This window comes from Physella acuta, unplaced genomic scaffold, assembly GCF_028476545.2.
Source record: "Physella acuta isolate Inbredline_101_S28 unplaced genomic scaffold, ASM2847654v3 ptg000891l, whole genome shotgun sequence".
Lineage (NCBI taxonomy): Eukaryota > Metazoa > Mollusca > Gastropoda > Physidae > Physella > Physella acuta.
The window spans coordinates 70,154-121,602 of NW_026732408.1; the positions used below are offsets into that span (position 1 = coordinate 70,154).

General features: G+C 34.3%; 2 protein-coding genes across 3 annotated transcripts; both read right to left on the reverse strand.

The window, feature by feature from the left end:
• Positions 1 to 3,112: 3,112 nt before the first annotated feature.
• LOC131952837 (phosphatidylinositol transfer protein alpha isoform) lies at positions 3,113 to 25,198 on the reverse strand. The gene is made up of 10 exons (XM_059315724.1): positions 25,078 to 25,198; positions 15,371 to 15,401; positions 14,615 to 14,802; positions 11,751 to 11,850; positions 10,388 to 10,465; positions 8,671 to 8,751; positions 8,474 to 8,563; positions 6,906 to 7,001; positions 5,902 to 6,024; positions 3,113 to 5,776 (listed from the first exon to the last, which is right to left on the reverse strand). The coding sequence occupies exons 1-10, from the start codon at positions 25,107 to 25,109 to the stop codon at positions 5,723 to 5,725; spliced, it is 873 nt and encodes a 290-aa protein (XP_059171707.1). The 5' UTR covers positions 25,110 to 25,198; the 3' UTR covers positions 3,113 to 5,722.
• Positions 25,199 to 32,747: 7,549 nt separating this feature from the next.
• Positions 32,748 to 47,176, reverse strand: LOC131952861 (phosphatidylinositol transfer protein beta isoform). Of its 2 annotated transcripts, XM_059315755.1 has the most exons (13): positions 46,939 to 47,176; positions 43,339 to 43,390; positions 43,040 to 43,155; positions 42,108 to 42,138; positions 39,367 to 39,554; positions 38,389 to 38,488; positions 37,761 to 37,838; positions 35,899 to 35,979; positions 35,243 to 35,332; positions 34,769 to 34,864; positions 34,157 to 34,279; positions 33,902 to 33,958; positions 32,748 to 33,547 (listed from the first exon to the last, which is right to left on the reverse strand). In XM_059315755.1, the coding sequence occupies exons 3-12, from the start codon at positions 43,069 to 43,071 to the stop codon at positions 33,905 to 33,907; spliced, it is 873 nt and encodes a 290-aa protein (XP_059171738.1). In that variant the 5' UTR covers positions 43,072 to 43,155; positions 43,339 to 43,390; positions 46,939 to 47,176; the 3' UTR covers positions 32,748 to 33,547; positions 33,902 to 33,904. The 2 variants fall into 2 exon arrangements, with proteins under 2 accessions (XP_059171738.1, XP_059171739.1); XM_059315756.1 differs by lacking the exon at positions 43,040 to 43,155.
• Between the last annotated feature and the right edge of the window lie 4,273 nt (positions 47,177 to 51,449).

Consider the following 51,449-nt stretch of genomic DNA (forward strand, 5'->3'; position numbering starts at 1 on the left):
GCCACCGGCTACCACCACAGGGGGGTGCAGAGTGCCACCCCACTTCGGTTTAATGTGTTCAATTGTAGTAACTACTTTTTACCTAGTGTAGGTGTAATAGTGCTCATAGAAAGGCCTTGTGCACCCCTAGTTGGTCAAGCAGTAACCCTGCTTCCAAAATCACTGCTGAGGAACTAAATATATAATAAAGCAATTATTAAAGGGGGATATCTTAACCCTTTCAGGACCAAGGGACACCGGTGTCCCAAATTTTCAGATTATCGCCAAACGAAACTGGAATAACAGAGTTGTTAATTTTTGCTTTAAAACAATTATTACATGATAGACTTAATCTAAATAAGGCTGTTTTCAGTATATATGAGATAGTTTTGTTGTCATAATTATGGAAACTTTCCACTCTTAGACCATTCGCAAGGCTACAGTTAACATTTTTATATAATAAATACTAAATGTAACAGAGATAAATAACTGGTGGTTTTTTAAAGGTTTACTATTGAGGTATTATATTTTCATTTGTTTTTCCTAATAGTTTCACTTGTTTTTTTTTTTTAAAGAGTAATTTGTTTTGCTTGGGACATGTATGTCCCTACGGTCCGGAAGGGAGCTAACTTTTTTTCAATGTCGATAAGCATGTGTTTTGGCAGTTGAATACATATAGAGGCAGAGCATTTATTTACTATCACTGAACAAAATACTGAGCAAATACTGATTATAAACAATAATGACGATGAAAACAACTTGCTTTTTGATGAAAAAGATGTGAATTTTCTGTAGAAAAATGTCGATAAAAGAGGGGAGAAGATATAATTGAATGACCTGTCAAGTCCCAGAACAGATTGTCACCAGTGATAAAGTCTACACCTCATTCTTGTCATTCTATTTTGCATACATTGCATGCATCGCCAATCTCACATCCTATATAGACTAATATTCCCTCTAATCTGCATGGTCGCGCAGTCGATCAGTATTTTTGAACATGACACTCTGTCATTTCGTAAAGTACATGTAATCTTGTATATGCCTTTTAGAACACCCCGCCCGAAAAATATACCATGCACACTAGATTTTTCCCCTTAGAGGGAGCGTTAATAATGACAATTACCACTCGGACATATCCCCCCACCCGATATTTCCACCTCGGAGCTATTACCCAATGTCTAATTATGAATAAGTTATGATCAGGGTTTGGTTAGTGCTAATGTTAGTGTTAAATCTTGGTTTAGGGTTGAGTTTAGGATTTTATGTTAGGGTTAGATATATGATTGGGATTAAGGGCAGGGTTCTTCAGCATCAAGGGGGGGGGGGGGGGTATTTGACGGTGGAGGGGTAATGCCCTAGACCCGAAGCTGATACTTTACATTATCATAAATAGAGCATGACTTGCCCAACGAACAATCAAACGTCCCCGTGAGATTTGAAAAAGGAGACTGGAGCAAAACATTGTTTTCAACTAGAAGCTTCTGGAAACACTTTCAAATACACGTTATTGACTATGGTTATGGGAAATTTACAATAGATGTTGATTGTAATTAAGATCCCAATGTTACTTGGCATATTTTGAGTGTTTGGTAGCTCTTATCTATATATATAATTCTCTCCTGGGAGCCGCTAGAAAACAAGCTGCAAACGCGCCTAGAAAACAAGCTGTAAACGCGCTCCCTACCTCCCCACCCCTACATGGTTTTATTGAGCTGTGTTCACTCTAAATGTTTACAAGCAGAGCCAACGATTTTAAACGTAGGGGGGGGGGGGAGGGAGTAGGGGTTATGGTCCTTAACGAGCTACTTATAGTGTTTTAAAGAAATATTTTCAGTGGCAGCGTTGGTACTGTCTAATTCACACATTATGAATTACTGAAAATTAGAAACAACTAAATAGCGGCGTATGTTATGCCGCGGGCCGGCTCGTTATTGATAATAGTAAACAGTAAGTGATTCATTTTCAAACTCATTCGCAAGACATCTGTAGATTTTTTGGAATGAAACTTGTGATGGGATACCATGTACTTCTAAATTTGAAGACTACTAGTTCACGGAACCTGATCTCCATGTTTCATATGTTAATAATGTGATGCCAAGATATAGATTTTAAGTTTAAAAAAGGCATTTATACGCACACTTAACAAAAATTCAAGCCTGACTACAATGCCAAACCAAGCTTGAATATATGCAAATGATAGCGAGAGCTCCCATGTGGGGATTACATGAAAGAAATCTCACTTCAAGATCTGGTTGTAGAGGCAAGAAGTTCACTCCAACATCACAACCTGAACACAAGTTGATGAATCAAATGAAGAAAAACGCAGGAGTTATGCACAATGGGCAAGGGAAAAGATTGACAACATAACTGATATCTGGAATATTCGCGTATATTACATAACATCACGTAACTGCTTCCAAAAGCTTCATTCATAGATGACTATACACTCATAAAAGACATACATGTGTTTTCATTACCTGATATTCTTAGTTTCCAATGAACCAGAACAACCAACACACGTTTGATCATCTTTGCAATAAACATTTTGATATAACACAACCTATTTTCGATAACTTTCCATTGAGGACCATAGGGACATATATGTCCCATGCTGTATCTCAAAAACTAAGATATCAGAAAACCGTTAACATTTTTGGAATCTGCGTGTCATTTTACTACAAAATATGTGCACAAATATTTAACATTATGCCTGCATTCCTTGTGGCCCTGAAAAGGTTAAACTCAAGGCTGGCCACAAAGATGGGCTACACCTGGAGTCAAATTGAGAAAATGGCAAGGAAGAGAGGACTCAGGAGATCTTAGTTGGCAGCCCATTCCCCAGCCAGGGCAAAATTATTTGTTTAGTGCAGGGGTCTCCAAACTCAGGCCCGCGAAGTTCTCTTATCCGGCCCGAGGAGATCTTTTTGTCTTTTTTTGTTTGTGATGGCTGAGGAACTTTACCCAGAAAAAATCAAAGACATGCCTGGAAGAAACTGGCCCCCGAACTGAAATTTGATAGTTAATGCGGCCCTCGGAATGAAAAGTTTGGAGACCCCTGGTTTAGTGCAACTGATATAGTAGTGGGAAAACTGTTTTGTGCTTAGTGAATCAACAAAATCAACAAATGCTCCTATGGTAGGTGGTTAACAAAAAACAGAAACATTTTATTTTTAACTCAGGAAATTAATGCAAGTAATTTATACTGTAAAATTAATTTGTATCTACTCTAATAAATTTTTGAATTAAAAAGCTTTTTCTTGTTTAAATCTTTAAAATCAAATTGACAAGTACATAATTACAAAAATTGTTCTGCTTTATAATAGAGCACTATAACATGTAAACGTAAAATTCTTTAAAAAAAAAACCAGCAGTTTATTACCTTTTTTTTTTTAGCTTAAGATGAAGATTTGGTTTATTAATTGAATGAGCACAAAGAAAAAAAATACTAGAAATTATTGGAATAAGATTGAGGCTGGGTATGAGGTGGGAAATGGATAGAAAATAATTAGCAAATAGTGAACTACAAAATGTCACATCACACCATTGAGCAAAAAAAAAAAAGGCCTACTCCAATTATATTAAATTTGATCTAAAGTTTTTCTCAGTCATATTGAAGAAATTTAAGTCTACCAATCACAAAAGTTAAGATACTTCAATGCCCATTCTAACTATTGAGTTTTGTAATGGAATGTATCACTTATTGCATGTAAAATCCTAATACACCTAGTTTTAATAGCTTAATAAATAATATAAATGGCTTAATGTGACAGATTTGAGTAAAAAGCAAATAGACATAGCCACAATAGCATAAGTATTTTTTTTTTAAAAAGAATATTTTTTCACTACAACATTCACCTCATTAAATTGTTTCTATGTTCTATGAGTAGGTCAAACAATGTGCAAGCAAACAAAAACACTTAATTACAAAAAAAAGAAGGAAAATAAAATTGGCATGTAATAAAACTTTTGTGTATGCAGTCATTAAATTACTGTAACTGTAATATACTTTAGGATGTTAGTAATCAATATTAAACAGTATTGCATAGGATATTAGTTTATTTAAAAAAAAAAAATTTTGCCTAGCAATTAGAATGCAATAATGTATCTATGCACAATGACTTAACTGATTCATATAAATATCCACTTAGTATACTTCATAAAATGTATGACTATCAATATAATGATTGGTGACTACACAAGAAAAGCAGAATTATACTTAGAAACGTTCAGAGTTAAAAATAAAATTCTAGCATGAAATATTACATTAAAAACATGGTATAAGTTACACAATATGGACAAAGTATCTAACATTTCTTGATGTTTACAAAATACATCAATTACATTTTATCAAAGCTAAATTTTCATAAACCAAGATGTAGCCAAAAAAAAAACACTGTTAATTTAGCACATTTTCAATGCAGTTAAAAATCATCTTGTCATGCTTATTGCTGTTTTAGAAACAATTTGCACACAAAAATATTCATTAAAATTATTTCAGAATCAGAACTTAAGAATATGGCTCCCTATATACCACCCTCTTTTATACTTTATTTCTTCACAGCCTTAACCCCAGTAAAGTTTACCTCTAAAGAATATCACCATACAAGTCAAATAATATAAGCATACTATACAAATCCACCAATCTACAAAAAGCTTATTTAAAATGCAACAGTTTATAAAAGCAATGACATAACCGCAACTGTATGGCTTCATTATGACTTGAGGTATCAAATATACATGTACTGGTATCAAACAGTTTTTTTTTTACTGTAAACATAAGCACTAATGAATGAACAGGATGCAACAAATTTCTGAACCATGATCTACAGCTGTTCATATAAAAATGTAGCGCAAATAGCATTTCACTATGCCTTGTGCCAAGGTTCTCAGTGATAAATTTTATAATAATTCTTTATATTGCATTAAACAACAATAAACTGTGATGATTATATGAATGTTTCATTGACTTACTTTTAATTATCTCTTTTATTTGGAAAATAATAATTTTTATTGTTTCAATAGAAATAATATTGTTCTGTTAACTTTTCTGTACAAGGGCAATGAACTGAAGAGATTACTTAGAAAATCCAAGTATTAAATATATAAATAAATTGAATTGTTATTTTTTTTATATTGGACACCATTTATTCAGAATGATTCTGGTTGTAGAGCAAAGGTTAAGACACTATAATGTAAAGTAGAAGTAATTCCACAAAATCCTGGATTAGAAACATGGAGCTGAGTTCAAAATAATAAAAATGTACATCGCTGCTCAAATATGAATTGTTAACTCAAATTATAATATAAATATACAAACATAAATTTTTATGCTATTGTGAACCAAACACATACACAATTCAAATACACTAGTGGCAGAAAGATTTCACGCTACAAATATTCAGTAGTTTACACATACAAAATTAAGTTTTAAAAAATTACTTCTATGTTCACGTTTTTCATTTACAGTAAAAAAAAACAAAGAAATACAAATTTATGATGACAAAAAACAACTCTCCTGGAACATACCACATTAAATAATCAATATAAAACACTTTTTAATTGATAAAATCCTTTATCCTAGACAAAAAAAAATTAAAACCAATCAAAGTTATTACATTGTTTAGTCTAGTACAAATTTTATAGTGGGAGCAAAGTGCCTACAATTTGTAGATTAACATTACAAGAACATAAAGAGCCAAGACTATAAGTTTATAGCAATATAGTTTTCTAGCAATCAATATCATCATTTATCCTCCTCTGAAGCTGTCATACCACGTACTGGACCTTCTTTACGTTGCTGTAAATAAACAAAATCACAAACGTCAAAACTAAAAATAGATTAATTGCACAACTTAAAACACTAAAATTGGGTGGTTTATTAAGTAATTGAAACATCCAAACTGCAAATTTGTAAAAGCTTACTCTTTCAAGTTCTTCTTTAACCTCTTCTTCTAATTTCCTAATGTCTGCCATTGTCATGCCATAATACTGATCTGTCCAGCAAACCACTTGGCGATGAAAATTAAGAAACAACCGTTGCTCTTGCTATAAAAAAAAGACAAATTCAGTTTTTTACGAAAATATTATTGCAAAATATAGCTAGTAAACTCTTTTCTTTACAGCCGTGGATGGATCTTTCAACTTCCCTCCTACCCAATCACATACATTTCAACTTTGTAGGAAATTTCCTTAAGCACAGTGTTTACAAGCAGAAGTAATATTTACAAACATAAAACAAAGAATTTCACCTTTAATCCCAGTATAAGGTTGAATGTTTATTCAAAACATGAATAGTCATACTTTAATTTTAATTTACCCAATTTTAACATTTTTGGCAGTATCTTATAATCATCTGTTAAGTAAGATTAAAAAATGTCTGCAATTTAGTTGACACTAATAAACTGAAAGGGACGGAGTGGTCTAGCGGTAGAGAGCTGGACTGCTAACCCGCAAGTCTCAAGTTTGAATCTGGGTTCAAGTCAGTAGACCGTCCCTGAGTCCACCCAACTCTGATGGGTACCTAACTCACGTTAGGGAATGTAAAGGCGGCTGGGCATAGTGCTGACCACACTATCCCTTCATATGCCGAGGTCACAGAAACATGTGGACTCTACTTCACTTGCCCCATAGACCATCAGGTTTGAAAGGGAAACTTTACTTACTTTTTTTTTAATAAACTGAGAATGAATGTTTTAAATCTAGGTGTAAATATTTGAAATCTGAATCACACCAAGTAGTTACACAGCTTAAAGCTAATGTCAAGACTAGAAGCTGACCACAATCAAACAGGTATTGTCAAATTAATGGTATTTGATTTCATTGAAATAAATCTGTAGTCATTTAAAGTTCAAACAAAAAATTACAAACTTTTTATGAAATAATGAAATATTTATAATTCAATTATATATCTTTTTAAAAAAACCTACAGTTAAAATAAAAGATTCCATTCTCTTCTGCAGACCAAACCATTTGAACCAAACTTTAACCAGCTTATAGCAGCACATAACTGGGCTGACATTATTCTGAAAAAGGTAAGAGTATGATCATTCACTAAAAAAAATTATTTAAAGTTGCTGCTAAATTTTCTAAGAAAAGGTGTTTGTATTGATATGGCAGGAAACAGATTTAGTGTTCTAAAGGCGCCACTCATTTTTTAAGCGACTCCTAAAAATTTAAGCCTATGCATTTAAAAAAATTTTAAACCAAAATATTCTTTTTTACCCTAAAAATTATGCTGCAATTAAATTTTTTTGGAATTACAATTTTTTTTTTATTTTTCAAATAATGTTTAATATACTGTTATATTAGTACATTTTTTTGCAAAACTTACTTATAACTTACCATTTTCCAAAAGCATGTTTTATTTGTTTTTTTAAAACTTATTATTTGTATGAGAAAATAAAGAATTTAATTCATCAGGTTGTAGGGAAAATGAATTGGGTTTTGAATGTTTTAAATATATTTTTATTAGAGAGGGAGGTAAAAATTGCAAAAAATCCTGAAATTTATTTACAAATTGAGCCAAGTTAATTTTTTAAAAACATGATCACTGATATCTTAATTTTTATTTTAATACAAATATTTATTTTATTTTAATAATATCTTTAATATAAAGAGTGAGATAGATACCAATTGTGTTCATGCTGCTTCTTCCCCTGGCTCAGTTTAATCATAGAATGTCGTGTGCCACGTAAGCACCAAAGTGCTCAACAGTTAGCCCAGGGCGCCATATCGCACCCTGCTGGGGTGGCGGCGGACATGCCTGATTCAATTTACTTAACAACTATATACCCAAATCTTTTCCATAGTCTATCGCTCTGTTAAAAATGAACGCTCACAGGATAACCTGGGGTGCCAGCGAACGTGCCTGATTCAATTTAGTAAACAACCATAACACCCATTTTATCCTTAATCTATCGCTTTGTTTAAAACGAACTTAGGGGATAGTGCTCACAGAAAAGCCTTAAGCACCAAATCGCACTCTGCCGGGATGCCGCCCGTGCAAAGTGTTTTAAAATTTTTAATACAGAGAATTCTCAGGAGTATTCTCATCAATTCCCCAAAGTTTCATGCCACTCAGATGAGCGGTGTTGAGCAGCATCAGACTTTTACTTTTTATATAGCATATAGAGAGAAAAAAATTGCAACCTCTCTCAATGCCACCCTTGTGAAATTATGGCGATCAGATGAACAGTGTCAAACTGCAAGACTTTTACTTTTATATACAGTATCTAGAGAATTTGAAGTTTTTTTTTCCCTGCAGAAACCTCCGTAGGAGTATTCTCAACAACTTCCTCAAGTTTCATGGTGATCAGATGAAAGGTGAAGTAATGCATAAAAGACAGACAGACATTGTTTTATATATATAGAAATATAGATAATTTTAAAAAGAAATGTTTTAAAAAATGTATAGCTTTATTATTTTAAGCTGTTTTACTGTTAACATAATAATATATAGATACACAAAGTATTTTTAAAACTCGGCTATGATTACCATCCAGTTTCCATTCTTGTCATGGGGCAATGGTGATCTTCCAGCTTTAGGTGAACCAACTAGACAGGGATCCCATTCTGGTTTATAATCCTGCAACATTTTTTTTTTAATTTAAGGGAGGCAGATTTAATATTTTTTACTTGACTTCATAAACAAAAATTCACCTTCAAAGTATTTGTAGTAATCAAAATCCTTACCTTTGAAGGTACTTTATCATTGGCAATATCAAGTTTTACAATTTGTCTTGCCTGCAAGTCCCTCCCTGTCAATCCATGGATCTAGTAAAAAAGTAAAAAATAGTAAGAAAATTCATTTTTCCCCCTCTACCACAAGGAAGAATAAACCAAACTAATCCATTAAAACAAACTCACATAAAGACTCCTTTACATATGGTCTTATAACTCTTTTCTCAACTAAATTCCAATAAAGATTACTTTACCAAAAATTTAGGGGGTAACAAAACTGTTATGTATGGACATAAAACAAGAAAACTTTTGGTTATCAAAACCCTAAGAATCCTTTTTTAAAAAATAAGTACAGAATACTCATCAATTGTAATTGAAAACTTTCATAAACAACTTTTTGAGAGCACAAAGTTTGAATTATGTACATAGCCCTTCAAAACCACAAAATAATTCAGGGTGTGGGTAGTATTTTTAAATTGATTTTGCCGATTTAAGTAATCCAAAATTAATGGTGAAATTTCATTACAAAATGTAAGCTGTGTTGAAATACATACTCATTTTGCAAAGAAAACAGTTGTAAGCATTTTACTTAAAGCATTTTTTTAAATAAATGAGAAAATGCAAAATTTTGGCTGAACATTTTAGAATAAATAATTAACCTTATCCACCATTACTATTAAAAATGTAATTAGTAAATACTGAAAAGTTTTATTATTAACCGCATTGAATATTATGAGTAAAATGTGAAAAATCCATATGAAAGGTTGCCCTTGTTTCCAAAGGACTTTGCCAAAGCAGCTCGTTTACAGTAACCTATAAATATGCTGAGGTTATTCATAGTTAACAAGATGTATGTAGGAAAACCTCTTAGTTTATAGCTATAGCTAAATATTAAATGTTATATAACATTTTATTTTGAAACATCTAGCTAAGTAAACCAAGTAGGCTTGCTTAAGGCAATTTAAAATGTTATCAATTATACAATAATAAACAAGCGATAGTTAAGGTCAGGAAAAGGTGTAAACACTCTTGAAGCATAAATTTAATTTTTTCAGAGATACATTTTTCAAAATAAAAAATATTTGAATCCAATAAAGATTTAAAAGTAATCATACACCTCCTGTAAATATAAAAATAAAAGATAAATGCCACCTTACATTTCATTTCCAATCATATCCCAAGTGCAGAAACCAATTGATTGAAATTAAATTAAAAACAGAATTGGTGTGTTTGTGTAAAGTTTACAGTTCAAATTATATACTGTTTACATTTATTTATTTTTTGTGTTAACAGAAATAATAACAGTAGTTTATTAAAAATAGATCTATACATGATTAGGTCAAAAATATAAATTGACACATACAAAATGATGTATGCATATTTCTCTTAAGTAATTAAAGAGCAATTAATTGGTCTATAATTGATAGCAGGTAACTTAAGAATGAAGAACAAGTTCATCCACTCTCCACAAAAAAAATCAACGAAGTTAAATGAAGGTGTAAAATGAAATATAATTAATGTTAAGTAGAGCAAACTTAACAAACTTTAAATAATAACATTTATCGTATTCTACTCTTTCAATTAAACGATAAAATCAGAATACATTTTTTCCATCAGATAAATCAGTATTAACTAGATCTATAAGGAGGCTGACAGTTAAATATTAACAAACAACATTTCCATACCATTTTTAAATATGACTTAAAACTGTGGTAAAATAAAATCTTACATTAGGTGTGTTGCCATTATCTGGAGCATGAAATGATTCAATAATGATGTAAAAGTTTTCCTTCATGTAGTCTGGATTCTGAAAATATTGTTTTAGACATGTTTTTAAAATAACTGAAAAAAATATAGTCAAACTGGTCCAGAAAAATTTAACGGGAAGATTTAATATATATTATTTTAAATTGATTTTCTAACACAGATTATTATTATTTATTATAATTTGATGTTAAACAAATTTTAAGAAAAAAAGACAAATAATGTTGGCTAAACACTGCGTTTACACTTACATGTATGAAGGACGGTACCTACTTATGTGTACTATAAATGTTATGGGTATATGGATCTAAGTCACTGGGCACAAAACCATGCCTCTTTTTGTGCGCTGGACTAAGTTTTTAATTATTAGACATGTTCTGAATTTTCAGAGTGCACATGTATGGAAGCATAGTAATCAAATTCAAATTCTTTTTAATATCGCTCAGTTGATTGCAAAATGTAACTTAAATATAGAATTCTTGAATTTCTGAGCATTAACTTTCAAATTTATAATTTCTCTCTACTAAAAAAATATTTTATTTTAATTATTTCTGTAATTAAAACCCAAACTTGTTTTAATGCCTGCTGTTTTATTAAACATTTTATTAAAATCAAATTTTAACTGAAGAAATAATAATTAATTATAAAAATGTTATTTAACAAAATTTATTGTTGCATGTTATTCTTCAATTTTCCTCATCATATATTTTGTTTAGAGTGTATCAACTTATTTATTTCCCATTAACAGAGTTACCAAAATGGAAATATAAGTATTGAGCGATTTCAAGTGATACATACTCTACTTCCAGAACTCTTAAAAATTGATAACCGTAGTACCATTTCAGCTAGGTTGACAAAATTTCAAATAAAAGTATTAGATTGTATATAAAGGTTCCTTTCAAATTTTTGAACAATTTCTGTCAATCTAAAGTGGTATGTAGTGGTATATATGTAATTCATATTAATTTTTTGGGATATCAGAAATAGCGTAAATTACTACTTCCTGTCGACGGAAACTAGTGAAAATTTGACAGGAGGCGGAGAATTTGTTTACTTATCTGTGAAATTTTGTCTCACTATCTGAAACAGTACTCAAGTTATACAGAATTACAAATTTGATATAATACTTATATATGAAATTTAATTAACTTAGCTGTAACAGTACACAAGTTATCGTGATCAGACATACATATACACATGCATACGGACAAAATTGCAAAACTATGTTTTCCGACACAGGGAAGTGTAAAATGTCAAGATTTGATTTTTGCATTATTACAATACTTCCTCTATACTTCGTATTCGCGAGAGCAAAAAACAATCCTTACTGTTAAAACAGTGCGACAATATGGATAAGCATTCCAAGCTTGTTCATGAATCTCCAAAGAACCCTTTGGTGCTAATAAACGAACATAAGCAGGTACTTTTCTGAAATTGAATTAAACAATTAATAACTCATATTATTTTTTAAAATTATCTAAAAAAGGTTATAAAAGCTATAGTATTGTAATTGATAAAATTGATTGGTTCAACAGAGCAAATTTAATTTTAGTAAAAGATATACATTTAATGTTCAATATTTCATTTCAAACAATTTAAGAATTTTTTGGTTGTTGTGTTATAATACTTTTTTTATATTGTTTGATACATTTTAATTATTTTAATTAATTTAAATCTTATGTTGTTCAACAAGTTGTATGTTTTAATTAGAGAAGCAACAAAAAAAATGTCACAAGTACAGACATGCCTATCCCTGGTGACCAAAAGTAATAACAGTCATACCCAACAAAAGAGTCCATTTAATTGGACACTTTCTTTATCTTTTGATCAACTAGAACAAACTTCTACAAAAAATCAGAATGAGACGCGATTTTTCATTAAAAAAAAAAGCTGAATAATTCAGTTTTTGCAGGGGGCGGTAAGTATGTCTGCAAGTAAATATATTTCATAAGGTTAAAAATATTTTCGACCAAACAATTAATAATGTAAGGAAACAGAAGATAGATGTTTAAATTTATTAAATAAATCGACAAACAGAGTTAATTGGCAGAAATATATTTTTACAATAAACATCAAGATGATGTCAGACTGTAGCAGGGATGCCACTCTTTTTTAAGCTGACTCATTTTTTAAGCGAATCCTGAAAATTAATTCCCAATTGTTACCAACCCTGAAAACAAAACTTGAAATTTATTATTAAATCAAACACTGAAACACAATATCTCTGTAACAATCGTCAAACAAAAATTAATATTTAAAGTGTTGTGTATACATTTGTTTAAAATATTTTTAGACCCATCTCTACCCCATAATGTGCTATTCTACAGACCATCCCCCTCCCCAATGCACATAAACCACAATACCTTGTTTATAAATTTGTTTAGTAGGCCTGAACTATAAAAGGTGGTACAAATGTACACTCGGGGTTCTTACAACATTTTAAAAATGAAATCCCAGACCTTTTCCAGACTTTTGTTGAAAAATTCCAAACTTTATACAGATGTGTTATTGATTAATTTATGAAACTGATGCAATAATGTTTTCTCATTTTAAGTACAGTATAATGACATTTATTTAAGCCAATTGAGCTAATGTCTATATTGAATTTTCTCTAGCCAAATTGACAGAAAATGACTTTTCTAAGGTTATCTACCCCACTTCCCCAAGAATATATTATTAAAATAATTGATTAACATGAGGAAACCATTGTTTCCAACACTAACCTTAGTTGTTAATGATCTAATTGTTTTCAATTAAATTATTACTATTAGTCGTATCAATCTATACTAATAGTTTCGCTGTCTGTGTATCTATCTATCTATATCAATCTATACTAATAGTTTCGCTGTCTGTGTATCTATCTATCTATCTATCTGTCAAGAACGCAATAGAGAAAACACAAGCAAAATAAAAACTTTCATAGTAAAAAGAAAACAAAATACCACGTCACATGGAGCATATAGTGGGAAATATTTCAAAGCAGAGGAGTGCACACAATAATATGACGTCATTGATTCTCGAGTAAACATTGAATTTAAAAAAAAAACATGTTTTCTAATCTAAAAAGTGTATCATTCTGTATCATTCCCCCTACCCCCACCACCACACACGGTGGAGGGGTCACAGCAGTAGTCCAGACATCAGCAGGCCTGTCTAATACGGCATAGCATGAACCGTACCACAACTTATATCTCCCCCCCCCCCCAGCCAATCAGTACAAACTACGTACTTGCAGTCAAGGTGAGTTCACACAAGTTTAGATATCAGTGACAGTATTTACATGGAGAGGCAGGTTAGTCTAGTCATAACTGTCATCATTTGCTAATCATTGGCTAATTTTAAAAAAAAAAACAGTTTTATGGAAAGTGAAAAAAAAAATGGTCGCAATAACCGAGATGTTTGAGTGACATCGCGTAGACTAAGGCTAGTCATGATTAAAGACGCATTTTGCCTCGCAAGATGGTTTCCTGCTAAAAATTACTGTCTATAGGATAAAGACCTGCATTGTAACTTTCATACCAATCTGATTTTCTATTATGATTCCTTAAGTTTTTTCAGCTTCGGCTAAGAAAACGAAAGAATCGGCGTAGAAATGATGTCACGTCATGTTGATTACAAGCCTAGCCTTCACAGCAGTGGATATTATACCATCTACGTATGCGCGAATGGCGTTAAGGGCATAAGCTGTAAAAATGCTCAGGAGTCTTGCTAATTAAAACAATTCTCAAGTTAAAAACGTTCTTTATTTTTTTTTATACCACAAACCCGGTAATTTTCAAACTCCAATTTTGCAAATCTGGAAAGTGAAAAAATACAATTTTCAAATCCGGTAAGCCCGGAAAAGTGGCACCCCTAGATTATACTTACTAGATGAGTACTATATAGTCACTCAATCCGGTTTAGGTTATACATATTTACATTCAGAATTAAAGCCAAAAGATTCAGTTTATCAATTAATGTTTTTCACAGTACAATTTTTAAGAAGTTTTTGATCAAAATGTTACAACCTAACAAAATGTTACAACCTAAATGATCCAGTATACAGTGAGTAAGATAAGCTTAATAAGCAGGATAATCTATGACCATGCAGTTTTAATGACCTAAAATTTCGGGAAATCTCCTAGACCTCCCTGAACAGTTAATATATTTTATATAAGCACATAAAATAGTAACGGGGAACAAAAAAACTTACTGTGATAAATGATAAATTTTATGTGTGAATTGCCCTGTGGTATATTCTTTGCCATTTGCTTCCAGCTTTGGGATAGGAACATGTGTTGACTCATCAAAAGGTTCATTAACTCTTACTTCTACACCTTCACCACCACCAGTCTCATTCTTGCTAGCTTGAGCCACCGACCATAACTGACCTACATGAAACTGACAAGACATACATTTTATATTAATGACAATTGTTAAATTAAATTGCTTTCAACTTTTTAAATTCATTGTAAATCTGTAGTTTTCAGCTACTACAAATTATTTCACAAAAAAGACACAATCAGGGTTGAAAAGGTTCTATTGATTAAGTACTATTTCAGATTTTCAGGTAACAACTGTATATGCCCAAATATTTTTAAAAAGTAATGAGTCTAATTGATTTGGGTGGTTTGAACTTAACTATTTATATTTTGCTAACATGTAAAATTTTCTCTTGATAAAACATGTGAATTACAAACAAAAAAATGTTTCAGAAGAATAAAAATTGTATACTGCCTTTTTATAAAAACTGTTATTATATAGAAAATGTGTGGTTTCTAAAGCAGTAATATAGAGGAATTTTTTCCACTGCTATGTTTTAGGTCAAATTGTTTTGAGTTTATATGATGACGTATGGATAAAGGTCAATACATGAAGTCCCATTGTTATACATACAATAGCATTAAACAAACATGCACATAAAGTAAACAATTCTTTTGGAATAACTCTAAAAAAATTTGTTACATACCTCTTCTACTGACATAGGGAGCACAATCCGACTGAAAAATTTTAAAAAATATTATTAAGTATAATTCTAATAATTTCTATAAAAATAAAAAGCTCAGTATAATTATTGTAAGAATATGTAATAACCTCAGAAAGGTGCCATCAATCAGCAACAAAATTCTGACCTAGGCTTTATTGCATAGGGTAAAGAAAGGCACTAAGAGCCCACTTTTTAGCACCTGTACATTTTAAAAGATTTTTACAAATCCAAGTATTTTCTAATATTGAAATTAATGCAAAACTATTTTAACACATCTTACACAATATAAAAAATTATATTGTATTTTACAGCTTATTTCATATATATATACATTACTATCTACTTTTATTGCTGAGAATTCAATCAGTATAGTAATGCTCGGTAGTTACACGATTCAGAAAAAAATTTTGTCATTATCATTAGGCTTTTTTAAACCAGTATGATAAAATGGAGGTCGATTCTTTCATTGAAATATACAGGGATGCCACTCATTTTTAATGTGAATCCTGAAAATCAACCCCCAAAACTTTACTAATCCTGAAACTAAAATTTGAAATTTTTAAAACCCTGAAATTTAATTTCGCTTGGAATTTCAAAATAAAATGGACTATTATTTCATTCTTTTTTGAGACATTTGATTCATATCATGTTCAATATACATTCCTTTAAAATGGATTTATTTTTTTAGTAACAAGCTTCAAATAAAAAAAGGATTAGGATTGTGCATACAACAAAATTAGTTTAGAATAATAGTACCATCTCTAGGCCTACCTCATAACGCGTTATTCTAACCCCCCCCCCCCCCCCCCCCCCCATACTTTGTCTTATATTGGTAATACAAAAATGTGTAGAAATATCTAACAACTATTTTAGCATGCTTGAACTTCAAAAAGTGGTAGCCTACACTACAACTGTACACTGTTATAAGCCTGCTTTTATAACATACTGAAGTATTTAATTTTTTAGCACTTCCTTATCTTGATTTAAAGTATGTAGTCAGCCAACTGTTAAGTACAAATATTGTGCTAACCTCTACATCTTTTTATTGAATAATAAACATACTATATGCACAACCCCTAATAAGTTCACTGGTTGTCACTGTTACATACATGGTTGACTTATAGTTATTTAGGGCTTTAATTATTAACAGCCACAACAAAAACCTAAAACCTTGTTTTCCCAATTAACCACTAATGGGGTCATCCATAAATGATGTCACGCTTTTTACCCCCTCCCTCCCCCCTGTCATCACATATAGTCACAAAAAGTCAGACCCTGTCCTCTAAAATGATGTCACACCTCAGTCTACAACCCCCCCCCCCCCCCTCAAAACTGCAGTTGAATTTTTCTTCATATACGATATTTTTCCAAAATCTTGTCTGAACTTTGTCAACATAGAGTATTATAAATTTGTAATCAATTCCTATAACAATTTATTAAAACAGTTTTACGGCTAAAATTTGTTTTCTGACATAGATTTTTAATAGTGCAAAAGTGTGGTGTCACACCACCTGAACCCCCCTCCCCCTACGAGTGTGACGTGATTTATGGACGACCCCAATGTCCCCACCTTTAATATACATGACGTAAATATTATCGTGGAAGTTGTAAGTAAGTTCACATAGCATGTCTGTTGTGTTGATTTTGTGTTTTAATATGGTTGTTTTGAATTGTTTATTATATGCCTTTATAGTAATTTTTTCTTTTTTTCCCCAATATAGTTGAAATGAATAACTAATAGACCTTTTCAGACTTAAGTGTGCATCCAAGACAACAACAAACTTTTGACACCTTTTGCAGTAATCCATTCAATATTAGATTGCCCATAAATGATGTCGCTTTTACAGGGTTAAGACAGCGTACACTATTACAGAACAAATATAATGATGAGCACATTGTTTTAGATAGAAATTGTGATTTGTGGTGGGGAGAGGTTGAGTACAAACTCAGCGATGTGATTGAGAAGAGTCAGGTTTTTTTATGGTGAAAACTGGGGATGGTTAGGGGAGAAAGACACCCTGTAAAATAATGACGTCATTCATTGGTGATACATTTAGGCCTAACTGAAGGCTAAGCGGTTGGCTTTTACTATCAAACCATCCTTAATTATTTAAATACTACAGTTTTCTGTAACTGCTTTGTTTGCTTCCAGCTTTCATTAGTTTTTTTTTTATATATCTCTGTGGTCGATTTCCCCCCTCCCCACCACTAATCATTACTAAAAGCCAGTCAAAATACAATGATGTCTCAAAGTTCCACTCCCTTAGTTGTTCAATTCAATTTAAAAAAAGAAATGTTAAACATATGAGTCACATTTCTTTACTCCACCGTTTCATCTCAAACTCAGCATATCATAACCAAGTTCAAATCAAGCTCTACCGTTTTGAGACTTTCCGCATTTTAACAGACTATAAAGTCGAATAACATTTAATTCGATAATTTGATAAATCACTACCACAGTTATTCTTAACCCGAGCTCTATCGAACCCCAGTGGTTCGGTGAGTCAGTCTCAGGGATTCGGTGGAGGTCAAGACACACACCTGACTCATATGATTCACGATCAGATTTTGTTAGTGAGGACGATAGAACAATTAAGAAGGGTCTAGATATGTAAACAGCAAGCCGTGTCGCATTTCTTGAACCCCACCTTTTTTAATTAGGCCTTAGTATTGTATTTTAAACAATGCTTATTCCAAGTCTTTTTCTGTGCTAGATCTAATTAGGCCTACTGGCAATTTTTTTATTTTTAGACTTGATCAACCTCGTTAATACTGTTGTGTTAATTGAAAATATAGGAATTGTGTGCAAAATTTACGCAGTTACTCAGTAATTACGTAGATCGATATCAATAAATGAAGTAGTATTTATTTCCTTTTAGCAGTCTTTTGATACAAAATGTCTAATATTTTATTTACCAATACATTTTGGCATTTAGCTGCGCTGGCTAGCCTAAATATGTGCTTTGACCTTATTTGGAACATGTGCCCCCGCAACCAGCCGCGGTGTTGTTTACAACTTTGCATGCTTTACTTCAATACGCAATAAAATATGATCAAAATAAATTTATTGTCTGTTTTCTTTGTATTATTTACATACTTTTCGGCATCGGCCGATGAAACATGCATTTTATAAGCCTTTTGGTAGATTTGACAAAATATTAGTGCACGAAAAGGCAAATAATTAATCTCCATTTTTTAAAAGGGTAATTTTCCCTCATTTTGAAAAGACACTTTGCGATTTGAACTATAAAATAAATTTAGGCTTCAAAACCGCTGTTTTGACACACCGCTCCGATGCCGTCACGCCTTACCAAAACGCTTAGAAACTGCGTGTTTCATTGGCCGATGCCGGATGTAGTCGAATCCCGGAGACTGGTACAAGCAAATAACCGTTTTTTCATTTGTTGTATAGTAGTTTTAATTATCGATTTTAAAAATTAAATATTATGTTATTTCAAAAACACCATTAAGTTCCTTACCCCTTAAGAGAACATTTGACACCATATTTAAATATCTAGCTTACTCAGTTGACCAGAAAAGAGAAAATTTAAAAATTATCCTAGAATGGAAAATGAAATCCAAAACTACGCTCTTGCCCCTCCAGCTGGCACAACAGGATGTCGTGGACTCGTGTACACAATATTTAAATGCTGCCATGGTAATTGTGTCAATATAGGTTATTTACTCACCGGAAAATAACAAAAAACAACTCGTTGATAATAAAACTAGATCTAGATATTTATTAAATTGGTAAAGGAAAATATACATTACAAAATTTACTCTACGTGTTATTCATACCATTTTATGAAATAATGAACGCTTGCATAAATCAAATGACCATAATAAATAAAAAATAAACGCTTAAAAAAGCCCTTAAACTGATTATTTAGCGCCAAAAAAAGGTCGTTGAACGAGCATTGTTTAAAATATGAAGCAATGACAAAGGCTAACGGCCAACAAATAAGTCTAAAAATCGCCCGTAATTAGGCCTAGCTCAGAAAAAGGCCACTGAACAAGCATCACAAATTGTATAGACGAATAGGCCACGCAGCGTTGACGAGGTTAACCACCGGTCATGAATTAAATTCAATGCAGCTACTGTCAGCCCACAGTGAAGAAAAAAATCAATATACTAATACAATAATAATGTCTATAATTTTACTTTTTCTGTAGCATTACAATTGAATTATAATTAAAATACTAGACTTAACAGTTCATTCCGCAAAAACAAAAACTAGTTGTTTCTGTGAGGTAACTAGCGTAACAATGTCGTCATGATACTAAAAATAGCAGAGGAAAATTGTCGCATGGTTACTCAAGGGGAATTGGATTTTTGGAAAAGGGAATCAACAATACTGTAAATATACATGGTAAACATCTCAATTATATATTAATCTAGTGTTAGTCTAGCTGTTTTCCCTGTTGGAAGGTTGATTTTGGCGGCGGTTCAGTTTTTACGGAGAGTGCTCCACTAGAAATCCTCTCATTATTTACAACCACAAATCTCACGTTTTTTTCAGGCATTTTAAGACATATTATCCATTTTATAAGCATCTTGCATTAAAATAATAAGAATTTGCGAGATCAACAGTTTTTTTCATAGGGGATAGGACCCCTAAAATAAACGTAAAAACTGCCGGAAAACGACACGTGACGTTTAAGGGTCAGAGGTAAATCCTGCCATCTAAGCAACGAGCCCGGCTAAAGGTAACTGTAATTACTCATTTTAAATATCTCCATTATATATTACTACTTTTTTGCCAGGGGGTTTCGACTGTGTACCGGACCGTTTGAAGCGGCAGTTCAGTTTTTCCCAAGAATACTTGACAAGAATAGCGTGTATTAATTAAAACCACACATCTGGCGATTTTTTTCGGCCATTTTCAGGCATGGTGTCCATTTATTTAGCATATCGCATTAAATAATGAGAATTTGCGATATTAGCAGTTTTTCATTTGTCGTGTATAGGACCCCTATAAAAATGCAAAAAACGACGAGTGACGTTTCAGGGTCAGAGGTCATCACGCCCTCTCATCAATGAGCCTGACTATTGTATAGAGGACCCCCAAAAAAAATTAAAATAGGAAAAAAACGGAGCGTCACGTTTCAGGGTCAGGTTCTGACTTCTGGTTTTGTAACGAGACAAATACTAATATTCAAAAACATAGGGCGTCATAGGGACCTATTCATTAATTCACTCTCCTCCACATTACTATAGGCCGCCTCATTGCTTAGATGGCTGGATTGACCTCTGACCCTGAAACGTCACGCGTCGTTTTCTGACGGTTTTTACGTTTATTTTAGGGTCCAATCCACGACATATGAAAAAACTGTTAATCTCGCAAATTCTTATCATTATTTTAACACAAGATGCTAATAAAATGGATAATATGCCTTAGAATGCCAGAAAAAATCGCTAGAATTGTAGTTGTAAATAATGAGAGGATTTCTAGTGGAGCACTCTCCGTATAAACTGAACCGCGGCCAAAAACGACCGTATAACGGGGAAAACGGCCCGTATAACAGTAGATTAATATATAATTGAGATATTTACCATGTATATTTACAGTATTAAAGATGATTTTTACCAAAAATCCAATTACCCCGTAAGTAACCATGCGACAATTTCTCTCTGCTATTTTTAGTAACGTTGCATCATTGTTACGCTAGTTGCCAGACAGAAACAACTAGATCTAGTTTTTTGCGGAATGAACTGTTAAGTCTAGTATTTTAATTATAATTCAATTGTAGCATGTGCGGAAAAAGTAAAATTATGGACATTATTATTGTATTAGTAATTTTATTAGTATATTGATTTTTTCTTCACTGTGGGCCGACAGTTGCTGCATTCGTGACCGGTGGTTAACCTCGTCAACGCTGCGTGGCCTATTCGTTTATATAATTAGTGAAGCTCGTTCAGTGGCCTTTTTCAGAGCTAGGCCTAATTACGGGCGATTTTTAGACTTATTGATCGGCCGTTAGCCTTTTTCAATTTTCATTGCTGCGTATTTTAAAAAATGCTCGTTCAGCGGCCTTTTTTTTGGCGCTAAATAATCTGTTTACGGGCATTTTAAGCGTTTATTTATTTTATTTTTTAAGCTAGATGTAGATCTAGTTAAAAAAATAATCTAGCATGCCTGATATGAGAACTTTAAAAAAAAAAAAAAAAATTACCGAACTTTTAAAAAAATGATCAGAAGTAGGAAAGTAGGTCTGTTTTTCAATTTGCTTGAAGAAGGGGGGGGGGGAGGAGAAGTGAAGACACCGACCATCTCGTGTACACGTGTTCATTCTATGACGTGTACTATAGGCCTGCTGAAGTCACGGTGACCCCGCGACCGTGGTGGGATTTTTCATCAATAGGATAGTAAACGCAAGCAAGCAATCACGCGAGTGACGATGTTTGGAGATTTTATTTAAAAAAAAAATCACATACGTCATGTTTTCAAGATGAAAAAAAAATGTAATGTAAAAAAAAAAAAGACACTAATACCATGTATGAACCTCAGCTGCCACACTGTTGACTCAATATAATGTGAATTGAGTGTAAAATGTATTTGTATTTATAAACTATAATATATAGCATATTTATTATTTAAAATTAGAATTTGAAATAAAAATATTTATTATGGTCATTTGATTTATGCAGGTGTTCATTATTGCATAAAATGGTATGCGATGATTACTTATACCAGTGTCTGACAATATGTTCTTCCGGCCAATGATCTGCGTTGTACCGTGAAGTCTAAAAATAAAACGTCAACATAAACAAACTCACTTTGGCCTAAATAGGTCGCGCTAGGCACCGAGAGAACAGAGATGTGTAGTTTTTGTAACATAAATACTTTTTGCATAGTGATTATGAAAATAATAGGATTTGGAGAGGTGCCATAACAAAAAAAACTATCTCCCTTCATTATCATTAGTGCTAATTAATTAATTAGCTTAATTACAATATGTTAATTATGCTAATTACTTCGTTAATGCACTTGTGGGTTCGTTTATAAGGTGTGTTTTTTTTTAAAGTTTTTTTTTTTTTTGTCTTGAAAAGACTTCTTGAACTTAAATATTATCATGACCAAATTAATTAATTATGTTAATCCAGTGATTATTTACAATGGTCAACATTTAATTTTTATTCTGTACTTTGTGGGGGGGGGGGGTTGGATACACCCCTCCTCCCCCCCCCCCACCAAGCGTGGCCAGGTCTGAGATATTTGTAAACAGTATTATTTTTTAAACAGCCTACCACCCCTCCCCGACCCGAACATAATAGACAACGATCTATAATACTTTATAGAACATACATATATTTTACTAATTCCCCCCCCCCCCTTCTACGTGGGACATAGGAATCGTCCATAAACATCGTCACATTTCAGAGTCGGGGGGTGGGGGGTCGCAATTTTTATTGTAAACTGTGGGGAGGAGGAGGTAAACTTCGTCAAAAAAGTGACATCTTTTAAACTTTCCATGACCACTGCGTGTATATTGATTATTAAATTCCAATCCCAATAAAATGTAACAAAAATCGTTTGACCGCGTAGATAATCGTGGTTATAAATATGTCCATGTATTTTCTTTTTTCGTATTAATAACATAAATCAGGCCTTTTTTGGTGCTTGAGAATCTTTACAAAGCAGTACAAGGTCAAGGCCATATGCAAATTTGCTTACGTCACTTTAAGTAGGTGAGAATAAAAAACACACAGCACTCATCAAATTTTAAAAATAAATGCCCTCCTTTTCAAACATGTTTCTTGTTAAACGTATAGCCATACATAAAACAAAATGTGTTCACATTTTCTTAACCCTTACCCACTTTCATTTACAAATAATATTTTAAATAGGTTATCCTTATGTCAGGGCCAACTAATTAGGCACAGGCCCCAAACCAATAAAATATATTATTACTATTAACATCCCGGGCCGAATGTGTGTTACACCTAGAGCCCTAGACCTACACGTCTGAGACTTCGAGGGTCATGTGGTGATAAAATTGCAGATCTAATTAATATTCATAAATGGCGTTGGAATAATTTTTTCTGCATGGATATGATGTCGTATTTTGTAAGTAGGATATTTTTTTTCTTTTTATTAATTATCTATTATCTATACCTCCATCAAAGCGTTTAATCAATAAATTCAGCCGCTAAGCCGCTTTTCATCGAAATACTAGATTTAGATGTCGGGTGTCCATCTAAACTTTTGAGACATCACGTGACCTCATTTTCCCGCCTTGACCACTTTGCCATCGATCGGTTACAGTTTAAAATTAATTACATACCAATATCCCCACGTTCTAGATAATGCAAATTTAAAACCCTGCAGGGACAGCATTTAACACCCGTGTCTATAAAGTTAACGTTTCTTTGTAGCTTTACGTTAAAAAATTATATTTTGGCATTTAGCTGCGCGGGCTAGCCTAGATCCGTGCTTTGACCTAATTTGGAACACGTGCCGCGCAACTCTCTGCGGTGTGCTGTTGACAACTTTGTTTGCTTGCTTTACTACAATACGCAATAAAATATGATCAAAATAAATTTATTGTCTGTTTTCTTTGTATTATTTACATACTTTCGGCATCGGCCGATGAAACACGCACTTTATAAGCGTTTTGGTAGACTTGACAAAATATTAATGCACGAAAAGGCAAATATTTAACAATGATTGCTTTTTCGGACGGCAATATTTTGAGATTTTGTGGCGTCATCATTGAAAAAAACGACTATCTCCATTTTTAAAAAGGGTCATTTTTCCCTCATTTTGAAAAAACGCGTTGCGATTTGAACTATAAATTAAATTTAGGCTTCAAAACCGCTGTTTTGACACACCGCGCTGATGACGTCACGCCTTACCAAAACGCTTAGAAAGCGCGTATTTCATTGGCCGATGCCGGATGTAGTCAAATCCCGGAGACTGGTATAAGCAATTAACCATGGTATGAATAACATGTAGAGTAGAATTTAATAAATAATAAAATAACTAGATCTAGTTTTATTATCAAATCAACCAGTTACTTTTTGTTATTTTCCGGTGAGTAAATTACCTAAGCTGACGCAATTACCATGGCGGGAATTAAAAGCTCGTGTACACAAGTCGACGACGTCATGTTATGCCGGTCGAGGGCCAAGAACGCTGTTTGTCATTCATTTTCCATTTTTGATTAATTTTCAAATTCTCTCTTTTCTCGTCAACCGAGTAAGCTAGATATTTAAATGTGGTGTCAAATGTTCTCTTAAGGGGTAAGGAAGTTAATGGTGTATTTAAAATAACAGAATATTTTATTTTAAAAAATCCATACTTCAACCTACATTACTAGTTTTGTCAGCTAAGGTTTTACCCTAGATATCTAGTCTGACCACTAGATCTAGTAGCTGGACTACCTAGATCTAGTGGCTAGTCCTCTAACTAGCTAGAATCTCTAGAAGTACTGAGTTAACTGCTGAGTATTAGATTCTAGACTAGATCTACTAGATTTTAGATCTAGAGTCTAGAAAGTCTAGCTAGTCTAGTCTAGATCTAGATAGACTCTAGTTACTCTAGCTAGTAGATTCTAGATATCTTGGGCTCTAGGCTACTAGACTCTAATCTTGTCGAGACTATTCTAGACTAACTTTCATCTGTCAAATCAGAAAAAGCACCAAGCGATTAACCAGGTACATATCTATAAAATTCAAATCCACTTACAATTCCTTTATAGAGTGACTTTGCATCTGCATTTTGTTTCCTTGCCTACGACAACAATTCTTCTCGGTTCAACACACGGGGTGGGATTGCTCCAAAGTGACGTCATCCATAGCCCTAGCATCTGTAAGTTTCGTATTTCAAATATATCTAACAGTAATGATTATTATCAAAAATATCAAATAATAAAGCAAGTATAATCTGAATCTACATAATTTTTATGTATGTTGGTGTATTTTGGCTTAAGTAGGAGTTACCTTATTTTAACATTATGAATACATACACTGAAGTACACGCCCTCGCGTAGAGCGCTCTAAAATTTAGACCTCAAGAAACTCGTAGTGTGATCTAAGCCATTGTGAGCAGGGGTCGGCAACCTGCGGCTCGCGAGCCGCATGCGGCTCTTTTGATATCAAGATGCGGCTCTCCAGCTCATTGAACAAATACTAATAATCTTAATAAAAAAATAAAATGTTTGAAATTAAAAATATGTTAGTGGCTCTTTAAAAACAGGGACATTTTGAAAATTGTAACTTTTGGCTCTTCCGCTTCAAAAGGTTGCCGACCCCTGATTGTGAGGAACGAGGGGATGGATTCGTCTAGTTCAAATTATACATCTACATTCACATAAAGCCTATGTTTAACTCACGCAGAGGCGTAGCGACCCCTTCCTGCGCCCCGGGCGAACTTTTTATTTGGCGCCCTCATATATATATATATATATATATATATATATATATATATATATATATATATATATATATATATATATATATATATATATATATATATATATATATATATATATATATGTAACTAGTGGAGTTACCAGGGACGATAAGAACGTATTACAGTCTGTCAACTTTGACATGACCAAGGCCAAACTGGGCTGACGCAACAGTGCAGGTGGTCTAATAATCGGATGGTACGACAGAGCTGCGCAATTAATATTCTGATGCAACGATTAGAATCGATTACGAATACGATTACGAATACGATTACGAATACGATTACGAATACGAGGAGATAAAATAGGAAGGAGACAGTTGAGAACCCGGGGCAGTATCAAGTTGGTTACTGAACGGGGTAGACGTATTGTGTTATGTGAGGATAGGAATTATGGACACGTGCATTCTGTTATGTGAGGACTAGTGAGGACAGTGGGGGTCAGTTGATTCATTGTATTTTTGTGGAACATTGGTGCATTGTTATGTGGAGCATTTCTATTGATTCATGTAATAAAGAGATCAATGTAAACCTGCATTTCCGAGTATCTATATTGTGGTCGATGTTGTGTGCTGGTCAAAGGTAGCACGAGTAAATACACTCGGTAACATTTGGCTCTGTCAGCAGTGAAATCGGTAACATTTGGCACTACAAGCAAATAGACTCGGTAACATATATATATATATATATATATATATATATATATATATATATATATATATATATATATATATATATATATGTTACGGTCAAAGCCCGAAGTGCGGCCAATGCGTGGATTGGCCGGCCAATCCGCGCATTGGCCGGCTCTCTTGGCCAAAGCCCAAAGAACTTAGCACTAAGATCGTATTTCGTACATTGGCCGGCCAATGCGCGCACTGGCCGGGACGTACTGGCCAAAGTCCGAAGCGCTTAAACTTGACAGCGTATTTCGTACATTGGCCGGCCAATGCGCGCACTGGCCGGGACGTACTGGCCAAAGTCCGAAGCACTTAAACTTGACAGCGTATTTTGTACATTGGCCGGCCAGTGCGCGCACTGGCCGGGATGTCCTGGCCAATGTTCTATCTAGACTAAGTTGTGATCGCATTTTCATTATTCTGGGTGCGTTTTCATTGAGAGTAACGTATTGTTTAGCTCTTGTTTGTATAGCATTCAATATGCAAGGCGACATGGATCAAAAGGGCCGTCAGACCATGAGACAGACATAGCAGATGGCTGTCAAACGAAAAAAATGTAAATCCCTGTTAGTTTCCATATATGGGCTCTCGATAAAATAGTTACTGAGGAAGATCTTGAGAACATTGAACAAGAAATAGAGGTTGCCATAAATGCAACGACATCCTCAGCTAACACATCTACTGCCGTAGCGGAACGCCCAGACCAGTTGCGTGACAATAATGTGGCCAACAGATTCTATATAGTTTGTGAAAAACATTGTAGTGCAGCTCATTCTTTTGGATCCTGTGGCAACCATGTCCATGCTCTTTGTGGAATACCCAATAAAGCAGACGAAGGGTACGGAGGGAACATTACCTGCAGATTGTGTCACAACAAACAAGACATCATGGAACACAGATCAACAGCTCATACTGGCTTGCAAACTCAAGGTGCTAAGATGCTTAAAACATCAAATACAAAATTTAAAACTGATGAAGTGGGTGACAATGTACGTATCCGTTTTCCAGATGTTGACAGAGGTCACGGTGATCCCCGAAGCGTGATTGCAGTTGTCATGAGCGTCGAGGGCGGTTTCTACAAATTAGGAACGGAACATGGTGTTCTAAAACAACTGTATGCTAGAAGTGAGTTTACAATTCTTCACGAAAAACTGCTCTTACTGTCGTCAGTTGGCACTGAGGAAAAATCACTACGAACCATCGCACCTTCACAATCATTGACTGGGGGCCAAGGCTACACTCGCTGCAATTGCACAACTAAGTGCACAACAAATCATGGTGGACCGGCCAAAGTCTTAATTAGAAGATCATCTGGCTAGGGACGACCGGCCGAAGTCCGAATTAGAAGATCATGAGCAGATTTTGGGTTTTTTTTAATGCCGTAAGGAGCATGAAATTAAGTCTTTATTGATTATTAATTAAAGTAAATGACAGAAACATTCAAATTTTTATTGTACTATTGTCTCAATCAATTGATATCATCATTTGTTACAACAAGTTGAACTTTTATGACATTTAGAATTACATAGCATTTTGTTATTTTTACACTTGCAGCGATTTGTTATGCACTTAGTTGTGCAATTGCAGCGAGTGTAGCCTTGGCCCCCAGTCAATGATTGTGAAGATGCGATGGTTCGTAGTGATTTTTCCTCAGTGCCAACTGACGACAATAAGAGCAGTATTTCGTGAAGAATTGAAAACTCACTTCTAGCATACAGTTGTTTTATAACACCATGTTACGTTCCTAATTTGTAGAAACCGCCCTCGACGCTCATGACAACTGCAATCACGCTTCGGGGATCACCGTGACCTCTGTCAACATCTGGAAAACGGATACGTACATTGTCACCCACTTCATCAGTTTTAAATTTTGTATTTGATGTTTTAAGCATCTTAGCACCTTGAGTTTGCAAGCCAGTATGAGCTTCTGACCTGTGTTCCATGATGTCTTGTTTGTTGTGACACAATCTGCAGGTAATGTTCCCTCCGTACTCTTCGTCTGCTTCATTGGGTATTCCACAAATAGCATGGACATCGTTGCCACAGGATCCACAAGAATGAGCTGCACTACAATGTCACGCAGCTGGTCTGGACGTTCCGCCACGGCAGCAGATGTGTTAGCTAAGGATGTCGTTGCATTTATGGCAACCTCCCTTTCTTATTCAATGTTCTCAAGATCTTCCTCAGTAACTATTTTATCGAGAGCCCATATTGGAAACTAACATGGATTTACATTTTTTTCTTTTGACAGCCATCTGCTAAGTCTGTCTCATGGTCTGACGGCCCTTTTGATCCATGTCGCCTTGCATATAGAATGCTATACAAACAAGAGCTAAACAATACGTTACTCTCAATGAAAACGCACCCAGAATAATGAAAATGCGATCACAACTTAGTCTAGATAGAACATTGGCCAGGACATCCCGGCCAGTGCGCGCATTGACCGGCCAATGTACAAAATACTATCTTAGTGCTAAGTTCTTCGGGCTTTGGCCAAGAGAGCCGGCCAATCCGCGCTTTGGCCGCACTTCGGGCTTTGACCGTAACATACATATAAAATATAAGATTTGTGGTAATGTGTCAGACCGTCCGCCATCGCTATAGATTTTGGAGCCATGAAAGTAAACAACAGCACATGCCGTGCATTTTACTTACATCGAATTGTCTTGTTATAAGTAATGGGGTAGGGTTTATATCAGGGGCGTAGCGAGGGGGGTGCGGACCGCACCGGGTGACACCATTTAGGGGGGTGACACCAAGGCAAAATATAAAGAGAAAAACTTGGGGGTGCGAATCGAAAGTTTGCGGGGGGGGGGGGGGGGGGCTGCAAATCGAAAACTTGAAAGTTTGTCCCCGGGAAGGGTCGCAACGCCTCTGGGGGGTGGGGGGGTGGTGACACCATTAAGTGCCGCACCGGGTGACTACCGACCTCGCTACGCCACTGGTTATATATATATATATATATATATATATATATATATATATATATATATATATATATATATATATATATATATATATATATATATATATATATATATATATATGTGTGTGTGTGTGTGTGTTTTTTTTCTGACCACCCTTTTATGTAATGATGCACTAAAAAGTAGAAAATAAATTATAGACTATTATTTAAATTACTATAAAGAAAAGCGTGGGTCACTTTAGTATCTATTGGATACCTTTACTAATGTTAAGGAAGACACCCACGCTTTTCTTTATAGTTATTTAAATAGTAGTCTATAATTTATTTTCTACTTTTTAGTGCATCATTACATAAAAACTTGTTATTAAAACGTTTTTTTTTTTGTTTTTTTTTTCAGTACTTTACACGTTTTATTTTCAATAGAGTTACATGACTAAAATCCATTGCGCGCCTACTGAACGTGATGGCGCAGCCATTGAACGTGATGGCGCAGCTATTGAACGTGATGACGCGTGTGGTTGGATAGACATACCTACCAATTCGGTCCAAATTTTAATTAATTCATAAAAAATTAATTAGGCATCCAATTAAGTCAAATTTAATGTCACTATGCATTGTCTTCATGTCTTGACCCAAGTGCCAACTGTGAATCGTATCGGTCAAGTAGAAGTGTCCGAATTTTCACTCCTGCGTTTCGATCTAGACTGACGACAGACAGAGGAAGTGAGTTAAAAAACAAGTTAATAAAAAGTCTAGTGACAATTTAAGCTCAATTTCCTTATGTTATCCATAACAATTTTAAATCGAGATAAATCATATTCAGCAAATAAATAATGCAACACAAGTAGTTTCAATAATTCAAAACAAAATAGAAAAAATCCTTTCGAACCTCCGCTCATTCGCTATGGTAAAATCCTTTCGAACCTCAGCGCTTTGCGCTAAATCATCCTAGGCCTACACGATGCTCAGTTTAAAAATTCTTAATTAATTTTTGTGGCCGAACGAAAGGATATTTTTGAAAACTTTCTTCGGCAATATTGTTCTAAATTATGGCAGGAATCGATTGGTAAATGTTTCAAGTCGCTAAGTGGTCTGGTTGCCGAGATATGAGCCAAAAACTGCATTTTTTTCGAGGTTTTTTTTTGGCTTTTCCGGGAAATCCAGGAAGGAATTCCGGGAATTTTTTTGGCCCACAATCATCCTCGGAACTTGCTTAACATATTTGCTTTTGGAACTAGCCCTCGATATTGCTTCGTTAAGGAGGAGATACGACTTAAAGACGACTTAAAGCTGCGGACACACATCCATCCATCCATTCCCAGAAATGACGAGTTAAAAATCGCAATTCTCCAGAATGGAAATTGCGCTAAAAATTCATTTAAAAAAATCATAAAAAACGTTTTAATAACAAGCTTTTATGTAATGATGCACTAAAAAGTAGAAAATAAATTATACACTACTATTTAAATTACTATAAAGAAAAGCGTGGGTCACTTTAGTACCTATTGGATTCCTTTACTAATATTTGAGAAGAGACCCACGCTTTTCTTTATAGTAATTTAAATAGTAGTGTATAATTTATTTTCTACTATTTAGTGTATCATTACATAAAAACTTGTTATTAAAACGTTTTTATGAAAAGAAATATCAGTACTTTACATGTTTTATTTACAATAGTGTTACATGACTAAAAACCATTGCGCGTCTATTGAACGTAATGGCGCAGCTATTAAACCTGATGGCGCAGCTATTGAACGTGATGACGCGTGTGGTGTGGTTGGATAGACATGCCTACTAATTCGGTCCAAATTTTAATTTATTCATAATTAATTCATTCCTCTGTCGTCAGTCTGTCGTCAGATCTTTTACTTACATGTGAAATTTCATTTATCAATCTGAAATAGTACTCAAGTTATAGGTTTTTGAAAAATTCAAAGTAGAAAAAGTTCCACTTCCGGTTATCGGAAATCGCTCAAAAGTTGATACGGATCTACGATTTCGATAAAATACTTATATATGAAATTTCATGAACCTAGCTGTAACGGTACTCAAGTTATCGTGTTTACACATACACAGATATACGGACAAGATTGTAAAATTATGTTTTTCCGTATCAGTGAGGTGTAAACGTCGAGATTTGTAAAAATCTCGATTTTTTTTGCACGATTACAAGACTTTCTCTATACTTCGTAAATACGAGAAAGTAAAAATTAATATTGAAGGTGTTGTAAAACAATTTTTCAAACTGATATTAAGTAATAATTGTCGTCTTGTCCGTCAAACTAAATTAAAGGGAAAATGTATGATCCTTCACAAAAATTTTAATTATGTCTTAATCTTAACATTATTTACAATTATCCCTAAGCACTCATTACGTCCCTTGACAAATTAGGAAAACACAATTAAATTACTTCCCTTTTTAAAAAAACCTTTATTAGCGGAAAGTGCAATGTTGCAGGTATTTTAAATTTTATTTATTTTATACACTGAACGTACAGTTTGCTTATTATTTTTAAAAATTAATAACAGTTAAGAAGCCCTTTATGTTTACTTCTTTCCGTTTGCGGATAAGCTTGAAATTGAAACACTAAATTGAAACAGGCGCGTCCAGCAGCGCCCTAGGCTATCCTGTGAGCGCTATGTCGCATAATTTCGTTTTAAACAGTGCGATAGACTAAGGATAAGAAAGGTTACTATAGTCATTAAGTGAATCAAATCAAAACGTCCTCTGGCGCCCCGCGCCTTCCCATATTAGCTTTGGCGCCTACATTAGTTAAGTGAGTGCAAAAGACTATAAATAAGTTGCCGTACTATAGTCGTATACTAAGTGTAATCAGGCGGTTCCGTCGGCGCCCCGGCCGATTGCGATTTGGAGCCCCGGTTTAGACTGAGCACAATGTGTTTATATTTGCATTTAAATTTGTGCTTATGGCGACAATGATTCAATTTAGTCATCGACCACCCTTGTGATTTGTACTACTTAATTAATTTAATAAAATGATTGTAGGAGCCATAGTGCAAATGGGGGTAGGCCGGAGCGCTCAGAGTCACATGACAGCCGGGGTGCCGGCGGACTAACCTGGTTCGATTTGGACAACAATTTTTAGTAGTCCACTGTATCCATTATGTATGGCGCTCTTTAAAACAAACACAACCCTAACGCCATATTTCATGTTTGGTCTGTTATTGCTGAGGCAGGTTTTTTTTTCATGCTGTGATAATTTGCTTCTGCATTTGTCCTACTATTAGTACAAGTGTTTGTCTTGTGCTAGTCGTTCGATGCCTTTACTTTAGGTATTTCTGTTGTTTTTTTACCACTGATTTAGAGAAGACTTGAAATATGCTTTTATAAAGCCATGTTTATTTTAAATACTAACAGTTTATAGAAAACACAAGTAGAATGACAAATTGAAGGGACAAAATTTTAGCACTTTTTTCTAAAAAAATAAATACACTATGAACAAAATTTATCTTTTATGTCAAGAAAAAAATGAATTTATGCAATTTATTAAAAAAAAAAAAGAATAGAAAAGTACAGTATGAAATTTGATAAAATAAAAAATCACTACATCCAAAGGCTACTTTCTTTTGAGAATGTCAGTTCAATTATGGTTTCCTATTATTTTAGCTATGCAGGCTATATTTATTATTATCTAAATTGAGCTTAATAAAGTAAATATAACCTTGTGGTAATATAGTAGTCTATTTCAGTATTGCACTAATTAATGTAGGTTCAGTTTAAAAATATGAATTGATAATACTGCTTTTAATTATTATTTTTTACTTAACAGAATTTGAGTTATTATGAAAGTGCTTAGATTTTTTTAAATATAGCAGCTACATATTATTATTAACATATAAATCACTTTAATTTTGATTTTGAAAATTAATCCTAATTTAGTGCTAAGAAATCAACCTAAATTTTAAAGGTCTAAACATTTTAAGTTTGAAGCATTGGTTAAAATGATTGCCTTAAAAATTTATTTTTGTGGCTTAAACAAGTTCAACATTTAATTTTATGCAATTAAAAACTTCTAATTAATTAAATTTAAAAAAAAAACAACAGAAGTAAAATATTATGGAGAAGTAGTTCTTCACAAAGTCTTGATGACGGTGTTAGGATGATTTCCATGACTTGATTCTGTTAAAATATCAAGCAACCAAGTTTTAGCAAGGTTAGTGTATACAATTTATATTTGCATAGTGACAGAAATTCAATATTTTAACTCCACAAAACAGATAAGTTACTATTTTACTTTTAATATCAAATTATTTCCAACTCAATTTCACCCAATTTCAATATATTTTTGCCACTGAAATGTTATCAACAGGTATAGACATATTAAGAAGAACATAAATATTTTAAAACCTGTAAAGAAATATTGGTAAATGTTAGAAATATAAAATTTGGTTGAGACATAAAATAAAATAGCTTTGTCTTAAAATACATCACATTGATTTATGGTATATTTATCTAGCAGTTTTATATACATACTCATCATCCCTGTAGCTCATGTATTGCTCTGCCTCGAACAGGTCCTTCTTTTATTTGCTAAAAAATGTCAAAAATAACAAATAAAAATGGTTTAATAAAAGAATTTCCAGTTTCCCTTCTGCATATGATCTACTAAGTAATATCTCTCTTTGAGTTGTTTAGAATGATATGACAGAAACAACAATATAATTCAAAAAAAAAAAATTAACAGCAACTACATGTTATTATGCAAATATAAATCGAATAAGATATTACCTTTTCTAACTCCATTGTAACTTCATTTTCCAGCTTCCTAATATCAATTAATGACATTCCATGATAATGATCTTGCCAGCAGACGACTTGACGATGGAAAGCTAGAAACAGACGTCTTTCTTGCTATGAGAGGCAACGTAAAAAATGAAAGCAATATATTTAAAAATTTATAAGACAAAGCGATGCACTGAAAAGCACTGCATGGTGCGATGTTTACTTTTATAGTTCCAAAAGCTAAAGCGATGACGGAAGGAAGGACTGACACACTACCAGCCCGCTTATATTATAGATACAGACCAGGAGAATATTCTGGTAAAAGTTGAACTAGAGGTTTTGTGGCCAATACATAAAGATTGGATTGACCATGGTGCCTTAATGAATTCATTGATTAGTCTCAGGTACTCATCATCTGGGATATACTACAACTAATGCTAGGTGCTATACTTGCTATACTTAGGATATATTATCTTTTTGACAGTAGCCTCATGAATAGGGGGGGGGGGGGGGGGGGGGTGGGGGTAGGGGTAGGAGTGGAGAAAGAAGGTGGACTGCACTTGAAACTATTTAAATAAAAATAAAATAAAATACATCAAAATCAATGCCATAACTTACTGAGAGAATAAAAGATTCCATTCTCTTCTGAAGTCCAAACCATTTGAACCAAACTTTGACAACTTTATAGCAGCACATGACAGGGGAAACTGTTTTCTGAAGTCATAAACATTGTAGCTAGTTTAATTTTGACCAGTCTTTTTCTTCAATGATCATATTGTTAACTTCACTAGTTAAAGCTTAAGAATGTAGTTTTCCCCATTAAAGCACACTATAGTGAAACAACTTTCTATATCAATGAATGTGCAGTAGTTACAACCATAACATTCAAGTTATATGACCAAGTCTGGTGACAATCCAAAACAGATTTGATGAAAGAAGGTCATGGCTGTAAAGTCAGAATATAGTAACAGAATTGTGAGGAGATGACATATCATTCAATAGAACTTTGAATCATCTCTGTACTTGTACATGTAAAAGCTGTGTATGTTTCTAGTGCTGCTAGATTTACAGAAAATAAAAATAAAACTTTACCATCCATTCTCCAGTGTTGTCATGTGGAAGTGGTGGTCTATTCGCTTTGATTGAGCCTACCAAACATGGATCCCATTCAGGATGATAATCCTGGAAAAAATGTTATGTGCATTTTAAGTTGTTTTTTTTCTCTTGTTTATAAATGCAGAAGTAAAGTAGAGGTAAGTAAGTAAAGTTCCCTTTCAAACCTGATGGTCTATGGGGCAAGTGAAGTAGAGTTTCTGTGACCTCGGCATATGAAGGGATAGTGTGGTCAGCACTTTGCCCAGCCACCTTTCCTTTCCCTAATGTGAGTTAGGTACCCATCAGAGTTGGGTGGACTCAAGGATGGTCTACTGACTTGAACCCGGATTCAAACTTGAGACTTATGGGTTGGCAGTCCAGCTCTCTCTATGGACTGAAATCCCCCAGTGAAGAAGGAAAGTGGGCCACCCAAAGAGATCATGGAGAATAAAGGTAGAAGAAGAGGCAAAGGCCATTGGGTTCACTTGGGAGCAGATAAGCTGAGCTGCCCTACACCAAGTCCAGTGGAGAGGTATGATTGAAGTCAAGTCTTGATTCTCACTTTCAGTGCAAGATAATACTGAGAAGACGTTACTCTCACAAAATTTATAGTTTACTATTTTTATCCCAATAATACCACATTTATATTTTACCGCATGATCCACTGGGTCATTTGCAATGTCAATCATTACCACATGTCTTTGTTCTAAATCTCTACCTTCTAAACCATGAACCTTAAAAAGAAACAATGTTTGTAATGTTTTACATACTAGACTAACACACTTTTAAATAGCTTAGAACACTTGTATAATTGTATACAGAATCATAAACAGTACTGTACAAAAGTTACAAAATGTTCATTAAATGACAAGTAACCACAATCAGCTTAGCTTAGTTCCTAACTATTGATTCTTTAAGTCAATGAACACATGAAGTTGAAATAGATATTGAAAATATACATCTGCAAAACATGATATATTAATATTAAATATTATTTTTGGTTGGAATAAATTCTTCTAGATTCTTTGATAACAGTGTGAAAAAATTTAACATAGTAAAAGATCATATCACTATTAATTCCCACCAAAGATAAAAAACTGTATGTGCGTCAGCTATTACTATTGCCAAAAATAATAAATGATAAAATTAGAAATATTCTCATGGTGTACTGTTTACGATGTGCAAATCTTCTATTAGGTTTTGAAAAAGGGTTTTTCAGTGAATCTGTAGCCTACTAGTGAATTGACTGGGATGTGAAATTCTGTTCCATGCTTAAACAATTCAGAGAGTATTGTTTTACATATTAAAGAAAAATCGCATAAAGAAATAGGATTGTGCCAATCAGAGCTATACATAATTCATAATGGCATTGAAATATGAGAGGATAGTTCCCATTGCCATCAAGACTTTGTCAAAGTTATTTTTGTTGGCTGGCATTCTATTGTTTATCCTAAAATGAAATAGTCACTTGGTTGTTTATTAAAGGGGCTTAGATGCCTAGGTGCTAGCTACACACACCATTTTACTACTACCCGAAGGGTTAATCTAGGATATTTGGGGTAAGCAGGTCAGGAATATTCCAGCCATAAATTACAGCCACTCTCTGATCACCTGAGCTAGTCCGTGTCATCTCTCATTACACACGGCCCGACCAGGATGGAGGGCGTGGCATTCAAGAATGTTCCCCCATCCCAAAATGGTGCTCTGGTCTCATACCAGCGGTCAGCCCATGGTGTCACAATGAGCTTTTGGCCTCGTTTAATAGCCAAGTCCCCAGGACTCCAATTGTACACCGCCCACGGTGTTGAATCCAATTAACGGTGTGGTCGGCCAGACCCTAGGTTTCCCAGGGCCATATATCACATGCTCTGACTTGACTGTGTAGGTCAGTCTACAAGCATGTATCTGCATTTTATTTTTAATTGCCTGTCCGGCCTGATAGCGGCAACCAAGCGCTGGTCACCCGTCTCCTTAATTTATGAGCGTAAGGTCACTGCCCCAACCCATGGATCAGCCCAAGTCAACCAGATGGTACACAGGTGGTGGTCGTAATGCTCTAGGGAGATGATGCGGGCAGAGTAGCCTATATAATAGGAAGGGTGGCTATGGTTAGGAGACTAGAAACTATAGGCCTTGGATTGTGGCAGAGCTAAGGCTGGCTTATTGACCAAGCTGATGTCTTGTTCCTGTGGCCAGATGTTTCTACCCATGGCCAGATGCTTGAATCTGTGACGTGATTAGATTCTAGATATCCCCTGGCTTGCTCACCCCGAATATCCTAGGTTAACCCCTTGGGTAGTAGTAGTAAAATGGTGTTTGTGACTAGCATCAAGTCACCTAAGCCCCTTTAATAAGCAACCAAGTTACTATTTCACCTTAAATAAATAATAGAATATCACTCCCAGCCAACATATATTAAATGTTTTTATTCAGATTACATTAAAGTATATGTATCAAAATTTTGTGCTACTGTTCCTAAAACTTAATCATCAAATATAAAGTGGTATATCCTCACATTTTCAAGTTCTCCTGTATCTGCTGCATGGAACGACTCAATTATTATGTAAAATGCTTCCTTCATATAATCTGGATTCTGAAAAAATAATAATGAAAAATTAAATCAGAATATTTTTACTTATAAAATTTATACACTAAAAATAACATCTACAACATTGCTAGTTTTAAGAATCATTAGTAGGGGTCGGCGTGGTCGAGTCGGTAAAGCTCATGGTTGCTAAACCGAAAAGTCTCGAGTTCGAACCCTCGGGCAGATGAGGCTCGTTAGCTGGGGTCATCCACTCTTCTAGGAGAGACAACTCCAAAATTAAACAACTGCTGCCTTGTAGTTTGTTCTTGGTTGGACAAAGGCTATGGAAGCAAATCCAAAAAGAAAAGCAGGCTGAAATCGGAGTCAATGGCCTCAATGGCGCATAACCAGTTGACACGTAACGCTTAATTGTGTTGGAGGCGTGGTCGAGTCCGCGTCTAGCTCATGGTTGATAAATTCGAACAAAGTCTCGAGTTCAAACCCACTGGCAGATAAATCTCGATCCCCTTCAGCACTAATAATTAAGAACGAAGAAGAAGAAGAATCATTAGTTAGTAGAGAAATAATTTTCTAGTACTGATGAAAATAATAGTACCGTAAGAATTGTACGACTGTATGGGTATGCATTCCAGGACAGTTCATGAATTTTCATGGAACCCTTTGGTGCTAAGACTTTGACAAAAGATGGGGCTTTTCTGTTAATGAAAAATGATAGTTTAATTGTAAAAAAAATTGTTGGATTACTGATGTGTAACAGAAAAGTCTTAAATGAATTTTAATGATGCAGGTAATTGAAGATTTCTAAGAAGAAAAAAATTAAAAAATGAATTTTAATGATGCAGGTAATTGAAGATTTATAAGAAGAAAAAAATTAAAAGGAGTACACACTTCTTAATATACTGGTTAAAGTAATTTTCTGAGCATAATTTTAAAATAATCAGTTAGGTATCCATTTTCAAAGAAACCATGTCAACTTAAGTATTTCTAAAAATGGAGTAATTACTAATTAGTAGTTATTAATGTAGTAATGTAACCAGCAGTTCCCAAGCGTGCCACATCATAGCGCTGAAAGTCACTGAGGGGTGTTCTTCTTGTAAACCTCATTATTACGGAGAGTGATTAATGTACAGCAAGCCCTGGGACATTTGGTAGTGTGGACAGACACACAACCCAACAACTAAGATTCATGGAATCTATAGCCTGCTTTATTTACATTTAAATAACTTAGTAACTAGAGTCAGATGTCTAAAAATACACATTTATAAAATGTTTAGTCATTCAGGTGTGTAGGACTAGATCGTAGCAACATGTGACTGGTACACAAGTTTAGGATATAATAATATTTAGATGTATTATAAAGTTTCTAACTCAATTCACTTTCTGCTAAGAACTTCATTGGTTGAAACATTTTTAAATACCAGTAGGCCTATACCAGTACTATTATTGATCACTCTAAAATCAATTCCCCCTTTTCTCAATGATTGGTTAGATGGAAATTTGTTGAGGGTGTTAATTAAATTAAAGATTTCTTTGGCAATACTGACCAAAAAAAGTTCTTTACAAGTTTACTTACTGAGCTAAGTGGTAGATTTTGTGCGTAAATTGACCAGAGAGAAAATACTTTCCATTGGCTTTCATCTTTGGACTAGGCACATAATTAATGTCATTAAATGGTTCATTAATTATCACCTCTACACCATCTCCACCACCGGTTTCATTTTTACTGCTTTCTGCGATAGACCACAGCTGACCAACCTGATACTTAATAATATAAAAAATATGTGAATACAAGAATTAACACATCATTCAATTCCTCATACTTCACATTTGAAAATAAGTTGTTTTTTTTACCAGTTAATACCCTTATAACAAAATAAGATTGGACAACAGTGAGTCCTTAAATTTTTAAATTTAAAACCTCTTGACATCATCTTTTTTACAGAATACCTTACTGAAGTTGTCATGTCTATGTCAGAACAAGAAAACTAAATACATCTTGGCTGTCTTTAAAAAATGAATTTTTGTTGTTGGCAAAAGACAATCTTTTGAAAGTAGGTTAACTTGTTTAATTATGATAATGTAAATGGACATAACACTAGAGATGCCATCAAGAATTAATTGTTTAAAGGAGAATCATCTGATCAAAGATCCTAGTACAGACGGCAGTAAGTCTGGCTAGTTTAGTTTCACCTTTCCTTTTTCTAGTGGCTCTTGTTGATTAGACTGTGATAACATCTACAGAAACGCAAAATGCAATACGGTGGATAAAGCTGGACTTGGCCCTAATTTCACACACAACAATGAATTCAGGAGAACAAGTGTGGACAATAACTCAAAATGTGTGAATCTGAACATCTGAGGTAAAGTTATTCAAGTAAATGCATCTAGTGACTCTGTTAAAACACTTAAGGAAATAGCTTATTTTAGAGGAAAAGAACAAGTTTCCCTATCTAAGCAGTATTGTTGATACCCAAGAGAGGAATGAAATTAAAAACAGGAAAAGAAAGAAATAGGTGGGGCTACAGTATCCTCCAACTTAGATTAAATAAAGGGTCTTCCAAGCAGAATTTTTACATCAGAAGAATATTTGTGCAAACAAACAAACTGCTGAGATGAAACCTTTTAAAGGGAAATGCAAAAACATGGGGACAGCATATCAAGACAAGCCTCACCTACAAACCTAGGGATAAAAGAAAAAGATGCAGATTTAAAAATCCAGAAGAAGAGACCTGAAAGAAGACACAAGAAAGATGGAGTAGGCCCCTACCATTTGATATAGTTAAAGAGACCCCTTCAAAATCAAGTATCACTTAGTAAAAGGCAGACACAAATGGACACAGGTTGTGAAATTTATTAAACAAAAGTATGAGATTTCCGCCTTGATCATTTACCAAAGTAAAAATGAAATAATAAAATTAACTACCAAATTTGTTTGATAAATCCCTTTAAAAGAAAAGACTATTTTTTCTTTAAGATTTTGAATTGCCTACTTATATTAGTGTTTAACTACAGGTATTAAAGCTGAAAATATTAAGTTTCAGTTGCTGAAGTCCATAAGTTTTTAACTGCTCATAATTCTTCACTAAGCCATAATTATTGTTAAGCTTAATTCAGTAGTCTATTCAAAAAAGGGCTGTAAACTTAATTTTACATCAAGATCTCGGTAGACTCCATTAAATGTTTCCACTTTATAAATCACCTACTGGACATATAACAAAAAGTTTATTTTCAAAATATTTGAACCAAGTACAACAAATACCAAGTTGTATAAGTATTTTTATGTAGTAAAAAGCCAAATCATACAAAAAACCTTTCTTAAAATTAAAAAAAAAAAAATTAAACTTTAAAAAATCATTGAAAAAATTAGAAATAGCAATACTTTTACTTCATTGATTAAAATTTATAATTATGATAATATTCAGTTTGTTGTGTTTTATATGATTTATGTGTATTGGTTTCTGCGTTTAGCCATATGTTTAATTAGTTCATTAAACAAAGGACTTAATGTGTTCACAGAGGATTAAAATAATAATAAAATTGAACTATTCACACCCAAAAATTGTCACTTGAAGGCAGCAAGAGAAAAATGAAAAAGTTTGTTTTTGCGAATGCTAAATTATAGTAAATATTCAGCCAATGAAGTTATTCAGAAATACCCTTGCCATGTCTTTGGAAACATGAAAAAAATTGGACGAAGAGTGAGAGAGTATTGCAATATGTTCAACAGAAGTAGAATAAAATATAATTTTAAGTGAATACCTTTCCCTCATATCTGAAAACAGAAAACTAGGAACACCAATAAATGATAATGGTATCCATGTCTAGATTAAGTAAAAGCTATTACATAAATAAAGATGACAGTGCCTAAATAAAAGGAAATTAGAGTCTGAAAAATGCCAAAGTTTCTGATATTGAAAATATCAACCATTGATAGAGTACTAAGAAAATTGGGGGGGGGGGGGGGGGGGATAGGCGTACATGGCAATAGATGAAAAACATTAGATTCATTTTAAGACTAAAAGAAAACACCAAGTAAAGTGTGAAGCACTAGGTTTACAATTATTGATCATCCAACAACCAGAAGTTATACATGGTCATGATTCATCTAAACCAGTGATTTCCAAACTTGTTATCACTGCACCTCTGTATTAAAACCCACCTTCATCTTTATTTATAGGATTTTTTTTATTTCTTTCAGAGATACAGACATTAAGAAAGTGTTTATGTAATGAATGTGTTTGTTAGTTATTTTTTTCTTCTTTCAACATACATGAAAACTCAAAAGCAACAAAACAGAATTAACTTTTTAATTACCTCATCTACTGTCATTGGAAGAACGATACGGCTAAAATAATCAAATAAAAATAAAATTGGCATTCAAATGCCCTCTCAAGATTTAACAATACCAAGAAAAAAAATCTGAGACCAAAAACATTTAATTAGCATATTAAATTATTATGACTAGAAAGTTACTATTATATCTAACAAGAGATCTAAAATGTCAGTAAGCAATAATGCCAACCTGACAAAAAAAATTGAAAAAAGCATTTAAATATTTTCCATACCATGTTAAATGATAAACATTAATAACAACAATTTAGTGTGATTTTCAAATAAATGTACATTAAGACTAAAAAAAAACTATTGTTTTTAACTTGTATCATATTTGTTAATACAGTTAAAATGTAGGAAGAATTATAATTTAAACAAAGAATGGCAAAATGTATAGTTAGGAACAATAACACTGTGGAAACTTATTGTACATTATGTACATATATATAAGGCACTTATTATGATTTTTGTGATCGTAAAACGTAATTTCCATGAATTGATTTTAAATGTATTTTTGAATTAAGCCTATGTCCAACTTGAACACACTGTAGCCTACCCACAGATCAGGAATAGGAAACAAGTGTATTTGGCTTTTTTCCTTGTAGTTTTAAAATCAAATTTGTCATAATCATATACTTAATAAAATGTGGATTTTTCAAAATCAGATTGATTTCATGCACTTCAATTGCTCAAACCAGTAGCTTCCAAAACATAAAACTCATTTATTTAAATCTCATTAACATTTTTAAAGTAAATTCACTAAACTACTACATATATTTTAAAAGAGAAGATGAAAAAGCTATAATTAATTATATTTGAAAAGTAGACTCTTCGATCCGGATTAAGTGCAAAGATTTAAAAATTAGTCATAATTAAAGAATTACTCAAATGCATTTTTTATTAGAAATACTTACAACTCTTTTATGGAGTGAGGCTGTACTTGCATTTTGGCATTTTTCTTATATAAAACATTATTTATCTTTAAACCATCAGACACATAAATGAAGTTATATCGACTTATGACATCAATCTGTATTTATAAAATAAGTGATTAATTAATCTTTCTTATTTGAGTTGGCAGGTAATGTTTTGAAAAAGATCTTGTCATATTAAATTTAGAAAAGTTCAGAAATGAAGCTAAATATTTTACATTTAATTCATCAAATTCTCAAAACTTACCTAACTTTAAATGCAAAAATCTAATTGAACTTACTTTTAATAGGTGTGTTCTAAAACTTCATAAACTATTTTCCATCTTATCTTATCTGCAAGACCAAAAGTTTGAAAAGATTTTAAACAGTTGTCAAAAGTTAAAGAAATATATTAATTTAAGAAACAAATTAAATAAACTAAATTTGGGTAATTCTACTTCCCTTTCTCCAATTTTAACATCAGCAGTCATTACTTTCTGCTATGATCTTACTAACTGTTAATTTAGGTACAAATATTTCATTTAACCTATTGATGAATCACAATTAATTCATAAAATTAAAAAAATTATATGTTACTAAAAATCAATTTTTATCAATTTCTCTGGCCCATACTTGCGGATAATGTAGGCCTTTCACTTTCAATGATCAACACATCTTATGCACATTTGTAATTTTAAAATTTTATATAAAATTTTATTATTCTGATAAGTAAAAAAAGTGTATAATATGTGTACGTTTTATGTAAAGTCGCCATGGTGGAAAGGGAAGGGAGTTGCAGGGTAAACTATGGCTCATATAAAAATAGTAGTTTTGTTGGACACCAACTTGCAGGTAAACATATTTTTGTACCATGTTTTCTAATACTATATTGAGAACTAGCATGCCCGTCCCTGCGCGTTATTGCGGTCTCAGAAGAAAGTCTGAAGGCAAAGCGCACAGTTTCTGGCGTGGGCGGACGCGCCTGATTCAATTTAGTGAACGACTATAATACTAAATCGTATCCACATTCTATCGCACTGTTTCAAACAAACGAATGGCCCATAGCGCTCAAAGAATAGCCCTGGACGCCAAATCGCACCTTACTGGGGCCGTCAGCGGACACACCTGATTCATATTAGCGAACAACTACAATACTACTTCTTATCCTAATTTTATCGCACTTTTATCAAACATGCACCATACCACTCAAAGGATAGACATGAGCGCCAAATCGCACTCTAATTTAATTTAGTGAGCAAATATAATGCCCCACATTATGCATTGTCTATCTCATTGTTTAGAAAGAACGTAGGCGCCATTGCACTACTGGGAAAGCTGAGGACACCTAATCGCACCTTGCAGGGGCGCCAGGACGTGCCTGATCCAATAGAGTAAATGATTAATGCTGTCCATTGTGTCTTTAGTGTATAACCTTTTTTTAAAAAACAAACGTAGGTGCTATAGTGCTCACAGGGGAGCCCAGGGCGCTTTGGCTCACCTAATAACCAGGGCGCCTGCAACTGTGCCTGTTGTAACACTGAATATAGTAGTACCACTTACCCGCTATGCAAGACGCCCCATTAACGGATGCCAAGTGCTAAGTTAGCCACTCTGGAAGCCAAACCGTGGATTGACAAAAATCGCACCCTTCGGAGGGCCACCCATAAGAAATGTTTATTTATTTTTTTCTCGCAGAAACTTTCTTGGGAGTATTCTCATCAACTCCTCTAAGTTTCATGGCACTCAGATGAATAGTGTCGAACCGCATCAGACTTTTACTTTTTATATACCGTATATAGAGAAAAATCATATACTCCAGGGGCGCCGCCCTTGCAAAATTTAAAAAAAAGATTTTTTTTGCAGAACCCTTCCCAAAGTTTGATGGTGACCGGATGAACGGTTTGAAACCGCAATCGACTTTTATTTTTATATACTGTATATATATATATAGAAAAAACAAATTGTGCCATACCGGGGCACCACCCAACTCCCCAGGAGTATTTTCAAGTTCCCAAACTTTCATGGCGATCCAATGAAAGGTTTAGTAATGCATAAAAGACAAACAGACAGACACACACACACATTGCTTTATATATATATATATAGATAGATAGATAGATAGATAGATAGATAGATAGATAGATAGATAGATAGATAGATAGATAGATAGATAGATAGATAGATAGATTAGGTCAATGTTCTTAGGCATTTCTCTCTAAGGGGTCATCCATAAATGACCTCACGCTTTTTTTGACGATTTTTACCTCCCCCCCCTCCCCTCCGTCACACAAAGCCAGACCCCCCCTTAAAATGACGTCACACCTCATCCTACAACCCCACTCAAATATGCGGTTGAATTTTTTTTAAAACATCTATATTTTTTCAAAAATCTTTTCTGAACTCTGTCAAAATAGAGTATTTTAATCAATTCATATTACAATTTATTAAAACAGCTTCTAAAATGCAAAATAACGTATACAATTCGATTTCCAACATTGCTTTTTTATAATGCAAAAGTGTGACGTCGCATCATCTGAATACCCCCCCCTCCCCCTCATCACACACCGTCACAAAATTACGGACCCCGCTCCCCCCTACGAGTGTAACATCATTTATGGACGACCCCTAACTCAAAAAGCTTTTATGTTATACAACATGTGGCTTTCTCTGAACACAGTTGTCAAAGGATAAAGTATATAGACATTTATATAATTTAAAAATTTAGAAAAGGATCTTTTAAAATTTATTAATTTTATTGGTAATCTATCGTTTAAGTGCTAAAATTGGATGAGACTAGAAATGTGAAAGAAAGTTGCCTCATTGTTATGGCTTTAATGCAAGTATATTGTGATATATTTGTGTTAATTAAAATAGATAACTGAATAATAAACCAAAAGCTAATATAGGCCAGAGATTAACTTAAACAGCAGTGATTGCGAGCTAGATTTGCTATATAAACAGTGGCCATCTGTAAATTTTCCCCTCTGAATCTCTATAGCTAAAATGTTACCAAAAAAACTTAAACAAGATGGTTTCTAAAGTAAATGAGCTTGGTTACATCTGACGAAAACATCGCTAGTCTTTATTTAATATTTATTACTGAAATTATTGCTGAAAAGTTTTAATAAATTGTAACAATTGCTTAAAAACAGGTACATGAATGAAACTTTGAAACATTTTTATAACTTTCTAAACATAGATTCTAAATCTCCCTAAAAATGTGAAATAATTATTAAAATTTAATGAGTCACCTTTTTTTCACATGACATTACTAGCCTCGGTCGAATTTACGTAGATTTACCGGTAAAACTCCATTTTAGCGTATTTTATTCGTCGCTTCGCGTTCACCTCCAGTTGAGCGTATTTCATTATAAACACAACCGAAACATACAAAAACGTTAGGAAAACACTAGGATTAGAGCTAGAATCTAGATCTATTACTATTTATGTTTTATAGGAAAGTGAGTTTTAATTAGAAAAGGTAAATAAAAAGCAACATGAAAAAGCATTAGGACAGTTCCAATTAAATCGTCAGAGGGAGAAAAATCCCTGCATGGCTACACGGTCAATGGTTTACCGTGAGTTCACAAAAAATAATTATTAGCATATGTCATGGCTTGGGCAATAGCTATTTGAAATGGTGTTGGCCTCAGTTATCAAAACTAAATCAAAACTTCATAAAGAAATAAGCCCAATGTTTTCCTAACGTTTTTGTGTGTTTTTGGTTGTTTACTAATATTAATATTATTATTATAATAAATATTAAAATACGCTCAACTGGAGGTGAACGTGAAGCGGGGAATAAAATACGCTAAAATGGAGTTTTACATATCTACTTCCTAGATCTAAATTCTAAATCTAAAATGATAGATCTAGATTTAATTTTAATAATTTATTATTACCATGCCATTTTAAAAATGATTTTATTTTACAGGTAAACAAACTGAACACGGTAAAGTGAGTAGAGTGCGTTGACTTGGGTCCATTTAGTCTAGATCTAGGTCTAGATAATGAGATATTATTAGATTATCCTTCAGTAGTTAGATCTAGATCTACATAAAATAATCATAATCGAGATAGCATAGTCTAGAACAAATGTGTCAAACAAGGAATAGAATATAGAGTCTAGATCTTCTAGATCTAGATCTAGATTCTAGAGCTCTAGAGATCTAAATCTAGGCCCTTTTTGTTTTCGAATTAGAAGTGGGAAATACTTTTTTTCATATCGCAGTTTCGTATTTTATCAAAAAAATAATTTGTGTGATCAAGACAAACAAAATATTTTATAGATCTAAAACACTGATTGTCATAACGATCTGGCGTAAGCAAGGGATGTTACAAAATGGTGTGAACTCCCTGTCTAACCCTCCCAAAAATTGTCTTACAATTAGTGACATCCATTTCTGTTGGCTAGTGTTGACGTCAATTATAAGTCAAAAAAAAAAAAAGAAAAAAAAAAGATATAGATCATCTAGGTCTATTTATACACATACATTACACTATATATATATATATATATATATATATATATATATATATATATATATATATATATATATCAGTGGCGTATGCAAGTTTTCGTGGTAGGGGAGGGGCGAGAGCACAAAAAGGCGACAGCTTCTCGATCAGTGTTTCTTCCAGACTTTTTTCTCCGGGGGGGGGGGGGCACTTGAAATTTTCGGGGGGGGGGGGGGGGGGGGGGGGGCGGTAAACTTTCTTCGGGGGACGGACACTGTTAAAAGTATATATTTTCTATATAAATTATATAAATTTCGTTCGGGGGGGGGGGCGGTAAAAAAATTTCGGGGGGCTAAGCCCCCCCGAAGAGATGCCTGGAAGAAACTCTGTTCTCGATACACATTGGTATATATCAGGGGCGGTAGCGAGGGGGGGGGGCGCGGGGTGCGGACCGCACCGGGTGACACCATGTAGGGGGGTGACACCAAGGCAAAAAATAGCAAAATATATAGAGAAAAAATTGAGGGGGGGGTGCAAATCAAAAGTTTGAGGGGGGGGGGGGGTGCAAATCGAAAATTTGAAAGCTGGTCCCCGCCTCTGGGGGGTGACACCATTAAGTGCCGCACCGGGTGACACCCGACCTCGCTACGCCACTGGTATATATATATATATATATATATATATATATATATATATATATATATATATATATATATATGCGCGAGAGTAGTGAGAAGTGGGACAACGGAGAAGTGGGACAACGCATTATTTCGATACAAAATTTATACCAAAATTCAATGTATTCGCAAAAAATATGATACTATAGGAGAAACAGCAGTTTGTTAGTTTGAGCTGTACAGAGAAATACCTTAAAAAAACAATATTATTTTGTATCTTCTCAGTCCTTTGGACAAGGCTAACATGTCTTTGATCATTAATAACCTATTGCTAGAGTAAGTTCCTTTTTTTGTTAATTTTATTATATATTTGAATTATTTTTGTATGTTTTTTGCTAATTACAACGAAGATTTATAAACAAGTTTATGCTACAAACTAGCTTGGTGAGAAGTGGGACAAGATAACCCACTTCTCACCTCATTCGCTGAGTATCTCAAGTTGTCATTTTAATAGAATAGTTTCATCTTTATAGTCAAGTAATCTATATATATATAATTCTCTTCTGGGAGCCGTTAGAAAACAAGCTGCAAGCGCCTCCTTGCAGTCCCCTCTCTTTCTCTCTATTACTATCACTACCACCCCCATCCCACCCCCACATTGTCCGGTGAGCTGTGGTCACGCTAAATGTTTACAAAGCTAAATGTTTACAAATCGTAGAGCTGTAGAGCCGGGGCAGATAATTTAGTTCGATTTTAAACTTACAGGAGGTAACTAAGAAATAACTAAGAGGAGGCTGCTTTCACGGGGGGGGGGGGGGGGTAGGGTCGGGGTTAGGGGAAAGGGGGGGGGGGGGTTAGTGTTTTAAAGCAAATATCTTCAGTGGCAGCATTGGTACTGTCGAATTCACAAATTATGAATTACTGAAAAGTAGAAAATAAAACAACTAAATACCCTAGCGGCGTATGATACGCTGCGGGTCGGCTCGTTAGGCTATATTTAATTATTGAATCGTCTATCCATTTATTGTTTTTACTAATTTAAATGACTGTCCCACTTTTATTTGAAAATGTACTGCTATCCTTGATTAAACTGTTTTGATAATACAATTTACAATTTCGGTATAAATTTCGGAAAGCTTTAAATTTATGAGCAAACCAAAAAAAAAAAAAAAAAGGCAGGCAGAAAAAAAAGAAGAGAAGCAATCACCATACGTGTTTAACACAGAGTTTCTTTCATGCATTTCTTCGGGTGGGGGGGGGGGGGGAGCGAGTCCCCCCCGAAAGAAGTCTACTTACTGTAGGCTAGTCTCTTTTCAGCATGTGCCAATATTTCTTTCTTTTGGTCAGGAGTTGCGAGCGTTCTATTTTAACGCCTTGCAAAGCAAATTGTTTTGGAAGACACGAGTTCGGATCGCGGACAAGAGTCATGGGACGTCCCTGACCACACTAACCCCCAGTGGCGTAGCAAGGTCGGGTGTCACCCGGTGCGGCACTTAATGGTGTCACCCCCCCCCCCCCCCAGAGGCGTTGCTACCATTCCCGAGGACAAACTTTCAAGTTTTCGATTTGCACCCCCCCCTCAAACTTTCGATTTGCACCCCCCTCAAGTTTTTCTCTATATATTTTGCTATTTTTTGCCTTGTGTCACCCCCCTAAATGGTGTCACCCGGTGCGGTCCGCACCCCTCACCCCCCCCCCCCCCTCGCTACGCCCCTGCTAACCCCTATATATCGAGCTCCTTGAGAAAAGATTAACTCTACTTCATCAGTCCCATGTACACAGGCACGAACGGGAAAAGATTATCAAGCCAGAGTTTGTTCGAGCCATCTCTTCGGGGGGGGGGGGGGGGGGGGGGCAGAAGAACGTCTACCGCCCCCTCCCCCCCCCCCCTCCCAATCGAAATAGAATTTTAAATAGGAAATATATGATTTTACCAGTTAGGGCGGACAATTTAGTCCGCCCTCCCGAAAATTTGAAGTGACACCCCCCTCCCCTCCCGGAGAAAAAAAAGTCTGAAAGAAACATTGGTATAAACCCGACAACATTTTTTCGACAACTTTTGTTCTGATCAAATGTATTTTTTTGTTCAGTCTCGCCGACTGGACTGTGCTGACATTGAGATAGGCACTTTCATAAGCCAACAGTGCGATTCAAACACAGAAAAGATAGGCACCATTACCTACACTAGCTCGGACGGGTACTTAATTCATGTTACGGAAAATAATGGCGGCTGGGGTAAAGTGCTGACCACACATTCCCTTCATTTGCTGAGGCCAAGAAACATATGAACTCTACTATCTGCCCAATGGATCGCTAGGTCTAAAGAGTATTCTTTACTTTTTACTTGATCACAGAGACCAAACCCAATATAGACGTCGCCATTTCACTTTCATTAATTTGGTTATTCATCGTTGACCGTTCTTACGACTTATCTTCATTAATTTTAATTTGTCAAGGTTTTTTTTTTTAAATTCTGTCAGTTTTATTTTTTATATATTTGTCAAGCACATATTTGCACGGTCTTGCGCTGTTCTGTTCAACCGATTGCAAATGAATGTAACCCAGAGGCGTAGCGAGGGGGGGGGGGGGGGCGGACCGCACCGGGTGACACCATTTAGGGGGGTTACACCAAGGCAAAAAAATAGCAAACTATATATAGAAAAAATGATAATTCCACTTAATTAAGTGATTAATTCGAGTGTTAAATAGTGTTTTAAGAGGTGCAAATCAAAAGTTTGAGGGGGGGGGTGAAATCGAAAGTTTGAGGGGGGGGGGTGCAAATCGGGTGCAAATCGAAGGGTCGCTACGCCTCTGGGGGGTGACACCACTAATTGCATCACCGGGTGACACCCGACCTCGCAACGCCACTGATGTAACCCATGCTTGAATTGTCAGCCTTGAGATTTCGTCGTGTGGGGTATTGTATGGGAGACAAATTTTCTTGTCATTGGGTTTTTATATCAATGCCAGCCTTATTCCACAGAGTTTCTATCTTTGCTTTCCTGAGACTTTTTCATTTGTAACAGGAAGCAGTGTTTTCAGTCATCTATCAGACGGGCCCCCTCCACCGATCACATAAACCATTCGCACCCCCAAATTATATAAAAATATATACTTCAGCCATTCTCTCTCCCCCCCCCCCCCCCCCCCCACCAAGAAAGCTCCTGAAAACACTGACAGGAAGTAAACAGGTCACCAGTGTTTCTTCCAGACTTTTATTTCTCCTGGGGGACAGAGGGGGGGGGGGGACGACGGAGGGGACTGACGGACTTTTAAAAACTATATATTTTATATCCGCCGCCCCCCCCCCCCCCTCCCCCGAAGAGATGCATGGAAGA

Coding starts and splice junctions, on each gene's coding strand:
- LOC131952837 (XM_059315724.1), bottom strand. CDS start 25,109: ATGCAGATGCAAAGTCACTCTATAAAGGAATT. Junction 11,851..14,614: donor AAAATTTATCATTTATCACA/GTAAGTTTTTTT, acceptor ATTCAATTTCAG/AAAAGTACCTGCTTATGTTC. Junction 8,752..10,387: donor ATAATGGCAACACACCTAAT/GTAAGATTTTAT, acceptor CTTTTTTACTAG/ATCCATGGATTGACAGGGAG.
- LOC131952861 (XM_059315755.1), bottom strand. CDS start 43,071: ATGCAAGTACAGCCTCACTCCATAAAAGAGTT. Junction 37,839..38,388: donor ACAGTCGTACAATTCTTACG/GTACTATTATTT, acceptor TTATTTTTTCAG/AATCCAGATTATATGAAGGA. Junction 33,959..34,156: donor TTACAATGGAGTTAGAAAAG/GTAATATCTTAT, acceptor GACATTTTTTAG/CAAATAAAAGAAGGACCTGT.